At 37.2% G+C, this 72,089-nt stretch overlaps 4 protein-coding genes across 7 annotated transcripts; 3 read left to right on the forward strand and 1 right to left on the reverse strand.

Annotated features, from left to right (window-relative positions):
* The first annotated feature begins 18,005 nt into the window (after positions 1–18,005).
* On the forward strand, positions 18,006–28,798 carry LOC102082421 (uncharacterized). The gene is made up of 18 exons (XM_025897744.1): positions 18,006–18,164; positions 18,364–18,684; positions 18,850–19,137; positions 19,273–19,384; positions 19,510–19,604; positions 19,728–19,762; positions 21,161–21,217; positions 21,316–21,382; positions 25,828–25,878; positions 26,078–26,395; positions 26,590–26,883; positions 27,016–27,127; positions 27,275–27,369; positions 27,495–27,529; positions 27,645–27,701; positions 27,855–27,911; positions 28,404–28,472; positions 28,599–28,798. The coding sequence occupies exons 1-18, from the start codon at positions 18,092–18,094 to the stop codon at positions 28,650–28,652; spliced, it is 2,190 nt and encodes a 729-aa protein (XP_025753529.1). The 5' UTR covers positions 18,006–18,091; the 3' UTR covers positions 28,653–28,798.
* A 2,991-nt stretch (positions 28,799–31,789) lies between these two features.
* LOC112841981 (polymeric immunoglobulin receptor-like) lies at positions 31,790–34,606 on the reverse strand. The gene is made up of 8 exons (XM_025897587.1): positions 34,535–34,606; positions 34,009–34,329; positions 33,497–33,811; positions 33,282–33,375; positions 33,045–33,139; positions 32,884–32,918; positions 32,754–32,810; positions 31,790–32,015 (listed from the first exon to the last, which is right to left on the reverse strand). The coding sequence occupies exons 1-8, from the start codon at positions 34,578–34,580 to the stop codon at positions 31,962–31,964; spliced, it is 1,017 nt and encodes a 338-aa protein (XP_025753372.1). The 5' UTR covers positions 34,581–34,606; the 3' UTR covers positions 31,790–31,961.
* A 5,254-nt stretch (positions 34,607–39,860) lies between these two features.
* LOC109204844 (polymeric immunoglobulin receptor-like) lies at positions 39,861–43,800 on the forward strand. 3 transcript variants are annotated; one of them, XM_025897579.1, is made up of 10 exons: positions 39,861–39,873; positions 40,481–40,543; positions 40,742–41,062; positions 41,239–41,538; positions 41,683–41,809; positions 41,923–42,017; positions 42,141–42,175; positions 42,309–42,365; positions 42,489–42,539; positions 43,273–43,800. In XM_025897579.1, the coding sequence occupies exons 2-10, from the start codon at positions 40,498–40,500 to the stop codon at positions 43,447–43,449; spliced, it is 1,209 nt and encodes a 402-aa protein (XP_025753364.1). In that variant the 5' UTR covers positions 39,861–39,873; positions 40,481–40,497; the 3' UTR covers positions 43,450–43,800. The 3 variants fall into 3 exon arrangements, with proteins under 3 accessions (XP_025753364.1, XP_019222484.2, XP_025753363.1); XM_019366939.2 differs by lacking the exon at positions 39,861–39,873 and having other exon boundaries at positions 40,239–40,543; positions 43,273–43,341; positions 43,528–43,800; XM_025897578.1 differs by lacking the exon at positions 39,861–39,873 and having other exon boundaries at positions 40,239–40,543.
* Positions 43,801–54,806: 11,006 nt separating this feature from the next.
* LOC102079771 (polymeric immunoglobulin receptor) lies at positions 54,807–60,205 on the forward strand. 2 transcript variants are annotated; one of them, XM_019366936.2, is made up of 11 exons: positions 54,807–55,042; positions 55,650–55,683; positions 57,387–57,449; positions 57,647–57,967; positions 58,137–58,436; positions 58,573–58,696; positions 58,822–58,916; positions 59,033–59,067; positions 59,217–59,273; positions 59,392–59,442; positions 59,969–60,205. In XM_019366936.2, the coding sequence occupies exons 3-11, from the start codon at positions 57,404–57,406 to the stop codon at positions 60,143–60,145; spliced, it is 1,206 nt and encodes a 401-aa protein (XP_019222481.1). In that variant the 5' UTR covers positions 54,807–55,042; positions 55,650–55,683; positions 57,387–57,403; the 3' UTR covers positions 60,146–60,205. The 2 variants fall into 2 exon arrangements, with proteins under 2 accessions (XP_019222481.1, XP_019222480.1); XM_019366935.1 differs by lacking the exons at positions 54,807–55,042; positions 55,650–55,683 and having other exon boundaries at positions 57,134–57,449.
* Positions 60,206–72,089: the final 11,884 nt, after the last annotated feature.

The following is a 72,089-nucleotide window of genomic DNA, read 5'->3' on the forward strand; positions in this document are numbered from 1 at the left end:
GGTAAGAGGAGTAAATATACACTTTGAGGTAAAAAGGGTTAATAACAGTCCAACATTTACAAATTACAATTGAGATTTAAAGTGACTTTGAAGTGGTTTAAAATGACCAATGTAGCAGCTTTACAGTTTACAGTATGAGTGATTTAAGGTGACCTTGAGTGAAATAAAGTGACCAACATGAGCAGGATTCCTGAGAGTAGGATTGTCCATAGAGCAACATCTGTATTTACAAAGGCAGTGGTATGTGTAGTCCAATAGAGTCAGTTAGTGGTAAATGTGGGTGTGTGTGGTGGGGGGTAGTGGGGGAGCTGGTAGTGAGTTCAGGAGTCTGATGGCGTGTTGGAAAAAGCTGTCTCCATCCAGGAGATTTTTTTTTTCTCTTTTTAAGTGCCCTTTCCCCCTCTTCCCTTCTGTTTTTCTTTTCCTTCATCTTTCTTTCTCCCTTTCCTATCCCTCAGTCATGTCTGTCCCGTCTGTAACAACTGAAAATAAAATAAAATAAATAATAACAACAAAGGTTGATCAAATGGACCAATACGGCAAGGCCGTGATGATCCATTTGGCAAAGTAAATCCATTGGGTATCCTTGTTGGTCTTCAGACAACAATTCTGATGGCTAAAGAACCAAATGGGACAGGCAAAAAAAAAAATGAAAAAATAGGAAAAAGCTGTCTCGCGGTCTGGAGGATCAGGCCCCAATGCTGCGATAGCCTCTGCCGGATGAGAGGAGGCAAAAGAGACCACATGAGGGGTGTGAGGGGTCAAGCATGATACAGGAGGCCTTACTGATGCAGAGGTTGTGGAAGATGTCTTGTAGCAGAGGGAGAGATGTTCCAATGATCTTGGCAGCTGCTTTGACGGTCCGATGTAGCTGGCTGAGGTCGCTGACTTTGCAGTTTGCAGTTTCCAACCCACACGGGGATGCTGCTGGTCAGAACACTCTCAATGGTGCCCCTGTGACATACAGTTCTGTGGTTATCATTTCATGAGACTATACTTTAAGGTATCCGTTTACCACACTATGAGAAGCTGTTTTCACACTGTGAGAAATTTTTCCTAATTTTTACACATTTTCTTAACGCATGAGCAGCAGGGCTTGACTGACAGTGTGTCAGTGTAAAGAGGAGGAACACATTTAACTCTAAATCTTCAACGTGGTATCAGGTGCACCACTATGGGAAGAATCAAAATACAAAAAAATTACAAAACTGATAAATGGAAATCTTTAAATTTAAATGGGTCTTATAAATGTTATAAGACAACACGGTGGTGCAGTCGTTAGTTCTGATGTTCTGACCGGGTACTCCAAATTCTTCCCAGAGTCCAAATGTAAGTGCAAATAGTCTGGCTCTCTGTGTTTGGCCCACCACAGACTGACAATCCATCCATGGTGTACCCTATGGCAGTTGGGATAGGCTGAATTGTAAAAACAGATACAATATACAAGATATACAGATACAATATTAATAACAAAGCACAACTACCTCCGGAGAGCAATGGCTCTATTAAAACTTTGATGTTTGTGATATCTTTATTACAAGTATGAGTATAGATTATTTATGCTGATATCAGCATTGGTAAACAGGTTTGACAGAAGTAACAAGGGTTTATTATTATTATTATTATTATTACTATTTTGTTTCACCAACACCACAGCAAAACCTGTAAGTAATTCTCTCTCTCTATGTTAAAAATGATCAGAAGTATAGTATATCCGTAGCTTTTTGTGTGGTATCCACAGATTCCAGTAAGATGCGATGTCGTTCTATTAAAACCACAGTGTGTTGCACCCAGGCACATCGTTAGCCCTGGGCTTTGAATAGTCCATATCTCACAAAAGAATTGCTTATCAAAGGGCAGGTGTAGTTTTACTAGGAAGTAATTTGTGTACTGTGTACTGTATGTTTTTCATAAGTAAAAATTGAACCCTTCTCTTGAGTGTATTTTGTGCACTTTTCCCTGGTTATATTTGATGTGCTGTTCAAAGATATGTACGTTTGTGTATTCAGAGCATGCCATAAAGACGTTGATAGAGGTTAATGTGTTTTGTCTGTTCACTAATGAATTGTAGTGGGCATTTGAAGATACTACACAGAATACCTGAAAATAATGATGTCTTAAGGTGCCATCTTGTGGTCAGTTTGACATGTAGTTGGGTTTTTGATGTGGGAGAAACAGGGACTTGATCAATAATTATTGGGTAGATATTTGTCTGTGTAATGCTTCAAATATTTTGTCATGTCTTTGGATTCTCAGATTCTACCAGTTTAGTTGATCATGTGTTGCACTGAGGACAGAAATCAAGTTTCTAGTAATATTTTTTGAGTCACATAAAAATGAAAAGCGATTATGGAAATAAAAGATGGATCACCATTGATGTTGACTAATGTGAATGTTGTGGATGATCTATAGATACACTGATATTACTAAACCTCCCCTCTGACTTACCTTTACTGATTGAGTGAGATGGGCCGTACAAGCAGTGAACAGTGCAAAAACTCTCTGTATAATTGTGCGCAATACAGAAAACACGTGTATTGAATGAGAAACCACTGTGTTCATGGTGCATCTGTTGGGAATCATGTAGCAACAGATGTACTACAATACATTCCTCTGAAATGGTCAGGTATAAGGACTGGACTGAAAATGAGTAAAAAAAGCAGACAATGTGTCAAGACCTTCAAAAAGCATGGAGAGCAATTGCATCAGATCACTTTTAAAAATTACAAATAAGTCTGAACACGTTCCAAAACCTCAGAATTTCAGTTTTCTGGCATTTGTTCACATAGTTACATTATCCACTTAAACAAAATGTAGCAATGTAGAATATCTCACCCAGTAGTGTATGTATACACTACTGGACATACAAGTAAATACAAGCATATCTTAAGAGAACACAAAAGTGCATGTTAGGTAAGGAGCTTTTTACATCTTGCTGGGCTTCTCATTTAATGCATTCCTAAATGTTGACAGTTCACCAACATAAGCATGTAAAAAACGTTAATACGTGCACAGAAGGGGACTTTTTATTTATTTTTTCATCTGAACTTAAGCTACCTTATCAGCAATGGTGTCTCCATATATTAAGAAATGTTGCAGCAAAACCATGCAGCAGGGTTATGTATGTGTGCATGCTCTAGTTGTTGTCTCACTGAAAGTTCTTCTTCTTTGTACTGCATTGTGGTTCTTATCAGTGAACATCATACAGTATAAGGAACTAATAGGAAGGCATCTTTTAAGTGTTGCATTTGCATAATGCATAAATTGAAAAGTAGAACCAAACTTGACATTGGTTTATGTGTTTTGTCTACTCATTCACTGCCATGGCTGTTCATTTCACCGTTCTTCTCCTCTTCAGTGTACTCAAAGGTCAGTAGTTTAAATATCTCATGTTTCAAAGGTTAATGTCACCAAATTGTAGAATTAAAAACTATTAAACATATACAATCTTGTAGATGAAAACACTCTGTGTGTACATGTAAAATAGACACGTCATGTAAAAGAAAAATGTTACAAGAAAACATAACCATTAAAATACTTTGTTCTTTTTGTAGGACTTCACAGCATATCTACAGTCAGTAAAGTATCAGTGAAAACTGGGAAATCTATCTCCATCCCATGTCTCTATGACTCACAATATGTTAATAATGTGAAGTACTTGTGTGAAGGATATTATTGGACGTACTGCAGCGATGCAGTAAAAACAAACAAAGCAGACCCTTCAGGAAAATATTTAATCTCTGATGACAAAAGAAAGAAAATTTTTACTGTGACTATAAACCAGCTGACCAATGAAAACGCTGATTACTGGTGTGCAGTGGGGATTGATGGACGGGTGGATGATGGAGTGCATTTTCAACTGTCAGTTACCAGTGGTGAGTCTCCATTTTTCTACACATTTCAAATAGTAAAGTTTAGTTTTTTTCAGACTGAATATTCTCTTATTTGTCATGTTAGAGAATAGACGTGTAGACTGAATTTCCAAGAAATTTTCCATTCATTACTTTTATCAAGTTATTCATTTATTTTCCTTGAAGATACCCCCAGTCTCTATGTCGATCATCAGAAGATTACAGGATATATTGGCGAAAGCATAACCATCAGATGTCACCACAGTAACTCTGGAGAAATGAAGTGGTGCAGGCTGGGCAGGAACTGTGTGACAGGATCATTTGGATCCATAGATGGAACAACAGTGACCGCTCATATGAGGGACCCAAATGTTTTCACAGTGACCATGAGTGGACTAAAGTTAGAGAACAGTGGCTGGTATTGGTGTGCTGAAGGGGACATTCAGATACCAGTATATTTAACTGTTACTGAAAAACCAATTACTAGTAAGTACTGTAAATTATCAACTAAACTCTACAACTATATGAATTGAATTCATTTATAAATGTTATAAATGTTAGTACTCTAAGAGATATTAGGATGATAATTGTTACAGTAATGTAGTGATGACTGTTCTTCTTTGATCTACAGCCACTACCCCTACTACTACTACTACTACTACTACTACTACCACTACTACTACTACTGTTACTACTACTACTTCGACTACTTCGACTACTACTGTTGCTGAAAATGGAACATTTACCACAAAAGAACAACAGAGCAAATCTACAGTAGCAGAAAATAAACACAGGTCAGATATCTTTTGTATTTGTATGCTGGATTTAGTGGTACAACTGTTCATAAAAAAGACTGTGTAGTTATTTAATTTTTTTACAAACACTGTTTATTACTCATTAAAGTAAACTAAATTATGTGTTCTCAAACTGCATGTTGCAGAACTTCATTTGACCTAAAGATCCTCATCGTTCCTCTTGGTGTGCTGATCTTGTTAATTTTGATGTTCTTCTGGTTTATTTTAAAACAGAGTAAGTCTTATGGAACTGTGATTTAAATCTATGCCAAATTCACATTTGAATTATTGTGTATTGTTACAGAGTCAGTAACAGCTGTTTTGTTTTACTAGAGCAGAGCAAAGCAGAATCATTGGCCACAGCAATGGTAAGTTATGCTGAATTATTACCCTCTGGACATCCTACATGATACTAAATGAACGGTGAAGGTGAAACACAGGGTAAAATATTATAATGAAGAAGTACAGTCTTCAAATAAGTGGCCGAACATGGAAAACATACCATACCATAAAAAACAAACATACCTTATAAACATGAAAAATTATCATATTGACACTATTACTTTTTTCTTTTTTGAACTTCATTTGAACTAATTAGTTCAGAGTAACACAGTGCTCACTGATAGATTGTTGGATGTCCTATTTATGTGTTCAAAAGATTAACTGGTACTAAAAGGGTTTCCTCTTTAAACAATGGTTCATTTATATTATACATTTAACATTTAACCATTTAATTAAAGTAGTAATACTATTTTTCATATACAGTGCCTTTGAAAGAGTATTTGCCCTCTTGTCTGTGTAGGTTCTCAGTCATCCTGGTCATGGTGTTTCACTAACATTTAGCTTGTTAGCTAAACTACATAGTGTATTAGAGGTGGGGCGATCAATCCAGATATCAATAGTACAAATACCAACACTAGCATTGGTATCGGATCAATAATATGGTGGTAGGATCAATATTTTATATTGTATAAGTTTAGCTTATATAAGTTTAGCATGTAGCCCTGTGAAATCTGTTAAATAGATTATTTTTTAGGAAATAAACAATATATAACTCAAACATTCACTATAAAAAAATTCTGAAACCTTTTGTTTTGACTATTATGTCTGTTTTATTTATATCCTATAGCACATTCAAACAACAGAAGTTGTTTAGAAACAGGCATATTTACATTCCAGGTCTAAAAAAACCCAGTTTCAAAATACATGAAAAGCTGAAAGGTGTGTTTTGTTGTGTTAACTAATTATTGTGGAAATTAAAAATCACAGTGATTTAGAGGTATTTCAAATCACAATTTGCAAATTCATGATGATTGATCCTATAAATCATTACTCACTGCTCTTTGATACATAAGCTGCCTTTATAAGTTTAAAGTCTCAGGATCTTTCAAGGATGCCAATGTTCTTATTTTGGACAGAGAAGACAGATGGTTTGAAAGCAGAGTGAAAAAGGCCATCTGTGTCCACTATGAATGATCATCTCTGATCAGAGGGCGTGGCTTACCACACCAACTGTCTGCCATCTACAAGGCAGTTTTGAAATCCCTTCCCTGGCGTCTTAAACCCCACTCACATCATGCGTCAAGTGAGCTCAATGGGTCTGATAATAGGATGGGGGCAAGGTCTCACAATCATTTCATCCAAAACTGATTGGCTCTCTGTTTAGAAAGTCCAGTCTCTTATCGTGGCTCAAGAGTTGGGAGTTCGCCTTGTAATCGGAAGGTTGCCGGTTCGAGCCCTGGCTCGGACAGTCTCGGTCGTTGTGTCCTTGGGCAAGACACTTCACCCGTTGCCTACTGGTGGTGGTCAGAGGGCCCGGTGGCGCCAGTGTCCGGCAGCCTCGCCTCTGTCAGTGCGCCCCAGGGTGGCTGTGGCTACAACGTAGCTTGCCATCACCAGTGTGTGAATGTGTGCGTGAATGGGTGAATGACTGGATATGTAAAGCGCTTTGGGGTCCTTAGGGACTAGTAAAGCGCTATATAAATACAGGCCATTTACCATTTACCATCCTATGAGTACTTGCCAGTAGGCAGTGCCGTGCTAGGATGGAATCAACGGATGAGGAGACTCGCCCAGTTCTAACTTCCTCTAGCCTGCGGATGTCTACCCTCCCTTCTCCAATGAAAAACAGGCAGCCCTGAGTAGCCTTGCAAGCCCCAAGGGTCTGTTACTTTAAAAAGGCTGGAGTAACCTCTAAAAGTTATTTATACTAATGTTAATTAATACTCAGGTTTTTACCTTTACTGTTTCCCGAAGAGAATCTGCAAATTTTAGACTTTTTGGATGCAGGATGTTTTATTAAAGCAATTTAGCAGGAGCAAAGTAAAGCAGAATCAAATAATAATCAAATCACCTGCTAATGCTGAAAATTGCAATCTGAGAATGCACTTATCCTGCATCCCGGTTCTATAATAGTCCAACAGGAAGCCAAATCTTCTCAGAGTCACTCTGAGATCCAATCTTCTGAGGTGCTCATCTCACAGAAGACAAAGGGAAGACAACGTATTTCTCCTCCACAAAACTTTCATCCAACCCGACATTCAATCACAGATGTTGCCATTTAATCACCCAATGTCCAGTCACACTTTATTATCCTCTTACAATAAAATTTAAATGTTAAAATCTCTTCATTACATTTTCTTCTTTTCAGTGTTGTACTTTAACATGATCTATCATTAACTCAACTAATACTTGTTTTTCTCTTAAAAACTCTTTTTGCTAATCACAACACACAGCCTCCAAGGCCATCTCTACACAGACTGTCAGTGCAAGGTCTACTAATCGGAAAATTATATTTTCTTATCCACAATTCAGCAGCTAGGCAAGATTAACTATCAGCAAAATAAATTATGATCACATATAAATTATGATCCTGTGTTTAGTATTTACAACATACTCTTCACATTCCTGCCACACACAAATAAAAATCTACAAAGTTCAAAGCTAGATCATGTCTACACACACAAACTCTACCTGCTGCTAATGGAGAGATGCCAAACTGTGTTTCATTGTTCTTGTAACAGTGACGATAAAGATCTATTCCATTCTATTCTACATTAGAACAGACATTTCCATTATTCAAACCACATTGCACAATTATCATATTAATTAAACTTCTATTTTAATTATATCTTTGATTAAGAATTAAAGCATATATCTGTGTATGCTTTTGATGTTAGCAAAAGCATACACAGATAAACTCTGTCATAGCACTTTGCATCACTGTAAGCATAACAAGCTGGATGTTAAGACCTTTTACCCTCTCTCAGATGTAATGAATCTCTTTCACTCCCACCTTTCTCAACACTTCTGATAATTCAGACCCTTTCTTATTCATTCAGATACTTGTATCTTGTCAACTGACACCCTACATTTTGAAAATGATGCTAAAGGGCTCTCAGTGATTGTGAATGCCACACAAAGGGGTCCTGATCAAGGGTCTATATGAGTAAGATTTGGGAATAACACCACAGTGATGTTGTTCAGCCATTCTGTAAATTACATGTTGCTTATTCTACACAGGTGGAAGAGGAAGTAACATATTCCATTGTTGTGTACATGCAAAAACAACCACCAGAGGTATCGCTAACATATTCCAACCATATATATTTTCATTTTTATTAAATCAGTCACAACTGCAAAGGTTTCAAACTTCTTGTTTTGTTCCCTTTTTCCAGGCATCATTTGCTGAAAGTGATGCTGAGAGCATGTACAGTTCTGTGTTTTACCTTAAAGAAACAAAGGGTAAATATTAAAAGACCTCAAACCAAATATACTCTGCTTCTTACTTCTTATGTTTCCTTCATTTCAAATCATTTTCCTAATGTCACATTTCCCTTTTAATTTGCTTACCTTTCTTGTTTGTCATATTTCTTTCTGTTCTCCAACAGAGTAAATGAAAAGACACAGACATTATATATAGCACAGTGAAACATTATAAAATTATATATATGTATATATTTTGCTTTCTTATCTGTATACATATTACTGGAGTCTGTCAGATTACATATTTTGACTGCTGTTATTATCTTGTTGTGTATTAACTTGTATGTTCTTCTCTTTAACTATTGTTTAATGAATTTCCTGCATGGCTGCATAAAAGCTTGTTGCACAGTTTTTGATTACAGCTTGTTGTCATTTTAAAGATGACTGGCATGTTCAGTGGCTTTAGTGTAATAAATGAACATCATAAACACCAACATTGTCGAGAGAGGTGGGACGAGGTGGGATTACCTGTCATCACATCTGTGAGAGGGTAAAAGGCCTTAACATCCAGCCTTTTGTGAGTTTTCGAGTATGTGCATTTGGTAATAGTAAATCATCTTTTTTCTTAATCATAAATATAATTAAGTTATGTTTAATTAATATGGTGAATGAGAAATGTGGTTTGACTAATGAAAATTATGTTAATGTCTAGATTTTGTGTGCATAGACATGATACAGCTTCGACCGTAGCAGAGAAATGTGTCAGCAATCCAATATTATACATGATTCCTAATAAGAGAAATGGTATTAAGTACGATGTACTTATTGACCAAAGAAACATTATTCATATGTGATTTTGCTGACAGTTAATTCTGCTTAATTGCTTCATACTGATCAGAATATCATCAGGAATAAGTTTTTCACATATTGAATAAGACGATATCATTTAAAATGATGATATTCCTCTGTATTTGAATTAACAAGGGATTATGTGAAAATGGATGTTCATGTGAGAATGAGCTAATGTGAAGTATACAGTATTCATCTGTGACTGATTGTTCATATGGAACAGAATTTTCTGTTAAGAATGACATAGAAGAGAACAAAATGTAATTAAGTGGTTTTATTGTTTTAAATGATGTATGTGAAAAAGTCACTTTGTGAAACAGTAAAGGGAAAAACCTGAGTATTAATCCATTTTAGTGTGAATCAGACTACTTGTTTTTTTTATTAAGAAGAATTATGTTAAAAGAATTACAAAAATCTGAAAAGTCATTACCTACATTTTAAAATATTTAGTTAACAATCACTCAAAACAAATGTGACTTATTAAAAATAATACATCTGAGAAACATTTTATAGATATGTGTTATTATCCATCTATCTTATGTATGAAATATTTTTGAGTTGTGTTATTATTTTTTGAAGCCTACAGTGGCTGTTTTACTGTAAGTCTGCTGTATATTTTGATGATACCTCGCCTGTATGATCCACTATAAACGCTTGAATTATTTGATAACCATATTTGTTCAAGGATTCAAGGATTCAAGGAAGCTTTATTGTCATTGGCATCACATGTTTACATGAGGTGGAACGAAACTACATACACACGGTCCGTGAGTGAAAAAACACAGAATAATTCAATTCAATTCAATTCAATTTTATTTATATAGCGCCAAATCACAACAAAAGTCGCCTCAAGGTGCTTTATATTGTACAGTAGATAGCACAATAATAAATACAGAGAAAAACCCAACAATCATATGACCCCCTATGAGCAAGCACTTTGGCGACAGTGGGAAGGAAAAACTCCCTTTTAACAGGAAGAAACCTCCGGCAGAACCAGGCTCAGGGAGGGGCGGCCATCTGCTGCGAGTGAAAGAAGGAAAACGGGATGAAAGACATGCTGTGGAAGAGAGACAGAGATTAATAACAGATATGATTCGATGCAGAGAGGTCTATTAACACATAGTGAGTGAAAAAGGTGACTGGAAGGGAAAAACTCAATTCATCATGGGAATCCCTGGCAGCCTACGTCTATTGCAGCATAACTAAGGGAGGATTCAGGGTCACCTGGTCCAGCCCTAACTATATGCTTTAGCAAAAAGGAAAGTTTTAAGCCTAATCTTGAAAGTAGAGATAGCGTCTGTATGTCCGTACAAACAAACAAACAGACAACCAACACATCACATACACTCACCAAAATAATATAATAATAGCCTGATAAAACAAAACAAAACAAACTGAAGGCTCTGCCTCCCATTCTACTTTTAAACACTCTAGGGACAGCAAGTAAGCCTGCAGCGCGAGAGCGAAGTGCTCTAATAGGGTGATACGGTACTACAAGGTCATTAAGATAAGATGGGGCCTGATTATTTAAAACCTTGTATGTGAGGAGCAGGATTTTGAATTCAATTCTGGATTTAACAGGAAGCCAATGAAGGGAAGCCAAAACAGAAGAAATATGCTCTCTCTTTCTAGTCCCTGTCAGTACCCTTGCTGCAGCATTTTGGATCAGCTGAAGGCTTTTCAGCGAGTTTTTAGGACATCCTGATAATAAAGAATTACAGTAGTCCAGCCTGGAAGTAATAAATGCATGAACTAGTTTTTCAGTGTCACTAAGAGACAGGATATTTCTAAATTTAGAGATGTTGCGCAAATGGAAGAAAGCAGTCTTACATATTTGTTTAATATGTGCGTTGAAGGACATGTCCTGGTCAAAAATGACTCCAAGGTTCCTCACAGCATTACTGGAGGCCAAGGTAATGCCATCCAGAGTAAGAATCTGCTTAGATACCATATTTCTAAGATTTTCAGGGCCGAGTACAATAACCTCAGTTTTATCTGAATTAAGAAGCAGAAAGTTAGCGGCCATCCAGGTCTTTATGTCTTTAAGACATTCCTGCAGTTTAACTAATTGGTCTGTGATACCTGGCTTCATGGATAGATAGAGCTGCGTGTCATCTGCATAGCAGTGAAAATGTATGCTATGTCTTCTAATGATGCTGCCTAAGGGAAGCATGTATAATGTAAATAGAATTGGTCCTAGCACCGAACCCTGTGGAACACCATAATTGACCTTAGTGTGTGAAGAGGACTCTCCATTTACATGTACAAATTGGAGTCTATTAGATAGATATGATACAAACCACTGCAGCACAGTACCTGTAATACCTACAGCATGTTCTAATCGCTCTAATAGGATATTATGGTCAACAGTATCGAACGCAGCACTGAGGTCTAGCAGGACAAGCACAGAGATGAGTCCACTGTCAGAGGCCATAAGAAGATCATTTGTAACCTTCACTAAAGCTGTTTCTGTGCTGTGATGAGCTCTGAAACCTGACTGAAACTCTTCAAATAAGCCATTCCTCTGCAGATGATCTGTTAGCTGTTTGACAACTACTCTTTCAAGGATTTTTGATATAAAAGGAAGGTTGGAGATTGGCCTATAATTAGCTAAGACTGCTGGGTCTAGAGATGGCTTTTTAAGTAAAGGTTTAACTACAGCCACCTTGAAGGCCTGTGGTACATAGCCGATTATTAGAGATAGGTTGATCATATTTAAGATCGAAGAATTAATTAATGGCAGGACTTCTTTGAGCAGTTTTGTAGGAATGGGGTCTAAAAGACATGTTGATGGTTTGGAGGAATTAATTATTGAAGTTAACTCAGAAAGATCAATTGGAGAAAAAGAGTCTAACTTAACATCGATGGTACTAAAAGTAGCTGTAGATAATATTACATCTGTGGGATGATTATTGGTAATCTTTTTCTCTAATGATAAAAATTTTATTTGTGAAGAAGTTCATGAAGTCATTACTAGTTAACGTTAAAGGGATGGTTGGCTCAGTAGAGCTCTGACTTTTTGTCAGCCTGGCTACAGTGCTGAAGAGAAACCTGGGGTTGTTCTTATTTTCTTCAATCAGTGACGAATAGTAAGATGTTCTGGCTTTGCGGAGGGCTTTCTTATAAAGCAGCAAACTATTTCTCCAGGCTAAATGATGATCCTCTAAATTTGTGACACGCCATTTCCTCTCCAGCTTACGAGTTATCTGCTTTAGGCTACGTGTTTGAGAATTATACCACGGAGTCAGGTACTTCTGATTTGAGGCCTTAGTTTTCACAGGAGCTACAGTATCCAAAGTCGTACGTAGTGAGGAAGTAAAATTATTAACAAGATAATCGACCTCTGTTGGAGTAGCGTTCAGATAGCTGCTCTGCTCTATGTTGGTACAGGGCATTGAAGATGATAACAGTGGGTGGATTATATTCTTAAACTTAGTTACAGCACTTTCAGAAAGACATCTACTGTGATAAAGTCTACTCTCCACTGCTGTGTAATCAATTATTGTAAATGTAAATGTTATCAGGAAACGATCAGACAGCAGAGGGTTTTCAGGAAACACTGTTAAATGTTCAGAGTCTATTCCATATGTTAAAACAAGATCTAGAGTGTGATTAAAGTGGTGGGTGGGTTCTTTTACATTTTGAGAGAAGCCAATTGAGTCTAATAACAGATTAAATGCCATGTTGAGGCTGTCATTTTTAGCATCTACATGGATGTTAAAATCACCCACAATAATTATTTTATCTGAGCTGAGCACTAAATCAGATAAAAAGTCTGAGAAATCAGAGAGAAACTCTGTGTAAGGCCCAGGTGGACGATAGATGATAACAAGTAAGACTGGTTTCTGAGTTTTACAGCTGGGGTGGACAAGGCTAAGCATCAGGCTTTCAAATGAATTAAAAGTCTGTCTTGGTCTTTCGTTGATTAATAGGCTGGTGTGAAAAATTGCTGCCACACCGCCCCCTCGGCCTGTGCTTCGAGATTTCTGGTAGTTAGAATGACTCGGGGGTGTTGATTCATTTAAACTAACATACTCATCCTGCTGCAACCAGGTTTCTGTAAGGCAGAGTAAATCGATTTGTTGATCAATTATTATCTTGTTCTATTTAATCTGAACAAACCCCTAAAAAAAAGCCGGTGATCACTGTCGGCTTCTCTCGGTTTTAACCATCACTATTCGTTTTAAAGCTCAGTTTTTAAAACATTACGATGTAACTACAGCCCAGCCCATGCAGCAGTATATTAATGACTTCCTTATATTGCAGTTGTTCTCCTCATTGACGTTTGGTCCGTTTACACCATCCCGACATGCAATTGCATTTGTCCCTAACCTTCGAGAACCCTCACATTAACTATTATCAAGTTGAAAAAAAAGTTAGCGTTCATCCTCCAGCTTCACTGTGTTTATATTATGCTATTAACCATAGCTGTGTAGCTAGCCACCACGCAGCACATCATTATATACCAGCTAGCCCAACTTCAGACAGTAACCCTACAAATGCTACTGCTGTTTAGTTTTCTGTCTTCATTTATGTGGGAAGTGATAGCAGAGCTGTACGTTTTAATTTTTGCTGTGGTGGTTAAACTGCTCAGTTTGCTCTTCGTGGCGTTTCAGCCGATGACACGAAATGTGGTGGCCTTGCTGGATCCACTGTCCACCCGCCATGTGATGATCGTCTTCCGGGATCCCTCCAGCCAAGGGAAATACACCGCTCTCAATACACCGCTGCTGCAGCACTACTCCCTCTCTCACATAGAGCGGGCCGTGAAACTCCTCTCTCTCTCTTTCGTGCCTGGGGGTTGTACCGCTCTCGAGCTCACGGAGAGCATGCTGTCCTTGCTAGGGACACATGACGGCGGATTCCTCTTCACTCATGTCTTCCTCCGACAGTTGCCGGTGAGAGGTGGCCTCGCCAACTCCCTGCTGGTGGCTGCAAACGATTACCGCCCTCTTGCAGAAGAAGTGGATCGCATTCCCGATAGTTCCCGACTCACCGACAGCATCTCCCGCGCCCCCAACGATTCTCCCGGGAGCCTCAGATTCATCGATGGTGGCTGGGATCGCGGCACTGTGGAAAAGGGCAGCGTTTTTACCATCAGCGTGACAGCGCCGTGGCAGCTTTGCAGTTTTAAGCCCCACGGAAATGAGCCCGCCAGCGCTCTGTAGCGGCTGCGACCGCTGGGAGAAACGTTTCGCCACTCGTCCAAGTGACTTCTTCAGTCTCAGCTGACTGCAGGTTTCCCCAGTCTTATAAACAGTACATTTGCATAATGACTGAAACTAGCACCACTGAAGGAACAATGGGCTGGGAGGTCAGTTCCTTGATCATTAATATACAAATTCTCATGACCATTGATCAAAAACCACTGATCAATGGCCATGAGTACCATTCACAGAGAGTTGGGGAATGGCTGCAAGCACAGCATTGTAAGATGGTGAAAGATGTACCCTTAGGCTCCCTCCTGATCCGCATGCATAGGTTTACAGTACACATCAGCTTTTAGATGTCCCCCATTACTGATGGAAGTCTCATAGATTTCCATCGGTAAATCTGACACAAGGCTAACCTGCCACTTTTCATGCCCTCCCTTATGAATTTGATGTGTCGGTCCACCGAGTTAATGGGATCCATGAAATGTGGTACGTCCTGAGATTTGATTTTCACCCAGGTGTCATCCACATACCTGAACCAATGACTTGGTGGTGTTCCAGGGTAGGATAGCAAAGCCCTCTTTTCCACGTCTTCCATGTACAAGTTCTTTCATGTAAACCTACACATACAGATCAGTATTTAAGGTTTGACTCTCACCATCCACTGGAGCATAAACTGGGTGTCATCAGGACGCTACAACACAGAGCGAACACCATCCCCACAGACACAGTGGCCAGGGAAGCAGAAGAACATCACATCAAGAAGGCCCTGAGTAAATGTGGTTATCCCAGCTGGACTTTTGTCAAAGCTGGGAAGGCACCTAAAGAAAGCTCCAGCCGATCCAAGAGAGAAGGACAAGTGAAAACCCGTAGTGATCCCGTACGTGTCAGAAGTATCGGAACAGTTGAGACGCATTTTTTCTAAACAAAATGTCTCTGTGGCTTTTAATCCCCAAAACACGCTGTGCCAGAAATTGGTCCACCCCAAGGATCGGGTCCCCCGACACAAACAGAGTAACATAGTGTACGCTGTTAAGTGCCAGGAGGATTGCCAGGATTTATACATCAGAGAAACCAAACAACCTCTGGCAAAGCGGATGGCACAACACAGACGAGCCACCTCGTCAGGCCAGGACTCTGCAGTCTGTTTACACCTACAGGCCAGTGGACATTACTTCAGTGGTGCTAGTTTCAGTCATTATGCAAATGTACTGTTTACATGGTTAGGGAAACCTGCACTCAGCTGAGACTGAAGAAGTCACTCGGATGAGTGACAAAACATTTCTTCCACTGAAAATGCTACGTCCACATGAACAGAATCAACTTTTGGGGATTTACTTACCTGGATGATTGAGCATGTATCAAGACGTCAGTGGTATTAGGTTCATGTAACCTGATTAATTGTTATTTGAATATTGTAGATAATTATAGTTTTCTATTTCAGACTGCGTTGGATTATAGTAAGATTAGTATAACTGACTATAAAAGTTTTACATATGTTATTAATATCATGTGGGTTTTGAACTATATCATGTAAAGGGTTAAATATTGATTGTTCTTTATTTATATTGCTTTTGATTTGATTTGTTTTATTTAACTATTTTATTACTTTTTTATTACTGTATTCAAAGTTTTTATATTTGAGCTGCTGGATTAAAAACTGTACAAACAACTTGGTTCTGGAAGAAGTTTTCTATTGTGCTTGAATATTTTGTGTGTGTGTGTGTGTGTGTGTGTGTGTGTGTGTTGTGCACATTTTTATTTGTCTCATAAAGAGTTTATATTTAAAACACTCTCCATACTCTGGCACAGCATTTCACAGCTTTGAATTGGTGCATCACCTTAAAGGATGTTTTTAACCTCTCCATGAACTGACAGCTTCCTGTTCTGATGTCTGAGTTTGTTTATGTTTATGAAATGTGGAAGTGAAGATAGATGACTCACTGTTCTTTAGTGTGTGCTTGTTTAAAAGTATGCAGACAATGCAAGTGATCACTCACACTGTCGTGAGTGATCACTTGTAAGAACACAGCAAGTGTTTATTAAGATTAATCTGCCCTTATGGTCAGTACTTTATTCACATTGATTAAATAAACACAGTGATGCCAAAGCAACTTTAAAAACATAATTCTGGACTTTAATGCAAAATAAGGAAACTTTAAGTGCTCCTGACTCCTGCTAGAATGATTTCTGTAGCCCTAAATCATGCACAGTTTAAAAAAGAAGCTTTTTGTAGCCCATCCTTGCAGATTTGTGAACCTGCAGGAGACAAATACTCACACAAACTTGCTTCCTGTGTGAAAAAAAAAAAAAAAAACTGTTAGCAGAGAGGTAGAAATGAAACTGACCCTATAAGTAAACCTGCGTTTGCACTGAAAATATATAAAGTATATACTGGATTTTGGCGATACTGAAAATTTGACAGTGCAGGACGATCGTTACTGGTGGGTTTTTGCGAATAGGGATAGATGTGGGAATTTGTTTTAACATATCTGTCACACAAAGGTAAGAGCTCATAAATACTATGGTGATGATGGGAGAGCCCGTTTTGCACTGAGCTAACTGCTTTATCCTTGTCAGATCTGATGGTACTGTTAAAACCTGGGGGGCAGCAATAGAGAAGTACTCAATAAAAAGAAAAGGAAGAGTAGAAAAGGAGAGACACTACGTGGTACTGGTGGGTTGCAAATTTCAGATTGCTCATTAACAGCTGGGTTAAAGTTTTAATAAGGATGCTGGTAACAGTACGTATAACTTTACTATTAACGTTATTTTAAACTCTGACTCGATTTCAAATAAAGATTTTGTGTATTAAAGTATTTGCCTGTTGGTATTTCTTGGCCTCTGACATCTATTCTTGGCCAGACGTGTTTAACAAAGGTGGTGGCAGTGTTGCTTGTTTAAGATAAATAAGAAATTCAAGTTTTATTACAGTACCTCTGAGGCCATTTTCATAGACATTTTAATCTTTCACAGTAGAAAAACCACACGGCTTCAGAAACATGCAGATAACATTACCATTAGATTTCCCCACAGTAACTCTGGAGAAATAAATTTGTGCAGCTATACAGTAATTATATGGCATAGTTGTCATTCCTAATTGTCATCTGTTTCTGTTCTCCAACAGGGTGAAGGTATATAAGTCACTTACAAAACATTAGGTAATCACCACTAAAGTATCTAAATATTACAACAAATAATTACAAATCATTTTCATTTTATGTTTGTCAGTTAGTGCTGTAGTCTGTTGTCTGCTGTCATCAACCTGTTGTGTAATAACATATCTTCTTCTTTTTAATGGCAACAAACTTTATTCCTGTGATACTGAAGAAACGTTTGTTGCGTACTTTGCTTTTGCTTTCACTGATGTGTTCACTGGTTTTAATGTAATAAAGATGAGCATCAACTTCAATGGATGATTCTGACCTCTATTTTCAGGATGTTCATTAAAACTGTTTTTTACATTTTTTTTTTCACTTTACTCTCAGTGCTATTATATGTTAAGGTGGTACATATTTCTCATTCACTTGTGTTACTTTTAAATGAATAAGCCAATGTGGCTTTTCAACATTGTAGATGGTGATTCTTACACTTGTTTGAAGCAAAATACACCAGTGATGCAATAAATTAAAAGTATAACATCACACAGTAGGAGGAACTAACAGGGAGGCAGGGTTGAAGTGCTGTATTTGCATGTTGCATACACTCATAGAAAGAACCAGACTTGACAGTAGCTCATATGTTTGAAGTCTACTCACTCACAGGCATGGCTGCTCATCTCATCATTCTTCTTCTCTTCAGTGTGCTCAAAGGTTGGTCACAGGTCACCTCATGTTTCAAAGGCTAATGTCAGCAGATGATCACATTAATGACTGTTAATAATTTTTTCAGTATGCAGTTTTATACTTATATTATTTTACAATACTGTAATGTGTCTACATGTACAAAAGAAAAGACTTCAGTGATGTTTTAAATAAACATAACCATTAAAATACTTTGTTCTTCTTGCAGGAGTTCACAGCATAACTACAGTCAGTAAAGTATCAGTGAAAGCTGGAAAATCTATCTCCATCCCATGTCTCTATGAGTCCCAATACATAAACAATGTGAAGTACTTGTGTGAAGGATATTATTGGACGTACTGCAGATATGCAGTAAAAACAAACAAAGCAGACCCTTCAGGAAAATATTCAATCTCTGATGACAAAAAATTGAAAATTTTTACTGTGACTATAAACCAGCTGACAAATGAAAACACTGATTACTGGTGTGTGGTGGAGATTAATAAGGGAGAGGATTATAAACAGTATTTTCAGCTGTCAGTTACCAGAGGTACGTGACCATCGTTGTAAACATTTAAAGTGTTTGTCATTAAAAGTTAATAAAAATAGACATTAAATCTGAGTTTCCAGTGGTTTATAAAATCATTTTTTTAATCCTTTTTTCTACTCATTACTTTTTATATATTTTTTATTTATTTATTTTTTGTCCTTGAAGGTACCCCCAGTCTCTATGTTGATCATCAGAGGATTACAGGATATACTGGCGAAAGCATAACCATCAGATGTCACCACAGTAACTCTGGAGAAATGAAGTGGTGCAGGCTGGGCAGGAACTGTGTGACAGGATCATCTGGATCCATAGATGGTGCAGCAGTGACCACTCATATGAGAGACCCAAATGTTTTCACAGTGACCATGAGTGGACTAAGGTCAAAGGACAGTGGCTGGTATTGGTGTGCTGAAGGGGACATTCAGATACCAGTATATTTAAAACCGATCACTAGTGAGTACTGCAAGTTATCGACTAAACTCCATGTATATGAATTCTTTCCCTTTCTAAATTTTACTACTGTAACAGATATTAGGATGATAATTGTTACAGTACTCTAGTGATGACTGTTCTTTTTTGTAATTATAGCCTATACCCCTACTAAAACTACCAGTCGTACTACCCGCACTCCTACTACTATTCATACTGTTGCAACAATCGAACAAGGGAAAAATTCTACAGTAGGAGAAAACAAACACAGGTCAGATATTTTGTATATTTATTTGCAGTATTTAGAGTAAAATATTTCTTAAAACGAAATATATTTATTTTTTTACATTAAACATTAAAATAAACTGAATTATATTTTCAATCTTCATGTTGCAGAGCTTCATTTGACCCAAGGATCCTCATCATCCTTCTGAGTGTGCTGACCTGGATTGTAATTGTGGTGTTGTTCATCTGGTTTATACTGAGACACGGTAAGTATTACTAAACTTGAATTTATATCCATGGTAATTTTTTCCAGAAATCTTTCATCTTTCAACTTTTACATTATTACACATTGTTACACAGTGTCAGTAACAGCACTTTTATTTTTCTAGAGCAGAGGAAAGCAGACTCATCAGTCACACCAGTGGTAAGTTATGCTGATCTACTTCCTTGTGAGCATGGTGCACAGTACTAAAACATAGGAGATGAAAATCACAGTACAAAATTTTCCAACTTCAGTTTGGCAGATGTTCTAATTGTGTTTTGTTCGTCTTTAAGGTGTCCTGCATATGTGATATTTATTTTTTTCCTATATGAAGTCATTCTTTTTTGAACAAAACTCAAAACAGAGCCTATTAATCTTACAGTCATTTCTACCCTCACTTAATTTCCTTTTGCTGCTCAGCTCTCACACAGTAGCTCAGCTATGCTCCAATCCCTCCATATTGTGGCCAATCACATGCGAGGATATAGGATAATATCATTATGTGAAAAACAGAGAGGGTGAGAGACGCAACAGTCAAGTGGAGCATCCGTCTGTCCTCTCAGTAAGTGAGTGAGACAGTAGACAGCGGTGAGGAGGGCTGTGCGAAAGCAAAAACACATAAATATGCCTGACACCCGTAAACGAAGAAGCATCTGACTGCAGTTTAAAGACTTTTTTTGTCTCGGTCTTGGTCTTGGTCTCGTCTCAACTTGGTCTTGGTCTTGGTCTTGTCTTGGTCTCGAAACCCTCTGGTCTTGGTCTTGTCTTGGTCTCGGATTAGGCGGTCTTGACTACAAGTCTACTCTACACAGACTGTCAGTGCAAGGTCTACTCATCGGAAAATTATATTTTCTTATCCACAATTCAGCAGTTAGGCAAGATTAACTATCAGCAAAATCACATATAAATTATGATCCTGTGTTTAGCAATCACAACATACTCTTCACATTCCTGCCACACACAAATAAAAATCTACAAAGTTCAAAGCTAGATCATGTCTACACACACAAACTCTACCTGCTGCTAATGGAGAGATGCCAAACTGTGTTTCATTGTTCTTGTAACAGTGATGATAAAGATCTATTCCATTCTATTCTACATTAGAACAGACATTTCCATTATTCAAACCACATTGCACAATTATCATATTAATTAAACTTCTATTTTAATTATATCTTTGATTAAGAATTAAAGCATATATCTGTGTATGCTTTTGATGTTAGCAAAAGCATACACAGATAAACTCTGTCATAGCACTTTGCATCACTGTAAGCATAACAAGCTGGATGTTAAGACCTTTTACCCTCTCTCAGATGTAATGAATCTCTTTCACTCCCACCTTTCTCAACACTTCTGATAATTCAGACCCTTTCTTATTCATTCAGATACTTGTATCTTGTCGACTGACAATTTTGAAAATGATGCTAAAGGGCTCTCAGTGAGAGTGAACGCCACACAAAGGGGTCCTGATCAAGGGTCTATATGAGTAAGATTTGGGAATAACACCACAGTGACATTGTTCAGCCATTCTGTAAATTACATGTTGCTTATTCTACACAGGTGGAAGAGGAAGTAACATATTCCATTGTTGTGTACATGCAAAAACAACCATCAGAGGTATCTCTAACATATTCCAACCATATATATTTTCATTTTTATTAAATCAGTCACAACTGCAAAGGTTTCAAACTTCTTTTTTTGTTCCCTTTTTCCAGGCATCATTTGCTGAAAGTGATGCTGAGAGCATGTACAGTTCTGTGTTTTACCTTAAAGAAACAAAAGGTAAATATTAAAAGACCTCAAACCAAATATACTCTGCTTCTTACTTCTTGTGTTTCCCTCATTTCAAATCATTTTACTAATGTCACATTTCCCTTTTAATTTGCTTACCTTTCTTATTTGTCATATTTCTTTCTGTTCTCCAACAGAGTAAATGAAAAGACACAGACATTATATATAGCACAGTGAAACATTATAAAATTATAGATATGTATATATTTTGCTTTTTTATCTGTATGCATATTACTGGAGTCTTTGTCAGATTACATATTTGACTGCTGTTATTATCTTGTTGTGTATTAACTTGTATGTTCTTCTCTTTAACTATTGTTTAATGAATTTCCTGCATGGCTGCATAAAAGCTTGTTGCAGTTTTTGATTACAGCTTGTTGTCATTTTAAAGATGACTGGCATGTTCAGTGGCTTTAGTGTAATAAATGAACATCATAAACACCAACATTGTCGAGAGAGGTGGGACGAGGTGGGATTACCTGTCATCACATCTGTGAGAGGGTAAAAGGCCTTAACATCCAGCCTTTTGTGAGTTTTCGAGTATGTGCATTTGGTAATAATAAATCATCTTTTTTCTTAATCATAAATATAATTAAGTTATGTTTAATTAATATGGTAATGAGAAATGCGGTTTGACTAATGAAAATTATGTTAATGTCTGGATTTTGTGTTCATAGACATGATACAGCTTCGACCGTAGCAGAGAAATGTGTCACCAATCCAATATTATACATGATTCCTAATAAGAGAAATGGTATTAAGTACGATGTACTTGTTGACCAAAGAAACATTATTCATATGTGATTTTGCTGACAGTTAATTATGCTTAATTGCTTCATACTGATCAGAATATCATCAGGTATAAGTTTTGCACATATATTGAATAAGACGATATCATTTAAAATGATGATATTCCTCTGTATTTGAATTAACAAGGGATTATGTGAAAATGGATGTTCATGTGAGAATGAGCTAATGTGAAGTATACAGTATTCATCTGTGACTGATTGTTCATATGGAACAGAATTTTCTGTTAAGAATGACATAGAAGAGAACAAAATGTAATTAAGTGGTTTTATTGTTTTAAATGATGTATGTGAAAAAGTCAGATAGAGAGAGGATGATAATGTGTAGCTGGAGATCAGTTGTTGTCAGTAAGGTCAATTTGATGTCATAATTGGTGATTATTATTGTATTCTGTTCTTGTTTATCACTGAATAAATTGCTTTAATAAAATATCCTCCATTAAAGAAGTCTAAGTTGTGGACATTCCCTTTTTAACACTTTTTGAAGCAGTAAAGGGAAAAACCTGAGTATTAATCCATTTTAGTGTGAATCAGAATTATCATAAAAGAATCACAAAAATCTGAAAAGTCAATACCTACATTTTAAAATATTCAGTTAACAATCACTCAAAACAAATGTGACTGATTAAAAATAATACATCTGAGAAACATTTTATAGATGTGTGTTATTATCCATCTATCTTATGTATGAAATATTTCTGAGTTGTCTTATTATTTTTTGAAACCTACAGTGACTGTTTTAGTATAAGTCTGATATTTTGATGATACCTCACCTGTATGATCCACTTTAAATGCTCGAATTATTTCATAACCATATTTGTTCAAGGACTCAGTGATTCAAGGAAGCTCTATTGTCATTCGCATCACATGTTTATATGAGGTAGAACAAAACTACGTACACACGGTCTCTGAGTGAAAAGAAACAGAATAAAAAAAACAGATTAAAAAAATAACAGGAAACAATAAATAACAATAAAATAACAATAAAAAACAGAAAAAACAGAATAACAAGTAATAAAGTAATACAAATAAATGGAGTGCAACAACTTGAGTACCAGTATGGAGTATAGGTATAGAAATGTAGGTATAAATACTTTAGCAGCAAAAGGGAATGATGACCAGCATTGATAAAGTGACAGTGTCAGTAAATGTCAGTAGTGATTAAGGTGCTATAATAACAGTTCTTGTCCATTATGCATTAAGAAGTTTCACAACTTTTAGAATGAAGCTGTTTCTCAGTCTGTTAGTTTTGCATTTAATGCTCCTCAGCCTCCTGCCTGAGGGGAGTGGGACAAAGAGTGAGTGTGCTGGGTGAGTGGGGTCCTTCATGATACAGGTGGCCCTCTTCCTGCATCTGGGGGTGTATATGTATGTGAAGGTTGAGAAGCTACCTCCGACAACTCTCTGTGCAGCCTTCACCACCCTCTGTAGGGCTTTCCTCTCTGCCACAGTGCAGTTTCCGTGCTACACGTTGATGCCAGAGCATAGAACACTCTCCACCGAGCTCTCAAGTCCCGCCCACCTCACCCACTGGTGAGGCTGCAGCAGAAATGTTAGCTATCTTTTTTAAGTTCACTGATATGTTCTTTGACTTTAATGTAATACAGAAAACATTATAAGCATCAACATCAATAGGTTATCCTGACCTCTAATATGAGGATGTGTGGGAACTCCTATCATATTTCTTTGTACTTTAATTTCCTGTACTATCAGTGCTGTACTATTAAATATCATGAAATTACATCATTTGGAAGTAAATGTGTGTGAATGTAAAGCAGAATAGTTCTATGAGCAACATCATAAGAGCTGTATTTATGTATTTTGTCTTTATGGTTGCTCTTTATGCTCTCTCCATTGTAGTTAATAATATATGATTTAGTTGTTGCTACTGTCATGTTTTGGGTAAATGAGTCCATATAGCTTTTAGAAAAGCTGTAGATTCTGGGTCTTACACCAGTTATATACAGCACAGTATATCAGCCATCTAATCTAACCTCTAACATGAAAAAATTTAAGGAACTAGCGGAAGTGTTGCATCTTTACTTAAATTAGGAAATAGAATCAAACTCACAAACATGCCTGCCCACCTCACTGTTCTTCTCATCTTTAGTGTACTCAAAGGTCATCACAGGAATCATTTAAATACTTCATGTTTCACACGCTACTGCCAGCAGATGACAAAACTAATGTTTATAAAAATGTGTGATGACAAACACCAAAAAACCTTCAGTGTGACTATTAAAAATTTGACATATTAGGACAGTCATTGGTGATGTGTTGTGATGAGATCAGGCTTTCTGTAAATTACATTTTCACATTCGAGACAGGAAGAGGAAGTAACACAACATAAACTGGTTTAAAGTATTCTCAGTTATCCCCAATATAATACAACTATGTCTTAGTATTTAAAAATACCAGCACACTTTCCCCCAAAGTGCAGAATAATAAAACGATTTAAAATGCCTCAAAGTGTAAAGCGTTCAATTTCTATTCTGACATAAAGGTCATTTAGTCAGTGATGTGGACAGTATGTGCAGTTATGTTTTAATCATAAATAGTAAAAGAACTAAAAACAAAACAAACTGTTTCTTCCTTCCTGTGTTTCCTTCATTTGCTTGTTGTCCTAGTTTGTCATGTTTCCATTGTGATTTAATCACCTTTTTGTTGCTTTTCATTCCCAATTGTCATATTTGTTCTGTTCTACAACTGGGTGAAAAAAAGGTCACAGAAACACACTTTAGCTAATCACCACACTTTTTTTTTTTAATACTAAACCTATATTTGCCTTTTTATCCGTATCTATGTTATTGGACTCTTTGTTACTCACTGCTGCAGCATGTTGTTTGCTCACATCATTTTGTAGCCTATTTTAATCTCCTTTATAACAACAACTTGTGCTTTATTCTTAAAAGCATAAGGCTTTATTGCACAGTTCTTTGTTACGTTTGGCTGTCTTTAAGATCATTGACACGATGCCTGGTTTAAATGAAATAAAGAAGCATGAAAAGCATCAACATCAATGGATAATCCTGACCTCTAGTTTCAGGATTTGTGAAAACTCACAGCACATATTAAACATTTTTATTTTATGCTTTCACTTCATGTACTGTCAGTGTTATTCAGTATTATGGGAATGCATATTAATGTTTACTTGTAGCAATAAGTAAATGAGTCCATAAAGTTGTCAAGTAGTGGTCGGGTGACCGCGGAGATTGGCTTTAAGAGTAAGATCCACCCACCTGTTCTTCGCTTAGACGTCGTTACTTTCGTGTCAGGAGCTCCGATACCTTTTGATCGTCAGCCTTCCTTCACCTTAAGTTCCGTAAGTGCTGTGTGTCTTTGCACTCTGCGTGTTCCCGCTCCAATTCATAACATCGATTTCTGTCCGAATCCGCGGTTAGCGCTCTTGGTGTTACTAAATTAAACTGCGTGGATCTTCCAGGTCTTTGCCGCGTTTGGGTCTACTCAGCACGCAACACGGGCGCATCTATTTAGTAATCCGTGCTTCCCCGTACTGACAAAAGCTTTTAAATGTTGTCGATGGTAATTTCTATACCTACTCTACAGCAAAAGATAAAACAAAAATAGAAAATAGATCCAGACTTGTCCGTGTCTAATTCCACTCACTCACAGGCATGGCTGCTCATCTCATCGTTCTTTTCCTCTTCAGTGTGCTAAAAGGTTGGTGACATGAATCATTTAAATACCTCATGTTTCAAAGGTTAATGTCAGCAGATGTAAAAGTGAATGACTGTTAATTTTTTTTGCATTGATTAATTTTATGCTTGACATTACTATAATTTATCAACATGTGCAAGATAAGTGAAAGAAGAATGTATTAAGTAAACATAACCATCAAAACACTTTGTTCTTGTTGCAGGAGTTCACAGCATAACTACTGTCAGTAAAGTCTCAGTGAAAGCTGGAAACTCTATCTCCATCCCATGTCTCTATGACTCACAATACACAGACCATGTGAAGTACTTGTGTGAAGGATATTTTTGGCCGTCCTGCAGATATGCAGTGAAAACAAATGAAGCAGACCCTTCAGGAAAATATTTGATCTCTGATGACAAAAAACAGCAAATTTTCACTGTGACTATAAACCGTCTGACAAATCAAAACACTCATTACTGGTGTGGACTGGAGAATAGAGCACTAGATACTAGAGTGTATTTTCAGCTTTTAGTCACCAATGGTAAGTGCCTATTTTTATAGGCCAATTTTTTTCTGAGAAAATGAGGGTTTTCCTTGGAATATTTTTAACAGTGACTGAATGTGCTTTTATTTGTCATTTAAACCTAATGAGAATTGATATGAAGTCAGAATTACCACTTCTTTTTTTTTTCAAATAATCTATTGTTTCCATTTTTGTATTCATTTTACCTGAAGGTACTCCAAGTCTCTGTGTTGATCATCAGAGGATTACAGGATATATTGGAGAAAACATAACCATCAGATGTCACCACAGTAACTCTGGAGAAATGAAGTGGTGCAGGCTGGGCAGGAACTGTGTGACAGGATCATCTGGATCTATAGATGGAACAACAGTGACCGCTCATATGAGAGACCCAAATGTTTTCACAGTGACCATGAGTGGACTAAAGTTAGAGAACAGTGGCTGGTATTGGTGTGCTAAAGGGGACATTCAGATACCAGTATATTTAACTGTTACTGAGAACACTAGTAAGTACTGCAAGTGATTATAAATTCTACATGTATGTGAATCCCATCCATTGTAAATGTTAGTACTCTAAGAGATATTAAGATAGTCATTGTTACAGTACTCTACTGATGATGTTCTTTTTTGAATTATAGCCACTACCCCTACTACTATCAGTATTACTTCTCACGCTGTTGCTGGAAATGGAAAAATTAGTACAATGGAGCAATGGAATAATTTTACAATTGTAGAAAATAAACAACACAGGTGAGATTATTGTTATTTTTTTTATATGCAGCATTTAGTAATACTGTACTTTTTAATGGAGTCTGTATAATGATTTTTTATTTTGTTTTTTTCTTTTTTTACTGACTAAATAAAGCTAATTATCTGTTTTCAAACTGCATGTTGCAGAGCTTCATTTCCCCCAAAGATCCTCATCATCCCTCTGAGTGTTTTGATCGTGATCGTAATTGTGGTGCTGTTCATCTGGTTTATACTGAGACACAGTAAGTCTCACTGAACTTTGATTTAGATTTGTGGAAAATGTACTAGGAAATCTTTAAAATTAAATTAATATTTAGGTTATTCTGCATCGTACACACAGTTAATAACAGCAGTTTTATTTTACTAGAACAGAGCAAAGCAGAATCATCAGCCACAGCAATTGTAAGTTATACTGACTGTCCCCCCCCCCCCCCCTTGTGGGCATGGTACATCACAGGGCAAACTTTCATAATGACAGTTTACGGATGTTTTACTTGTGTTATGTTCTTCAATCCAGGTTGGAGAGGAAGTAACATACTCTGAAGTTAGAACCAAGAAAAAATGTTCACCCAAGGTAACCAACTGCAGTACTATGAAGACATTAAGTGTACAATTTTCAGTGAACATACTGGTTAATTTCTAATATGTTTGATAAAATGAATCCTCATACGGAAACTATTCTTGTGTGTTTTTTATGACTTGAACTATGTTTTGTACTTCAATGCAGGCTGGAGACAAAGTAACATACTCTGAAGTCAGACCCAAAAATAAACGTTTACCCAAGGTAACCAACTACAGCAGTATCAAGCAATTAAATTTAAGAATTTTCAGTAAACATATCGGTCATCTGACAGTACATTAGATGTGTAATCTATTACAGATTCATTTCTAATATGTCTGAGAAAAATCAATCCTCATAGGGTAAACTGTTCTTGTGTTTTTATAACTTGAAAAATACAACGGCAGCTGTCAGAAGTAATTAGATCATTAGTCACAAAGCTGTATTTTGCTTCTGATAAGTCAAACTTTTATCTCTTTTAATTTTTTTAAATACTGATATTTTGTCAACAACACTGACACCCTGCACTTACAAAAGTGAGAGTGCTACAGTTGCAGAAAAGTCTCCAGTCATGGAAATGTGGGGAAAAATCACCTGAGGTAACCCTAACATAGTACAAATACACGTTTATATTTAGGAATACAAGCAGGCTTCTTTTTTTTTTCTTAAAGCACAGCAGAAGTGTAAAGTGCTCAGTTTCTGCTTTTCATTTTTCAGAGTTCATTTGCTGAAAGTGACATGGAACTCGTGCACAGTTCTGTTGTTGAGAAACAGCGTAATAAAAGGGTAAATATTAAAAGACCTGAAACCAACCACACACTGTTTCTCACTTCCTTTGTTTCCTTTTAATTTGGTCACATTTTTCTTTGCTTTTTCTTCCTAATTGTCACATTTGTTTCTGTTCCCCAACAGGCTGAAGGAAAAGAAACAGAAGTTACATACAGCACATTAGCTAATCTCTACTGAAATGCTTTGACATTTTGCAATCTTAACTTTCTCTGTACCTATGTTACTGGAGTCCTTATGAGATAAATGACATAATGTGTTATCTGATGTCATCAACATGTTATGTAGTAAATATTTTCTTCATTGTTCAAATATTTTGTAAAAAACTATTCCTGCATAGTTGTTGTGACGGGCTGGGTATTATATCATTATTAAAGATATGTTTAGTTCTTGTTGTTGCTATTGGGAGTGAGGGTTTGAGTTTCCGTGTATTTTGACATTCCTTAATGTTAAGTTCATCTAGTTATCTTAAAGCTCCTAAGTTGCTCAGTGTTTAGTCCTTTGTCTATTAGGTCCTTTTGTGTCATCACCCCTTGTGTTTTAGTCTCCCTTGTTGGTTCATGTTGTCAAGTTGGCATCATGTCTGCGTCCCATCATGTTTCCTGTTTATTTAGAAAATCTTGTTTCCATGTTCAGTTTACACTTCCCCTGTGGTGTTATTATGGTCTGTTCTGTCAGCTGTTTGCTCGTATGTGTATTTTAGTCTGTGTGTGTTCTTTCAGTCTTCGTCAGATCGTCTGTGTTACCACCCATCTCATCTTGTCAAGGTTTTTTCATGATTCTTTGTTCTGGGCATGTTACGTTTCTAGTTCATGTTTTTTGATGTCATAGTTCCTCTCATGCTCCAGTGCAAAATCATGTTCATAGTTGTTCATAGTCTACCGTTCCCAGTTTAGGATTTAGTTTAGTTTTCACTATGTTGCCTTGTTGTTTCACATCGTGGGCCATCTGACCTCAGGAAATCACATGATAGGGTGGGGCTAGGTTTCACAATGAGCTCACCCGAAACCCTGGCTGACTGTGACTTACACCCGTTTTCACACCTTGGCTCATGTGATTAGGTAGAGGATCATTAGGGGGTCCTTTTGTCCCTCTAGGGGGGATACTCCCACAGGGCTTAAATCTGGGACTCTCCACCATTTGACCCTAGAACTGAAGAAGCTTCTTGGATGAGAGGTGAAACCTCTTCAAGCAAATTAAAGAAGTCCAGACGTATATGTGCTATAATGAGTAAAACAAACAAGCCATACGTTTCAGGAAAGTATTCGATTTCTAATAAAAAAAAATTACAGCACATTATGCTATGCAGTTGAGATTTATGAAGGGGTTATGTTTAAAATAAACAAATGTATCTTTATGACTCTGCCTATTTGTACCCATATTGTCATCAATCCAGTCCGTTTTAGTCCCTTCAAGTAAGTTTACAGAACTGTGATGTTATATTTCTTACAATTTCTGCTGTCCTCTTGGCTAGATCTCTCTTGAAAAACACATTTTTAATGTCAATGACACTTTTTACCGAGATATAAAAGCCGCTTTGACAAAAACTGATTGCAGCAGCTGATAGGAGCTTCTAAGCTGCCTGTGAAAGCAGCACCGTGCGGAGAAAAAGGAGGGGAGGTGTTTGTGGTGAAAGACTCCTGGGCTTAGGTGGAAGACCACACAGGACTAGCCAAAAGCTGACTGGCCAGGGGAAGTGTCCACTTCCCAGAAGTCCTTCCATCCATCCATCCATTCGCTTATCCTTTTCAGGGTCGCGGGGGGCGCTGGAGCCTATCCCAGCTGTCATAGGGCGAGAGGCGGGGTACGCCCTGGACAGGTCGCCAGTCTGTCGCAGGGCTAACACACAGAGACAGACAACCATTCGCACTCACATTCACTTGCACATTTTACACCTAGTGGCAATTTGGATTATCCAATTAACCTATCCCCACAAGCTGTATGTCTTTGGATGGTGGGAGGAAGCCGGAGTACCCGGAGAGAACCCACGCAAACACGGGGAGAAATGCAAACTCCACACAGAAAGACCCCGGCCTGATGGTGGAATTGAACTCAGGACCTTCTTGCTGTGCGGCAACAGTGCTAACCACCGTGCCACCGTGCTGCCCAGAAGTCCTTACTTTATTTAATTTATTATACTAAAAGTTTTCATTGGACTTGCTGTATCAGTTCCCTGGTATCTGTGTAATTTAAACAGCAGCCCAAATTCTATGATGAAATTAATGCAATTTAAACAATTTATGACCATTAAAATAACAAGAAGGCTAATTTATAGATACAAGTACACAGCTAAAGCCAAACTCTCATTTTTGTGTGGTGTGACAGTATATTTTTCAGTGATTTTATGCACAGCTGAAGGGTCTACAATGTACACCATCCTCATAGTTCTCCAAAAGGTGGCAGCATTTCTACCCCCTGAAAGCTGAATACTTGTGTTGCTTTAACAGGTTTCAAGGGAAGTCACAGTCGGTCATATTTAACAAGTTTTATTACCTATTCATTAGTCTGTTTATCCACTGGTTTTTGGTCTATAGGGAAACAGGTTGTATAATTGTGCTTTCTCATAAAAACAAATGCTTATTTAGTTCTGGTTATGTTCAGCTTTACTTATTTTTTTATTATGATACAGAGAGGGCGAGAGTGAGGTGCAGGGAGGATCCGGGTGGAGATGTGAATAGTAATGAAATGGAGAATCTCCTACAGTTTTCCAGGCTCAGCAGCCTCTTCCACTCTCATCTCACCAGAACGTTCCCTATTCCTGGAAAACCAGCTCCAGCAGCATCTTCTTCTTCTTTCCTTTCTCTTTTTCTTCTACTTTGTCATTTGTCTTTTATACATTTTCTTCTTTCTCTACACTTTCCTGGTCTTCTTTTGGTTTTTCCTCTTTCTCGCTTGACTTCCTCTTGAAAAAGCTGGATCCTTTTGTCTTTTGCTTTTCTTGCACCTGCAACTCATCGTTTTTCATCTCCAGTGTGTTTTTTTTCTTTGAGATTTTCAGTGTCTGCTTGGATCTTCTCAAATTTTTCCTGCAGTTTATTAAACTTTTCATCCTCTTCTTTGCTCTTTTGTTCAAGTTCCTCTTGTTTCTGCTTTTTCTGATCCTCCTGGATTTCCCTGTTTCTGCTCTGCAGTTCTTTGTGAATCCTCTCAAATTCTTCATATTTTTCAGGTGTTGGATCTTCTCCTGAAGCTGATTGTGGAATATCTATGACTGCCTTACAGTACACAGTCTACAAGACTTCTTTATTACAAGAATGAAAAAATATGTCAATGATCTTGAAAAAAGAAGGAACAAAAACAGCTCAATGCTTCTCTGAATAAATTTGCAGCCATGCAGGAATTAACTTGTTTACAAAAGAGTTAAAAGGATTAAGGTTAAAAGTTACTACATAACAAGTGAATGAAGAAGATAAAAGAGCAGCAAATACAAATACTGCAGTAATAAAAGGTACAGAAAAACGTGATACAGCTCCAAGAAAAGTTTTAACATTAAAACATTTCAGCTAATGTGCTGTATGTAACTTCCGCAGCTTTTCTGTCACCCTGTTGAGAACAGAAGCAAATGATAATTAGAAAGAAAACGCAAAATGTGACCAAATTCCAAGTGAAACGTGTCATATCAGGACAACAAGTAAAATGATTTGAAATAAAGGAAATATAGCGAGTGAGATACAGTGTGTGTTTGGTTTCAAATCATTTAATATTGACCCTTTCCGTACACTTTTTCTTAATAACTGAACTGTAAATGATTTCCACATCACTTTCAGCAGATGAACTCTGGAAGAGAAGAAATATAGAAATTGGACACTTTACAGTTCTGCTGTGCTTTAAGAAAAAAATTTATTAAACTCTACTTATATTCTCAAGTGTAAATGTGTAGTTGTAGTATGTTAGGGTGACCTCAGGTGATATTTCTCCTACATTTACAAATCTGGTGTGTACTTCTCTACTATTCTAGTACTCTCACTAGTCTAAGTGCCAGCTATCAGTGTTGTTGACAAAATACCAGTATTTAAATGAAAGAGAAGGGGTAGATGTTTGAATCTTCGGAAGCAAAATACAGCTTTGTGACTCATGATCTAATTTCTTCTGACAGCTGCCGTTGTATTTTTCAAGTTATAAAAACACACAAGAACAGTTTACCCTATGAGGATTGATTTTTCTCAGACATATTAGAAATGAATCTGTAATAGATTACACCTCCAATGTACTCTCAGATGACCGGTATGTTTCCTGAAAATTCTTAGATTCGAATTGCTTGATACTGCTGTGGTTGGTTACCTTGGGTGAACGTTTTTTCTTGGGTCTGACTTCAGAGTATGTTACTTCATCTCCACCCTACATTGAAGAATAAAACACAGTTCAAACATCTGCCAAACTGCCCACATAGAAGTAAATCAGTACAACTTACCATTGCTGTGGCTGATGATTCTGCTTTGTTCTGCTCTAATAAAACAAAATGACTGTTACTGATTCTTTGTAACAACGCACAATAACTTAAATATTGAATTATTTCTAAAGATTTGCAAATAAATTTGAAATGGATTTTAATCAAATTTCTAATAGACTTACTGTGTCTCATTATAAACCAGATGAACAGCATCACAATTACAATCAAGGTCAACACACTCAGAGGGATGATGAGGATCTTTGGGTCAAATGAAGCTCTGCGACATGCAGTTTATAAACATAATTTAGTTCAATAAGTAATAGTATCTGTAAAAATGTTTATACAATCTTTCTTACACAAAACATTTACCACTAAATACTGCATAAAAATATAAAGAAACGAAGAAAAACTTATCTGACCTGTGTTCTTTATTTTCTTCTACTGTAGTAATTGTTCCACTTCCAGCAACAGTATGAGTAGTACTACTGCCAGTAGCAGTAGTAGGGGTTGTGGCTATATTTCAATTAAGAACATCATCAGTAGTGTACTGTAACGATTATCATCCTAATACCTCTTACAGTTCTAACATTTACAATATGTACAATTCATGTAAAAATTTTACATTTATTATTACCTGCAGTAGTAGTAGTAGTAATCGGCTTCTCTGTAACAGTTAAATATACTGGTATCTGAATGTCACCTTTAGCACACCAATACCAGCCACTGTCCTTCGTCCTTAGTCCACTCATGGTCACTGTGAAAACATTTGGGTCTCTCATGTGAGCGGTCACTGTTGTTCCATCTGTGGATCCAGATGATCCTGTCACACAGTTCCTGCCCAGCCTGCACCACTTCATTTCTCCAGAGTTACTGTGGTGACATCTAATAGTTATGCTTTCTTCAATATATCCTGTAATCCTCTGATGATCCACATAGAGACTGGGGGTGCCTTCAGGTAAAACAAATAAAAAACAAACAGGTTTTAAAAAGTGCTCAATAAAAAAATTCATTGGTAATTCAGACTTCATATCTAATGAATGAATGACAAATAAGAGCACATTCAGTCTTTGTGAAAAATTTACATGTTGTTTTTTTTCTGAAGGAAATAATAAACTATTTGAAATGTGCATGAAAATAAGCACTTACCACTGATAACTGACAGCTGAAAATACTGTCCATGATCTGGTCCATTATCAATCTCCACCGCACACCAGTAATAAGTGTTTTTAACTGTCAGCTTGTTTATAGTAACGGTGAAAATGTTCTGCTTTTTGTCATCAGAGATTAAATATTTTCCTGAAGGGTCTGGTTTGTTTGTTTTTACTGCATATCTGCAGTACGTCCAATAATATCCTTCACACAAGTACTTCACATGGTTTTTGTATTGGGACTCATAGAGACATGGGATGGAGATAGATTTTCCAGCTTCCACTGATACTTTACTGACTGTAGTTATGCTGTGAACTCCTGCAACAAGAACAAATAAAGTATTTGAATGCTTCTGTTTACTTAAAACATTCTTCGTTCACTTGTCTCTTGTACATGTGGACACTTTAAAGTATTGTAAAGTACAAAAGTGAATAATGCAAAATTTATTAATAGTCATTAATTTAATAATCTGCTGATATTCGCCTTTGAAACATGAGGTATTTAAATGACTCCTGTGACCAACCTTTAAGCACACTGAAGAGGAGAAGAACAATGAGATGAGCAGCCATGCCTGTGAGTGAGAAGAATTAAAACCCATGAACCACAGTCAAGTCTGGTTCGATTTTTGAATTCATGCAACGTGCAAATGCAACACTTCAAACTTGCCTTCCTCCTAGTTCCACTACTAAAAGCTGTTTTTTTTTTTTTCTGATGTAGACAAGTAGTGATGGGTCCTGCAACACTGACGTACCGACGCATGTATCAAGCTCACCTAGCGATGCCTGTATCGGTGCGTGCGTTGCTTTAAGAAAAAGTCACGTGATCGATACAGCTGCTGTATCGCTCATTGCCAACGCGCCAAACTGTGTTTAAAAGGTACCGCATCCGCATCTGCCAACGGAATGAGTCGCCACCAAAAAAACCCACAAAATTACTCTCGCAAAGATTAAAAAAAAAAAAAAATACACATCTCTCTATAATAAAATGGAGCCTGAAAGAAAAAGAAATGTTTCTGCTGTGTGGGATCATTTTGATCTTTTAACTGCAAATAAGGTAATAGTTTGTCTGTCTTTGTTTCAGTGTAATCTATCAGAATAGGAAAAACAGCAATGTGACTTGAAGTGTAAATTTTTATTTCATTTTATGCAGGTCAAATGTTGCATCTGTTCTGCTTTCTTACACAAACAAAAGCACCTCCTCCGTGTTTAGGCATTACAGAGCCAAACATGAAAATGAGGAGACAAACTCACCGAGAATGAACACTGGTAGGCCTATATAGACACTGAACAGCTTTATCATCATTTTTTTTTATTAATATGTGTTTTATTATTTTCAAATCAAGCATCTAGGAAGACTGCTCTGGACCAGGCAGTCCTGAATTTTATTATAAAGGACTGCCAACCCCTTAGTATTGTGGAGAGTGTCGGAGAGAAACATTCCAAGATCAGAGGATCCTTTAACGTACTGGGGGAATAGGAAGACATCTTATCAGAACCTTTCCCACCTGGCTTTACAGCTTTTGTGTACCCCAGCTTCATCTGTCCCTGTGAGTTTTCCAAAGCTGGGGAAATGGTGTCAAAAAAACCCCGCAATAGACTGAATGCAAAAACATTGGATAAACCTATTTTTCTGAATAGAAATTTATAATAAACTGAGTCAAATGGGTAATATTACATTCACAATACTTTCATTTTAATTTTCACTTTATGTCATTCACAATATATTTTAAAGATGTCTACAATATTTGCAATATAAAAGATATAAAATGATTCCATGGAAAGTACAATACCTTACAGTGTACAAGTATGACTAGGTCATTGAATCAGTGTCTGTTGTGAGTCTCAAGTAAGTTGCCTGCAATGATATTTAAGGTCCAGCAGGTGTCAGTATGGAGCAAAACAGCAAAACTGTGTCCACACAGTGTCGATACAGTTTGGGGAATGTGCTGAAACGCGTCACGAGGCCCCATCTACCCATCACTAGTAAGAGCAAAATGTTTATAAAATATAGTTGTGTGTGTGTGTGTGCAAATGGGATATTGCCAATGAGATAAATTGGTAGGAGTGAGCAGCAGTACAAACTGAACAGTAAAAAATTTTGAGTGGCAGTACAGTATTGCACAGAGTAAGGTTTTTATTTGTTTGAATACTAATAATAATGAAGTGACCAGTGCAGAGTGTACAATGTACTTGTGAAACTGTAGGACAGATTCTGAGTGCATGTGTGGAGTGTGTGTGTGTGTGTGTGTGTGTGTGTGTGTGTGTGATAGATGTCCTGAATGGCAGGAAGCCTCATGCCAGTGATGTGCTCTGCTCCTTTCACCACCCTCTGTAGTGATTTCCGGCTGCTGCCAGAGCAGCTTCCGTACCAAACTGTAATGCAGCTCATCAGCAAGCTCTCGATTGCACACCTGTAGAAATTTGAGGTGATGTTAGTTCATGCCAAACTTCCTCAGCCTCCTCAGGAAGTAGAGTTGCCGGCGAGCTTTCCTGATAGCAGTGTCTGTGTTAAGGGTCCAGGAGAAATCCTCGGTGATGTTGACTCCAAGGAATTTGAAGTTGCTGACCCTTTCGACCTTGACACCATTGATGTGGATGGGCTGGTGTTCCCTGACTGGTCGTTTCCTGTAGTCCACTATCATTTCTCTAGTTTTGCTGATGTTGAGAGACAGGTTATTTTCCAGGCACCACTCGTACAGTGCCATCACCTCTTCTCTATAGGCCCTCTCATCGTTGTCTGTGATGAGGCCTATGATGGTTGTGTCATCCATAAACTTGACAATGGTGTTGGACTTATGTTTAGCAACACAGTCGTGCGTAAACAGGGAATAAAGAAGGAGGCTAAGCACACAACCCTGTGGCACTCCACCCTTATCCGTCTGAGGACCATGGCCTTATATTTGGATGTGCTGATTCTCATTCCCACCGCTTCACACTCGGCTGCCAACTGTTCCAGTGTGAGCTGGAGGCCATCACCGAATGAAGGCAACAGAACCACATCATCCGTGAAAAGCAGAGATAAGATTCTGAGACCACTGAAGTGAAAGCCTTCCACCACTTGGCTGCGCCTAGAAATTCTGGCAATAAAAATGACAAACAGAATTGGTGACACAGCCCATCACCCACCAGGAACAAGTCTTACTTATTGCCGGCTATGCGGACCAAACTCTTGCAACGGTTGTATAAGGATCAAATGGCCCGTAGCAATGGGTTAAACACCCTACAGCTGCAATCACAGCATTGTCAGATGGCGAAAGATGTACCCTTAGGCACCCTCCTGATCCGTATGCATAGGTTTACGTTACACATCGGCTTTTAGATGTCTCCCACTACTGATGGAAGTCTCACAGTGTAAGAAGGCTAACCTGCCACTTTTCATATCCTCCCTGGTGAATTTGATGTATCGGTCCACCGAGTTAATGGGATCTGTGACATGTGGTACGTCCTGAGATTTGATTTTCACCCAGGTGTCATACACATACATGAACCAATGACTTGGTGGTGTTCCAGGGTAGGATAGCAAAGCCCTCTTTTCCACTTCTTCCATGTACAAGTTCTTTCATGTAAACCTATCCATACGGATCAGTATTTAAGGTTTGACTCTCATGATTCACTGGAGCATAAACTGGGTGTCATCAAGAGGCTACAACACAGAGCGAACACCATCTCCACAGACACAGCGGCCAGGGAAGCAGAAGAACATCACATCAAGAAGGCCCTGAGTAAATGTGGTTATCCCAGCTGGACGTTTGTCAAAGCTGGGAAGGCACCTAAAGGAAGCTCCAGCCGATCCAGGAGAGAAGGACAACTGCTGCCAAAGCAAAAACCCGTAGTGATCCCGTATGTGTCAGAAGTATCGGAACAGCTGAGACGCATTTTTTCGAAACACCGCGTCTCTGTGGCTTTTATATAGCACTTTTTTACTCTCCCAGATTACTCAATGTGCTCTATACAACATGCCACATTCACCCAATCACACACTTTCTCTTAACTGAGTGCTTCCTAACTACATTCATACACATTCACAGTCTTGATATGCAGACTGGAGGAGCCAGGGATCAAACCACTAACCTTCAGTTCAGTACGAATCTGATGAAACACCTGACGACGCATAGCGTTTTGTTAAAAGCCGAGAAATGCGCCGTGTTTGATAGCTTGCTGCAAGACCTCACATCGTGCACATCTGCTGCGGGTGTGGTGCCTGTTATCAGACCCGGAATTAGCAACATTCCCCAAAAACCCGAAGAGGGGAGTCCTGGCCCCTAGCCCTGTCAGCGTAGCAGAAATGATGACGGATGATGATGGCAGCAGCAGCCGTTCTTCTCTGCGTTAGTAGCTTCATGTTGTTCGTGTGTAATTTACGTTGAGTAGGCCAACCACATTATTACATTGATGCATGTAAGGTGAACTAGCAAACACCATCATAGTTACATGCGGCTGTCTTCTTGTTTGATGGCAGATACTCCCTTCACCCTGGCCAAAAAGGCTAAAATGACTAAAGAAAAAGTGGAAAACGGCTAAACATGAGAGGTTTTTGGACAAAGTTTGTTTTTTCCATTGATTAAGCACTGCTTCCAGCCAAGAGTGATACCATAAATCCCCTATAGCTGCAGAAAAGGCTAACATTGTTATCTTTTTACAAAAAAACCAGCTGAACATGAGAGGTTTTTGGACCAATTTTGTGTTTTCCATTATTTAAGCACCAGTTTGAGTACCGTTTAAGCACCGGCACCATTTCAAAAATACCAGTTTGGTACTGGTATCGGATAAAACCTAAACGATACCCATCGCTATTCTTTTATTTATATTGCTTTTGATTTGATTTGTTTTATTTAACTATTTTATTACTTTTTATTACTGTATTCAAAGTTTTTATATTTGAGCTGCTGGATTAAAAACTGTACAAACAACTTGGTTCTGCAGAAGTTTTCTATTGTGCTTGAATATTTTGTGTCTGTGTGTGTGTGTGTGTGTGTGTTGTGCACATTTTTATTTGTCTCATAAAGAGTTTATATTTAAAACACTCTCCATACTCTGGCACAGCATTTCACACCTTTGAATTGGTGCATCACCTTAAAGGATGTTTTTTTTACTTAGCTTTTCCATGAAGCTTCCTGTTCTGATGTCTGAGTTTGTTTTTGAAATGTGGAAGTGAAGATATATGACTCACTGTTCTTTAGTGTGTGCTTGTTAAAAAGTATGCAGACAATATGACAGTGTGAGTGATCATTTGTAAGAACGCAGCAAGTGTTTATTAAGATTAATCTGCCCTTATGGTCAGTACTTTATTCACATTGGCATCAGTTTGTTTATTTAACCAAAGCAACTTTAAAAACATAATTCTGGACTGTAAAGCAAAATAAGGAAACTTTAAGTTGTCCTGACTCCTGCTAGAATGATTTCTGTAGCCCTAAATCATGCACAGTTTAAAAAAGAAACTTTTTGCACCCCGTCCTTGCAGATTTGTGAACCTGCAGGAGACAAATGCTCACACAAACTTGCTTCCTGTGTGAAAAAAAACTGTTAGCAGAGAGGTAGAAATGAAACTGACCCTATAAGAAAACCTGTGTTTGCACTGAAAATATATAAAGTATATACTGGATTTTGGCGCTACTGAAAATTTGACAGTGCAGGACGATCATTACTGGTTTTATTACAGTTCCTCTGAGGCCATTTTCATAGACATTTTAATCTGTCACAGTAGAAAAACCACACGACCACCATTAGATTTCACCACAGTAACTCTGGAGACATAATTTGTGCAGCTATACAGTAATTTTATGACAGTATTGTCATTCCTAATTGTCATCTGTTTCTGTTCTCCAACAGGGTGAAGGTATATAAGTCACTTACAACATATTAGGTAATCACCTCTAAAGTATCTAAATATTACAACAATTAATTACAAATTATTTTCATTTTATGTTTGTCAGTTAGTGCTGTAGTGTGTTGTCTGCTGTCATCAACCTGTTGTGTAGTAACTGATATCTTCTTCTTTTTAATGACAACAAACTTTATTCCTGTGATGCCGAAAAAAAGTTTGTTGCGTACTTTGCTTTTGCTTTCACTGGTTTTAATGTAATAAAGACACCATGAGCATCAACATCGATGGATGATTCTGACCTCTATTTTAAGGATGTTCAGTAAAACTGTTTTTAAAATATTTTTGTTTTGTTTTGTTTTTTACTTTAATTTACTTTACTGTCAGTGCTATTATATGTTAAGGGAGTACATATTTGTCATTCACTTGTGTTAATGTTAAATGAATAAGTCAGTGTGGCTTTTCAACATTGTAGATGGTGATTCTTACACCTAGTCTGAAGCAAAATACACCAGTGATGCAATAAATTAAAAATATAACATCACACAGTAGGAGGAACTAACAGGGAGGCAGGGTTGAAGTGCTGTATTTGCATGTTGCATACACTCATAGAAAGAACCAGACTTGACAGTAGCTCATATGTTTGAAGTCTACTCACTCACAGGCATGGCTGCTCATCTCATCATTCTTCTTCTCTTCAGTGTGCTCAAAGGTTGGTCACAGGTCACCTCATGTTTCAAAGGCTAATGTCAGCAGATGATCAAATTACTGACTGTTAATAATTTTTGTAGTATGCAGTTTTATACTTATTTTATATTACAATACTGTAATGTGTCTACATGTACAAAAGAAAAGACTTAAATAATTTTTATGCAAATATAACCATTAAAATACTTTGTTCTTCTTGTAGGAGTTCACAGCATAACTACAGTCAGTAAAGTATCAGTGAAAGCTGGAAAATCTATCTCCATCCCATGTCTATATGAGTCCCAATACAAAAACCATGTGAAGTACTTGTGTGAAGGTTATTATTGGATGTCCTGCAGCTATGCAGTAAAAACAAACAAACCAGACCCTTCAGGAAAATATTTAATCTCTGATAACAAAAAACTGAAAATTTTTACTGTGACTATAAACCAGCTGGCACATAAAAACACTGATTACTGGTGCGCTGTGGAGATTAATGGAGAGGTGGATGATGGACAGTATTTTCAGCTGTTAGTTTCCAGTGGTACGTGACCATCGTTGTAAACATTTAAAGTGTTTGTCTTTAAAAGTTAATTAAAAAAAAGAAATTAAATCTGAATTGCCAGTGATTTAAAAATCAGATTTTTTTTTAATCCTTTTTTCCACCCATTACATTATTTATTTTTTTTATTGATTCTTTTTTTTTTTTTGTCCTTGAAGGTACCCCCAGTCTCTATGTGGCTCATCAGAGGATTACAGGATATATTGGAGAAAGCATAACTATCAGATGTCACCACAGTAACTCTGGAGAAATGAAGTGGTGCAGGCTGGGCAGGAACTGTGTGACAGGATCATCTGGATCCATAGATGGTGCAGCAGTGACCACTCATATGAGACACCCAAATGTTTTCACAGTGACCATGAGTGGACTAAGGTCAAAGGACAGTGGCTGGTATTGGTGTGCTAAAGCGGACATTCAGATACCAGTATATTTAAATCTTACTGAGAAACCGATCACTAGTGAGTACTGCAAGTTATCGACTAAACTCCATGTATATGAATTCTTTCCCTTTCTAAATTTTACTACTGTAAGAGATATAATTGTTCTGATAATTGTTACAATACTCTAGTGATGACTGTTCTTTTTTTTTTTTTAAATTATAGCCACTCTCCCTACTACTACTATCAGTCGTACTACTTTTACTGCTACTACTACTATCTCTACTACTATTCATACTGTTGCAACAATGGAACAAGGGAAAAATTCTACAGTAGGAGAAAATAAACACAGGTCAGTTATTTTGTATATTTATTTGCGGTATTTAGAATAACATATTTCTTAAAATATTTTTTACATTAAACATTAAACTAAACTAAGTTATATTTTCAATCTTCATGTTGCAGAGCTTCATTTGACCCAAGGATCCTCATCATCCCTCTGAGTGTGTTGATCTTGATTGTAATTGTTTTGTTGTTCATCTGGTTTATACTGAGACACAGTAAGTATTACTAAACTTGAATTTATATCCATGGTATTTTTTTCCAGAAATCTTTCAGTTTTCAACTTTTACATTATTACACATTGTTACACAGTGTCAGTAACAGGAGTTTTATTTTTCTAGAGCAGAGGAAAGCAGACTCATCAGTCACACCAGTGGTAAGTTATGCTGATCTACTTCCTTGTGGGCATGGTGCACAGTACTAAAAGAATAGGAGATCAAAATCACACCACAAAATTTTCTAATGACAGTTTGGCAGATGTTCTAATTGTGTTTTGTTCGTCAATGCAGGCTGAAGAGGAAATAATACACTCTGATGTTAGACCCAAGAAAAGAAGTTTAGCCAAGGTACCTCTAACCTTTATAAACCTGGTATTTTCTCAACACTGACACCATGCACTTAAAAATGATCCTGATCCTATAGGGCACTCATTGAGTGTAAATGCATTATATCATGTTCATGCTACACAGGTGGATACGGAAGTAACATACTTTGAAGTTAGACTCAACGAAAAAGGGAAGGTAAGTTAACCAAGGTAACAAACTACAGCGCTATCAAGAAATTCAGTTTACAATTATCAGTAAACATACTGGCGACATCAGAGTATACTATGTGTGACTGATTCAAGTATTTGAAAGTGAATTTAATATGTGTGTCTGATAAAATGAATCTTCATACAGTAAACTGGTGTGTGTTTTATATAACTTGTAATTTTACTCTTTAAGTGTGTGTGTGTGTGTGTGTGTGTGTGTGTGTGTGTGTGTGTGTGTGTGTGGAGGGGGGAATGTGTGTATCCATGACCTTTCTGTTAATGAGAGTGTGGGGAATGAGTGGGAGGGTGGGGTGGGGTGGGCTGCTTTTAACCATGTAAAGCACTTTGTGCTACAGTTTTTTTTTTGTATGAAAAGTGCTTTATAAATAAAGATTGATTGATTGTAAATTGCAACCACAGCTGCGAAGACATTAACCCATGATTCACAAAGTTGTATTTTGATTCGTGTCTGATAAATCAAACATTTACTCCTTGTAGTTCATTTAAGTACTGGTATTTTCTTATACCTCATACCCTACACTTTGAAAAGGAGGAGTACTAGAGCAATAGAAAACTGCCCTCCAGTGTTGGGCATGTGGGTAAAAATCACCACTAACATACAACTACGCATATATATATAAGAATATACGTAGACTTTCATCTAAGACTTTTTCATAAAGCACAGCAGAAGTGTAAAGTGCTCTATTTTTGCTCCTGCCCAGAGGTCATTTGCTGAAAGTGAAATGGAAATCTTGTACAGTTCTGTTGTTAGGAAGCAACGCATGAAAAGGGTAAATATTACAAGACCTGAAGCCAACCACACACTGTATCTCACCTCCTTTATTTCCTTCACTTCAAATCATTCTGTTTGTTATCCCAGTGTCATGCTTTCCTTTTAATTCGATCACATGTTTCTTTGCTTTTTCTTCTTAATTTCCTAACAAATGTTCATAAGATTTGTTTCTGTTCTCCAACAGGGTGACGGAAAAGACACAGGAGTTACATTAGAGCACATTAGCTAATCAGAATTTAAAAGATTAAATATTAAAACATTTGCAATTTTATCTATTTTATCTGTACCTATGTTACTGGAGTCTTGTGGAGCAATGTGTTATCTGCTGCCATCAGCTTGTTATTAGTAAATCTTTTCTTCTTCTTGCTAACTTTTTTCCTGCATAGCTGTAAAATGGCTCAAAGAAGCATTGACCTGTTTGTTTGCTCTTTTTCAGGATCATCAATGTGATTCTTGGTTCTTGTATTGTAAGCATCAACAATAATGTTTAATCTTGACCTTTCAATCTATATTAAACATTTTTGTTTTGTGCTATAATTTGTTGTATTATTTGTTCTATTATATATTATATAAATGTATTTTTTGTGACTATAGTTTAAAGAAAAAGTGCCTGTCAATAGAAAAGCTCTATGAGCAACAGAGGGGATTTTAAGATGAGAGTAGGCTGATATATAGGCAAGTATCAGGCCACACCTATTAATTTTTCACTTTAAATGTTTACAGTCCATTGCAACAGGTGGATAAAATCATGAACCTAGCCATGCAGTCTGCCTTATTTATCTTTTTGAAAGAGTGGGTCATTCAAAAGAGCTCACTAAATTGGTACTGTAGTGGTAAGATGCCACAGTTGCACCATGTCCTTTGTTAAATTCCTCGATATTCCACACATTGTTGCATTGAAGCATTTAGGAACCACAGCGTCTCAGCCATGAAGTTTCCGACGATGTAATTTTACAGAGCAGGGTTATTGAGTGACGATGCATATACTACATAAAAGTTACCAACAGAGCTCGAAAACTCCTCTGGCATCAACATCAGCACAGAAAACTGTGCCCCCGAGTTTATGGCATGTCTGAGCAGCTCCTGTAGGTGTAACTGTCGGCCCAGTACTTTGTCTGTGCCGTTTATTTCAGTATCTGAATATATGCGTACAACATGGGTTAAAAAAGTTATTGCTGTCATGTTTTAAGTAATTCAATCCACAAAAAGGAAACGCAGGACTACACTGGATAAATCTTCATTATATTTTATGTTTATATATATTTAATATATAATTATATTATACTTTATGTTCGCTCAGGATTAGTCAAGTGACTTCATTGTCATTTCTACCATGTGCAGTGGTACAGTATACAGTAAAGTGAGACAACGTTCCTCCAAGATCATGGTGCTACATATATCAGACAATCAACACAGGAGTACATAAAGTGCAAGTGTGCAAAAATTACAATGTTTAGATTAGAAAGAGTAGAATGTTATATCATGCTGAGGCATTTACACACACATGGCATGACTAAGGTTACAACACGTGTTCTATTAAAATCTAAAATGTAATTTATGGATCAGACTTTGTTTTACTACTATACGTACTTTTTAAGTTAAAATATAAGGAGCATAAACATGTTCTAAAAATGGTGACGATGGAAATAAATTATTGGTTATTCAAAGGTATTTACAGCAGTGTGAAGTATACACATACAATTTTCTATTTGTTTTCATTAAGGTACAGCCATTTTATGTGTGAGCCATCAGATATGACAGAATTTGATGAAAGAAACATAAACATCAAATATTACAGTAGAACCTGGAAAAATAAAGTGGTGGCAGCTGAGCAACAAATATGTGGCATCTGAATGATTTGATGGAAATTGTGAAAATTAATTAAAGCATCATCAATGTTTTCATTGTGACCATAAGTGTAATGACCAGCGGCTAGTATTTATGTTTTAAAGGACAGCTACAGATGCCAAAGTACATAACTGTTAATGATACTCTCACAAGCAGTAAGCACACTAAATGTGAATGTAACATATGAGATGTGTGTGCATGAATATTTTTCCTGCACAGTGTTGAACCATATCATCTGCCAGTGAAACTTTTTTTTGTTTTTACCACAGTTGGTGAAAAATAATAAAGGTCAGGATAACTGCATCTATACAACTATGGCTAATTTATGATTTTCATACAGTCTTTTTCCATGTTTTAAATGCCAATATTTTAGTGACACTCGGGATTTTTAGGTGGACTACTTCATAGCTGGGCTCCTTTGCTACTCTTTCAAACTATATGTCTTCTTGTTTTTATTCATTACTAATGTGCCAGATCCTTTTTTCACACCTTGGTTCATGTTATTCATACGTGTCCATCCTCAGAGACTGACAGTGAGGTTGATTTATTCTAGTTTACTGTGTAGTTCCATGTATGTTCAAAATATGGAGAAAAGAATAATACTGAAAGATTGTAATAGTGATGTATTAAGGTTTTATAAATGTTATCGGGTAACATGATGGTGTAGTGTTTAGCACTATTGCCTCACAGCAAGAAGGTCCTGGGTTTGAATCCATCTGCATAATAAGTTTGCATGCTTCCCAGTAAAAAGTCGGCATTATTAAGGTAACAATTTTCAATGAATCTGTCACTGACATAAGCACACAAGGGCAGATGAAGAAAACCTACACCTCAGGTCTGAATATGTGAAAATTACACATTTACAAAACTTGATTTAAATGATTACAAATGCAGATATCAGTGTCACAGTAAACAGTCCACTGACCTGAAATAAATTTGATTGTGAGGACAAGCTGAGACAAAAAGCTAGTCACTTTTTCCACTTCCTCACCTGGCGTGGAAGCTGCTCATATCTTGTTCTCACCTCTCCGTTTGATCTAAAAATAGACTGAATGTAAGGCACTTCCATCCATCCATCCATCCATCCATCCATCCATCCACCCATTCCCTTCTGCTTATCCTTTTCAGGGTCTGGGGCAGGCTGGAGCTTATCCCAGCTGTCTTAGGGCAAGAAGCAGTTTACCCTCTGGTGTAATGCACTTGAATCAGCCAATGAAATCTAAAGCTGGAATGGCTGAATTATGCTGAACTTGGTCCTGGTCACCGACAAACAAAAACAAATTTACCTTTTATTTGAGATCATGTCCCTAAGGAAAGGTGAATGAGGTAAGTAAACACATAAAGTTCTGCCTTCCACCCATGTTGAACCAGTAATATTGCTAAAAATTTAACACACAGAAAGAGAGTGATGCAGTGAGAGGAAGTGGAAGAATAAGCCCTTAACAGGTGAAAACAGTATTTTTCAGTGTCCCTTTGGATTGAAGCATGACTAATGATGTCAGACTTAAAGACTGGATAGGAGATCAATTGTTAATCATCTGTCAAAGAAACAGTATTTTGAGTTATTTCTGTGATCATGCTACTTAATACTAAAAGAATAAGAAACGTGATGTTAACGTACTATAACCGTGGTTTTATAATTAACAAGTAGACTTTTAAGACTTTTAAGCAGATTTTTAACAAAGTGCCTCATAATAAAACTATTTAAAATGCTTCAAAGTGTAAAGTGCTCAATTTTTATTTCTATACAAAGGTCATATAGTGAAAGTGCTGTGAACAGCATCTTCAGTTCTGTTTTTTATCATAACAAAGGACAAATATTAAAAGACCTGAAACCAACCACACTGTTCCTCATTTCCTGTGTGTCCTGCTCATTGTCCTTCTATGTCATTGTTTCCTTTTACTTTGATCACCTTTCCCTTTGCTTTTCCATCCTATCTGTTGTATTTGTTTCTACAACAGTGTTAAAGGCCACAGAAATTACATACAAAACTTTAACTTCATCTTAATCACCTTCAATGACCTTTAATCACCACTGAAATATGCAAATCCAGCTACCAATGTCGACAGTAAGCATTTGACCCCTTCTCTATCTTTGAAGTGCAGTCATAAACTTGAATAGTCTTGTTCTGTGCGCTCTGGTCAGACACATTCAAAGTGACACACACTGGACCTTTTATTGTCATTTTGGTTTAAACTTATGTCATTTGTGACACTCATATTTTAAACCATTTTGGCGTTTTATTTATTGTTACTCTGGCTGGCTCTCAAGCTAAAACACTAAATTCTTTAACAGCATCCATATTTCCATTAGGTTTCAATGACTCTGTGCTTGATAATTGGGATATTTACTTTAAACTTAATTCTGATAAGTTTATAAGGTGATACTGGTGACGTGCAGAGAGCATATGCATATATTCCACCTGGTGCTGTAAATAAACTTCCCTTTAATTGCACAGTTCTCAGTCCTGCATTTGAGTACTATCTGATACAACGTGACAGGAAGTTGTTTAAAAACATGCTATATAAATAGACTTTGACTTGACTTGACATACAAGTTGTTTTCCCTTTTATCTTTTTATCTGTGCAGTATCTATGTATTTGAACTGTGTCATTTTTCTTCTTTTTTTAAAGTTTAAAAAAATATATAAAGTTTGTTGCACAATTTGTTTTGTTGCTTAGTTTCTGTTTTTCAAGGTCACTGGCACGTTCCTTGGTTGTATTGCAATAAGAAGCATTGTAAGCATCAACCTCAACAGATAATCCTGAACTCTATTTTAGGATGTGTGAGAACACAAAGTGTATATTAAATATTTTTGTTTTTGCACTTTCATTTCTTGTATTATCAGTGTTATTATATGTCATGAGAATACATATGACTGTTTACTTGCTTGCTGTTAGCTAAATCAGTCCATACAGCTTTAAATTGTTGTAGATGGTGATTCTTACACCTGCAGTAGTTATTAAAATTCAAGAATAGAAGCACACTTCACATGTGTTTCATGTGCTTTAAATGTACTCACACACAAGCATGGCTGCTCACCTCATTCTTCTTGTCTTCGGTACGCTCAAAGGTCAGTTGTTTAAATATCTTATGTTTTAATGGATAATCAGCAGACAATAAATAAATGTATCTTAATAGTTTTTGCATTATCCAGGTTTGTACTTAATACCTTATTGTCTACATATAAAATCAACAAGTCATGGACAGGGAGAATGTTTTATGTAAACATAACCATTAAAATACTTTATTTGTTCTTGTTGCAGGAGTTCACAGCATAACTACAGTCAGTAAAGTATCATTTGAAGCTGGACAATCCATCTCCATCCCATCTCTCCATGACTCCCAATACATAAACCATGTGCAGTACTTGTGTGAAGGATATTATTGGATGTATGCAGTGATGCAGTAAAAACAAACAAACCAGACCCTTCAGGAAAATTTTCAAGCTCTGATGACAAAAATCTTAACATTTTTACTGTAACTATTAACAATCTTACAAATGAAAACACTGATTACTGGTGTGCAGTGGACTTTGACGAAGTGTCAGATGATGCATTTTAAACTGTCAGTTACCAGTGGTAAGTCCCTATCTGTATACACATTTTAAGTCATTACACATTACAAGACATTACATATTACAAGAAAGAAAAATACACCAAGTAACATTTGACGGTTTTGACAAAGACTGATTGCGCTCTTATTTGTCATTCAAAGCCAGTGAGAATATATGTGAAATAGCAATGATCTTTATTTAGCACTTTTTAGCATCTTTCTATTTTTTATTTATTTATTTGACTTTAAGATACCCCCAGTCTCTATGTGGATCATCAGAGAACTACAGGCTATATTGGAGAAAACATAACCATCAGATGTCACCACAGTAACTCTGGAGAAATGAAGTGGTGCAGGCTGGGCAGGAACTGTGTGACAGGATCATCTGGAGCCATAAATGAAACAACAGTGACCGCTCATATGAGGGACCCCAATGTTTTCACAGTGACCATGAGTGGACTAAAGTCAAATGATACTGGCTGGTATTGGTGTGCTGAAGGGGACATTCAGATACCAGTATATTTAAATGTTACTGAGAAACTAATGACTAGTAAGTACTGTAAGTAATCGTAAATTCTACATGTATATAAATTCCATCCTATCGAAATGTTAACACTCAAAGAGATATTAGGATAATAATCATTCTTATTAGTACTCTAGTACTCAGTACTCTGGTGATGATGATGTTCTTTTTTTTAATTATAGCCTCTACCCACACTGTTGCTGGAAATTGAACATTTACCACATTCGAAAATAACCAGCATAGGTGAGATATTTTTGTATTTATATTTGCTATGTATGCAGTAGTATTATATATAAGTGGTAGAACTTTTCTTGTAAGGGAGTCCGTATACATATTTTTTAGAGACCCTATTATGACATATTAAACTAAACTAAACTAAACTAAACTGTGTGTTCTCAAAATAGATTTTGTACAGCTTCATTTGACCCAAAGAGCCTCATCTTTTGTCTGAGTTTGTTGATCTTCATTTTAATTGCGGTGCCGTTCAACTGTTTTATATTAAGATACAGTAAGTGTTGCTTAACTTTGATTACAATTAAATTCATGTTCACTTTATTGTGAATTGTTGCACAGCATCAGTAAAAGCAGTTTGGTTTTACTAGAGAAGCATAAAGCAGAATCACCAGTGACAGCAATGGTAAGTTGACCTGTTTATCTTTGACTGCTATCTGTGACTGCTATCTGTGACTGCTATATGATACTAAAAGAATGGCAAAAGTAAGTCACAGGGCAAACCTTTCTAATTTTGTCAGATGTTCTAATTATGTTATGTTCTTCAATGCAGGCTGAAGAGGAAGTAACATACTCAGAAGTTAGATACCTTAAAACACTTTCAGGCAAGGTAATAAACTGCAGTGCTGTCTAGTTAAACCATTTCAGTGAACATATTCTCCATGTGTGAGTGTGCTGCAGATATAGACTACTTTAGATTAATTACTACTATGTGTGCTTTTATAAAAATAAATCCCTATGGTAAACATGGTGTGTGTTTTCATCAACTGTCAGAAGAAATTAGATCATGAGTCACAAAACTGTATTTTGCTTCTAATCATTCAAAGCTCTATCCCTTCATATGTACTTAAATAGACATATGTTGTCAACACTGTTGGGGGGCACCGTGAAAGTGTAAATCATTGTAAATGTTACACAAAAGAGTTTTGATTAAGGGTGTGCATTCAAATAGGTGCACTTTACACCAGGCTGGTACTTTCTTTTAATTACATTTTGCTCATTCTACACAGATGGATGGGGAAGTAACAGACTCCACTGTGAGAAATGTGGGAAGAAAAACACCAAAGGTAACCCTCACATATTACAGCTATACATTTATATTTATGAATACAAGTAGACTTTAATATTTTTTTTCTTAAAACAAAGCAAAATTGTGATCTGTTCAGTTTCTATATTGTTGCCTCACAAAGACCATTTACTCAGTGTAAAATGAATATCAATGCACAATTATGTGGTTATTTTAAAAAATCAAAATATGAAAAGGGAAAATTTCAAAAACCTCAGAACAGCTGCACACTGTTTCTCTCTTCCTTTATTTCTTTGTTTTTTCAAATCATTTTGCTTGTTGTCCTGATATGTGACATTTCATTTTTAATTTGTTCACCTTTTTCTCTTCTTTTCCTTCCTCAGTATCTTATTTGTTTCTGTTCTCCAACAAGATAAATGCACAGAAGTTACATACAGCATCCATCCATCCAGTCACCACTGAAATATTTAAAAATTACAACTTTCTGCCTTTTTATTTTTCTTATCCGTAGCTGTATTATTGAAGTCTTTGTCAGAGAAGTGATGCAATGTGTTGAATCTACTGCTCAGCTTGTCCTGTAACTCTTTTCTTTAAGATCTTTAAGCTGTCGCAGTTTATTTTGTAATTCTTGAATGGAGTTCTGGCTGTAAAAGATGAATTAAGGCTCCATCATGTGGTGGGTTTGATATATGGTTGGATTTTTAATGTGAGAGAATATCCATCCATCCATCCACTTCTCACTCTATCTCTAAGGGAGAGGCCAGCTACCCTTCGGAGGAAGCCCATTTCTGCCGCTTGTATCTGCGATCTCGTTCTTTCAGTCACTACCCACAGCTCGTGACCATAGGTGAGGTTAGGGACGTAGATTGACCGGTAAATTGAGAGCTTCACTTTTACGCTCTCTCTTCTCCACGATGGACCGGTACATCACTGCACCCACAGCACCAACCCATCTGTCGATCTCCCGCTCCCTTCTCCCGTCCCTTGTGAACAAGACCCCAAGATATTTCAACTCCTCCACTTGGGCCAGGAACTTGTCCCTGACCCAGAGTGGGCAATCTACCCTTTTCCGTCTGAGGACCAAGGCCTTATATTTGGATGTGCTGATTTTCATTCCCATGGCTTCACACTCAGCTGTCAAATGTTCCAGTGTGAGCTGGAGGCCATCACCGAATGAAGGCAACAGAAGCACATAATCCGTGAAAAGCAGAGATGAGATTCTGAGACGACCCAAGTGAAAGCCTTGCGCTACTTGGCTGTGCCTAGAAATCCTGTCCATAAAAATTACAAACAGAATCAACAACAAAGGGCAGCCCTAGCAGAGCCCATCACCCACTGGGAACGAGTCCGACTTATTGCCGGCTATGTGGACCAAGCTCTTGCAATGGTTGTATAAGGATTAAATGGCCCTTAGCAATGACCCAAACACCCCATACTCATTTTAATGAGTAAATCATTTTATTTGATTTCTGTGACTGAGAATTTACTGTTAGACAAGGAACTTTTTACATGTTGTTAGGGAACTAATTCAGTGCAGTCCTGAAAGTCCACATAAATATTATCAACAGTTCACTAATATAAGAATCATTTAATTGAAATGTTAATGGACACACACAAGGGGACAGGCTTTAGCAACAGAAGTAACTGTTTTACTGTTTACACTGTTTTGTTTCAGCCAAAACCATAGCAAAGCCTACTGCAATATGTTCAAAATGCAAATAAACATAGCATAACATAAACAATACACATGCAACACAGAATTTATCCATTCTAACCTTAAACACTGTCCTCACTGTCGTTTTTTTTAAGTGTAGAAGACTATTTTTCTATAATTTGAAGCTGCTTTGTGGGCTATTATAACTTCTTAAACTAAACTAAATTGTATATTCTCAAAGTACATGTTGCAGAGTTTAATTTGACCCAAAGATTCTCATCATGAGTGTGTTGATCTTTATTGTAATTGTTGTGCTCAGCTGGTTTATACTGAGACATAAACTTCGATTTAAATCTATGCAAAATTGAATTGAAAATGTTTAAAATTTAAAAGTGTTTGTTTATTATGAGATATTTGGGTTGTGTAATGTTTACATTTTTTCTTGTTTTCATCTAGAGTTTAGGTCTCCCCCCGTGTCCCATCGTTTTGTGTTAAATCTTCTTTGTCAGTCAGTCTTGTTTTCGTGTCTGTCACTCTGTTGTTTGTAACAAGTTAGTGTGTTGTTGCTCTGGTTTCAGTGTTCTGTCGCCTCCTGTTTTACTGTGACAGCCCTTCATCTCGTGTGTGTTATCTCAACTTTTTTTAAACTGTATTTTAGAAGACTATTCACTTTCCTTCCTGATCTGTCCCTACTATGTTCCCAGCTGTATCCTCTTCCCTAGTCACCCTTTTTTATTAGATGTTGTTGCTTTCACCTCGTGTTCATTGTCAAGACATTGAATCATCATATATCATCATACAGTGTCAGTGTAGCAGAAATGATGACGGATGATGATGGCAGCAGCAGCCGTTCTTCTCTGCGTGAGTAGCTTAAAGTTGTTCGTGTGTAATTTACGTTGAGTAGGCTAACCACATTATTACATTAATGCATGTAAGGTGAACTAGCAAACACCGTCGTAGTTACATGCGGCTGTCTTCTTGTTTGATGGCAGATACTCCCTTCACCCTGGCCAAAAAGGCTAAAATGTCTAAAGAAAAAGTGGAAAACAGCTAAACATGAGAGGTTTTTGGACAAAGTTTGTTTTTTCCATTGTTTAAGCACTGCTTCCAGCCAAGAGTGATACCATAAATCCCCTATAGCTGCAGAAAAGGCTAACATTGTTATCTTTTTACAAAAAAAACAGCTGAACATGAGAGGTGTTTGGACCAATTTTGTGTTTTCCATTATTTAAGCAGCGGTTTGAGCACCGTTTAAGCACCGGCACCGTTTCAAAAGTACCGGTTTGGTACTGGTATCGGATAAAACCTAAACGATACCCATCGCTATTCTTTTATTTATATTGCTTTTGATTTGATTTGTTTTATTTAACTATTTTATTACTTTTTATTACTTTTTATTACTGTACTTTATTACTGTATTCAAAGTTTTTATATTTGAGCTGCTGGATTAAAAACTGTACAAACAACTTGGTTCTGGAAGAAGTTTTCTATTGTGCTTGAATATTGTGTGTGTGTGTGTGTGTGTGTGTGTGTGTGTGTGTGTGTGTGTGTTGTGCACATTTTTATTTGTCTCATAAAGAGTTTATATTTAAAACACTCTCCATACTCTGGCACAGCATTTCACAGCTTTGAATTGGTGCATCACCTTAAAGGATGTTTTCTTTTACTTAACTTTTCCATGAATCTTCCTGTTCTGATGTCCGAGTTTGTTTTTGAAATGTGGAAGTGAAGATATGTGACTCACTGTTCTTTAGTGTGTGCTTGTTAAAAAGTATGCAGACAATATGACAGTGTGAGTGATCATTTGTAAGAACGCAGCAAGTGTTTATTAAGATTAATCTGCCCTTATGTTCAGTACTTTATTCACATTGGCATCAGTTTGTTTATTTAACCAAAGCAACTTTAAAAACATAATTCTGGACTTTAATGCAAAATAAGGAAACTTTAAGTGCTCCTGACTCCTGCAAGAATGATTTCTGTAGCCCTAAATCATGCACAGTTTAAAAAAGAAGCTTTTTGCACCCCGTCCTTGCAGATTTGTGAACCTGCAGGAGACAAATGCTCACACAAACTTGCTTCCTGTGTGAAAGAAAAAAAAAACCTGTTAGCAGAGAGGTAGAAATGAAACTGACCCTTGTAAGATTTAAAGAAATTAGTTTACTGCTGAACTGTATATAACCATCATCCTTATCATTGCATTAATTATCATTCATCAGAGCATTGATTGAAGCTGCTGGTATTATGTTATAATTTGTATTACAGGGGTTATCATAATCAAATATTAACATGTTTATTATAGGTGCAGTTATAACCACTTTAAAATGATTGAGTTAAATATATATATCAAAACTCATATGCTGAGTATATTGTTACAGTAAAATAGTAGCTGAGCAAAGGCCTGAGATCATCACCATATTCGGAAGAGGATGCCAGAAAGAGGAACCTCTGTGTTTGCATTTAATTCTTAAAATACATGAATGTTCTGTACATGCAAATTATGTGCTTGTAAACGCAAGAAGGGGCGTTACAATACCCTGATGTTATAAAAGCAATCTGAAGTGTATTTTTGGGTGGGGATTTACAACTGATGTTTTGCAGTTTACATCTCCCCACGCTGCGTGCATTCATTAAAATCAATTGTTTGATCGACCTCTTTTGGACCATCATTGTTTTACTCTCGTCCTCAATTTCGGACCCTTAACACCCTATAAGAAAACCTGCTTTTGCACTGAAAATATATAAAGTATATACTGGATTTTGGCAATACTGAAAATTTGACAGTGCAGGACGATCGTTACTGGTGGGTTTTACGAATACGGATAGCTGTGGGAATTTGTTTTCACCTATCTGTCACACAAAGGTAAGATCCTATAAATACTGTGGTGATGATGGGAGAGCCCGTTTTGCACTGAGCTAACTGCTTTATCCTTGTCAGATTTGATGGTACTGTTAAAACCTGGGGGGCAGCAATAGAGAAGTACTCAATAAAAAGAAAAGGAAGAGTAGAAAGGGAGGGACACTACGTGGTACTGGTGGGTTGCAAATTTCAGATTGCTCATTAACAGCTGGGTTAAAATTTTAATAAGGATGTTGATAACAGTACGTATAACTTTACTATTAACGTTATTTTAAACTTTACCTTACACTTACACTAAACTTTACACACAAAAATTTTGTGTGTTAAATTATTTGGCTGTTGGTATTTCTTGGCCTCTGTACCGTACCAGACATTTTTAACAAAGGTGGTGGCAGTGTTGCTTGTTTAAGACAAATAGGAAATTCAAGTTTTATTATAGTACCTCTGAGGCCATTTTAATAGACACTTTAATCTGTCACAGTAGAAAAACCACACGACCACCATTAGATTTCACCACAGTAACTCTGGAGACATAATTTGAGCAGCTATACAGTAAATGTATGAATAGTTGTCATTCCTAATTGTCATCTCTGTTTCTGTTCTCCAACAGGGTGAAGGTATATAAGTCACTTACAACATATTAGGTAATCACCTCTAAAGTATCTAAATATTACAACAATTAATTACAAATTATTTTCATTTTATGTTTGTCAGTTAGTGCTGTAGTGTGTTGTCTGCTGTCATCAACCTGTTGTGTAATAACTTATATCTTCTTCTTTTTAATGGCAACAAACTTTATTCCTGTGATATTGAAGAAAAGTTTGTTGCGTACTTTGCTTTTGCTTTCACTGGTTTTAATGTAATAAAGACACCATGAGCATCAACATCAATGGATGATTCTGACCTCTATTTTCAGGATGTTCATTAAAACTGTTTATGTATATATATATAGATATATATATATATGTATATATGTATGTGTGTGTGTGTGTGTGTGTGTGTGTGTGTGTACATATATACGCTTAGCGTAGCACCCTGAGGCTGTACGCTAAGCGGAAGGAAGGGGGCCGGGGACTGGTGAGTGTCAGCACCACAGTCCAGGATGAGACAAGAAACATCCACGAATACATCACGAAGATGGCCCCAACTGACACCGTGCTCAGTGAATACCTCAGGCAGCAGAAACCCAAGAAAGAGGAGGAAGGCGAGGAACCATCATGGAAGGACAGGCCCCTGCACGGTATGTACCACCGGCAGATAGAGGTGGCTGATATCCAGAAATCCTACCAGTGGCTGGACAAAGCTGGACTGAAAGACAGCACAGAGGCACTAATCATGGCAGCACAAGAACAGGCTCTGAGTACAAGATCCATAGAGGCTGGGGTCTATCACACCAGGCAAGACCCCAGGTGCAGGCTGTGTAAAGATGCCCCAGAGACAATCCAGCACATAACAGCAGGGTGCAAGATGCTAGCAGGCAAGGCATACATGGAACGCCATAACCAAGTGGCCGGCATAGTGTACAGGAACACCTGTGCCGAGTATAACCTGGAAGTCCCGAGGTCAAAATGGGAGATGCCCCCAAGGGTGATGGAGAATGACCGAGCTAAGATCCTGTGGGACTTCCAGATGCAGACGGACAAAATGGTGGTGGCTAACCAACCGGACATAGTGGTGGTAGACAAACAGAAGAAGACGGCCGTAGTGATCAATGTAGCGGTTCCAAATGACAGCAATATCAGGAAGAAGGAACACGAGAAGCTGGAGAAATACCAAGGGCTCAGAGAAGAGCTCGAGAGGATGTGGAGGGTGAAGGTAACGGTGGTCCCCGTGGTAATCGGAGCACTAGGTGCGGTGACTCCCAAGCTAGGCGAGTGGCTCCAGCAGATCCCGGGAACAACATCGGAGATCTCTGTCCAGAAGAGCGCAGTCCTGGGAACAGCTAAGATACTGCGCAGGACCCTCAAGCTCCCAGGCCTCTGGTAGAGGACCCGAGCTTGAAGGATAAACCGCCCGCAGGGGCGTGCTGGGTGTTTTTTTATATATATATATATATATATATATTAACTTTAATTTACTTTAGTGTCAGTACTATTATATGTAAAGGGAGTACATAGTTCTCATTCACTTGTTGTTACTGTTAAATGAATGAGCAATGTGGCTTTTAAGCATTGTAGATGATTCTTACACTTGTCTGAAGCAAAATACGCCAGTGATGAAATAAATTAAAAATATAACATCACACAGTAGGAGGAACTAACAGGGAGGCAGGGTTGAAGTGCTGTATTTGCATGTTGCATACACTCATAGAAAGAACCAGACTTGACAGTAGCTCATATGTTTGAAGTCTACTCACTCACAGGCATGGCTGCTCATCTCATCATTCTTCTTCTCTTCAGTGTGCTCAAAGGTTGGTCACAGGTCACCTCATGTTTCAAAGGCTAATGTCAGCAGATGATCAAATTAATGACTTAATAATTTTTGTAGTATGCAGTTTTATACTTATATTATTTTACAATACTGTAATGTATCTACATGTACAAAAGAAAAGACTTGAATAATTTTTTAAGTAAATATAACCATTAAAATAGTTTGTTCTTGTTGCAGGAGTTCACAGCATAACTACAGTCAGTGAAGTATCAGTGAAAGCTGGAAAATCTATCTCCATCCCATGTCTCTATGAATCCCAATACAAAAACCATGTGAAGTACTTGTGTGAAGGATATGATTGGACGTTCTGCAAATATGCAGTGAAAACAAACGAAGCAGACCCTTCAGGAAAATATTTAATCTCTGATGACAAAAAACTGAAAATTTTCACTGTGACTATAAATCAGCTGACAAATGAAAACACTAATTACTGGTGTGTGGTGGAGATTAATAAGGGAGAGGATTATAAACAGTATTTTCAGCTGTCAGTTACCAGAGGTACGTGACCATCGTTGTAAACATTTAAAGTGTTTGTCATTAAAAGTTAATAAAACTAGACATTAAATCTGAATTGCCAGTGATTTAAAAGTTGGATTTTTTAAAATCCTTTTTTCGACTCATTACGTTTTTTATTTTTTTAATTGATTCATTTTTTTTGTCCTTGAAGGTACCCCCAGTCTCTATGTGGATCATCAGAGGATTACAGGATATATTGGAGAAAGCATAACCATCAGATGTCACCACAGTAACTCTGGAGAAATGAAGTGGTGCAGGCTGGGCAGGAACTGTGTGACAGGATCATCTGGATCCATAGATGGCGCAGCAGTGACCACTCATATGAGAGACCCAAATGTTTTCACAGTGACCATGAGTGGACTAAAGTCAGAGAACAGTGGCTGGTATTGGTGCGCTAAAGCAGACATTCAGATACCAGTATATTTAAATGTTACTGTGAAACCGATCACTAGTGAGTACTGCAAGATATCAAATAAAATCCATGTATATGAATTCTTTCCCTTTCTACATTTTACTACTGTAAGAGATATTAGGATGATAATTGTTACAGTACTCTAGTGATGACTGTTCTTTATTTTAAATTATAGCCACTCTCCCTACTAGTACTACTACTGCTAGTACTGCTATTTCTACTACTATTCATACTGTTGCTGAAAAGGGAACAATGGAACATGGGAAAAATTCTACACTAGGAGAAAATAAACAACACAGGTCAGATATTTTGTATATTTATTTGCAGTAATCAGAGGTAACATATTTCTTAAAATGAAGTATAAACATTTTTTACATTAAACATTAAACTAAACAAAATTATATTTTCAATCTTCATGTTGCAGAGCTTCATTTGACCCAAGGATCCTCATCATCCCTGTGAGTGTGTTGATCTGGATTGTAATTGTGGTGTTGTTCATCTGGTTTATACTGAGACACAGTGAGTATTACTAAACTTGAATTTATATCCATCGCAATTGTTTTCTCCAAAATCTTTCAAATTAAATTATTACACATTGTTACACAGTGTCAGTAACAGCAGTTTTATTTTTCTAGAGCAGAGGAAAGCAGACTCATTAGTCACGCCAATGGTAAGTTATGCTGATCTACTTCCTTGTGGGTATGGTACATAGTACTAAAAGAATAGGTGAAGAAAGTAGTACAGTACAAAATACTCAGTACAAAATTTCCTAATGACAGTTTGGCAGGTGTTTGAATTGTGTTTTGTTTTTCAATGCAGGCTGAAGAGGAAATAATATACTCTGATGTTAGACCCAAGAAAAGAAGTTTAGCCAAGGTACCTCTAACCTTTATAAACCTGGTATTTTCTCAACACTGACACCATGCACTTAAAAAATGATCCTATGGGGCACTCAGTGAGTGTAAATGCATTGTATAATTTTGATTCTACACAGGTGGACAAGGAAGTAACATACTCTGAAGTTAGACTCTACGAAAAAGGGAAGGTAAGTTGACCAAGGTAACAAACTACAGCGCTATCAACAAATTCGGTTTATAATTATCAGTAAACGTACTGGTCACATGAAAGTATACTGTATGTGTGACTCACTTGAGTATTAGAAGGTGAGTTCTAATATGTCTGTCTGATAAAATGAATCTTCATACGGTAAACTGGTGTGTATTTTATATAACTTGTAAAATACAGCCACAGCTATGAAGAAATTAGACCATCATTCACAAAGCTGTATTTTGCTTCACGTCTGATAAATCAAACATTTACTCCTTGTAGTTCATTTAAGTACTGGTATTTTCTTAACACTGACACCTTACACTTTGAAAAGTAGGAGTACTAGAGCAATAGAAAACTACCCTCCAGTGTTGGACATGTGGGTAAAAATCACCTGAGGTAATGCTAAAATACTACAACTATGCATATATATGTAAGAATATACGTAGACTTTCATCTAAGATATTTTCTTAAAGCACAGCAGAAGTGTAAAGTACTCAGTCTCTATTTTTGCTCCTGCCCAGAGGTCATTTGCTGAAAGTGAAACGAAAATCTTGTACAGTTCTGTTGTTACGAAACAACGCATGAAAAGGGTAAATATTACAAGACCTGAACCCAACCACACACTGTATCTCACCTCCTTTATTTCCTTCATTTTAAATCATTCTGTTTGTTATCCCAGTGTCATGCTTTCCTTTTAATTCGATCACATTTTTCTTTGCTTTTTCTTTCCCAACAAATGTTCATAAGATTTGTTTCTGTCCTCCAACAGGGTGACGGAAAAGACACAGGAGTTGCATTAGAGCACATTAGCTAATCAGAATTTAAATGATTAAATATTAAAACATTTGCAATTTTATCTATTTTATCTGTACCTATGTTACTGGAGTCTTATGGTGCAATGTCTTATCTGTTGCCATCAGCTTGTTATTAGTAAATCTTTTCTTCTTCTTGCTAACTTTTTTCCTGCGTAGCTGTAAAGTGGCTCAAAGAAGCATTGACCCGTTTGTTTGCTCTTTTTCAGGATCATTAATATTATTCTTGGTTCTTGTATTGTAAGCATCAACAATAATGGATAATCTTGACCTTTCAATCTATATTAAACATTTTTGTTTTGTGCTATAATTTGTTGTGTTATTTGTTCTATTATATATTATATAAATATATTTTTTGTGACTATAGTTGAAAGAAAAAGTGCCTGTCAATAGAAAAGCTCTATGAGCAACAGCAGGCATTTTAAGATGAGAGTGGGCTGATATATAGGCAAGTATTGGGCCACACCTATTAATTTTTCAGTTTAAATGTTTACAGTCCATTGCAACAGGTGGATAAAATCATGAACCTAGCCATGCAGTCTGCATTATTTATCTTTTTGAAAGAATTGGTCATTCAAAAGAGCTCGCCAAATTGGTACTGTAGTGGTAAGATGCCACAGTTGCTCCATGTCACTTTGTTAAATTTCCTCGATATTCCACAAAGTGTTGTATTGAAGCATTTAGGAACCACAGTGTCTCAGCCATGAAGTTTCTGACTATGTAATTTTAAAGAGCATATATTCAGTATCTGAATATATATGCATACAACATGGGTCAAAAAAAGTTATTACTGTCATGTTTTAAGTAATTCAATCCACAAAAAGGAAAGGCAGGAAATTACAGTGGAAACGCTGCAAAAATAAAGTGGTGCCAGCTAATGTGAAGCATCATGGGGCGACCGTGGCTCAGGGGATTGGGAAGCTCTCTTTGTCCTGGTCGTTGTGTCCTTGGGCAAGACACTTTACCCTACCACCTACTGGTGTTGGCCAGAGGGGCCGATGGCGCGATATGGCAGCCTCGCTTCTGTCAGTCTGCCCCAGGGCAGCTGTGGCTACAACTGTAGCTTGCCTCCACCACTGTGAGAGTGAGAGTGAATGAATAGTGGAATTGTAAAGTGCTTTAGGTGCCTAGAAAAGCACTATATAAATGCAATCCATCATTATTATTATTATTATTATTATTATTATTATTATCTGAATTCCGATGGAAAGCATGTAACTATTAATGATACTCTCACAAACAGTAAGTACACTAAATGTGAATGTGATATATGAGATCTGTGTGCATGAACATTTTTCTTGCAGTGTTGAACCATATCATCTGCCCCTGAAACTCTATACAACTGTGTTTTTTTAATGATTTTAACAGAGTCTTTTTCCATATTTTGAATTCTAATTTGATAACATGAAATTTGTAAATTACAAAGGGATTTTTTTTTTATTGGACTCCTTTACTAGTCTTTCAAAACATCTGTCTTCTTGTTCTTATTTATTACTAATGACTCAGGCTTTTTTCACACCTTGTCTCATGTGACAACCTACATGATTGACATGATTGATTAACGGCCCTCAGGATCACCTCCAAAGGGAACAGTCCCCACTAGGGGTATATAACCTGTGACTCCTCACCAGTTGCTTTAGAACTGAAGAAGCCTCTTGGATGAGAGGCAAAACATCTTCAAAAAAAGTGGAAAAAGAAAACTAAAGAAGTGCAGCTTTTCTTCTTTTTAGACTCTCAAGATTAAAGAGGTTAAATAATTTCTTATTTTACCACATTTACATGTCTCTGATGTTTCTTCTGTTTTTTTTTTTTTTCAAGGGTCAGAACAATCGGGATGTGACATACAGTTCTGTTGTTATCATTTCATCAGACTATACTTTGAGATATCTGTTTACCACACTGTGAGAAACTTTTCCTCATTTTTACACATTTTCTTAACGCAGCAGCAGGGCTTGACTGACACCGGTGTCAGTGTGTCAGTGTAAAGAGTAGGAACACATTTAACTCTAACAACGTGGTATCAGGTGCGCCACTGTGGGAAGAATCAAAATACAAAAAAATGACAACACTGATAAATGGGGCCATCTTAGGGTTAATGTGCTTTGCCTGTTGTTAAATATCCCAATTCTTTGATCTTTGGGCTGAAGGAAGAACAACACTCGGTGTATAAATGCTCAATCAACAATCTCTTTATTCCATACAACACTTTGAGCATAAATCCGGACGGGAGATGTGGACAGGAGGGTGTGCGCCAGATCTCGAAGTGTCTGACCTCAGTGAGCCTAAGTTATGACCTTGGCTTCCTGTGCAGTATGTTCTGTTCTTTCCAATCAGACAAATAAGGCCATGATTCTCAGAAAACAATATTTCTTATAACGCAGCAGTATGCTTCATAAAACAGTATAATGATTTCACAATCTTTAATCCAAGCCATAATGTGGCCTATAGCCGTATAATGATTCAACAATTCTTTGATTAGAAGTATAGGGTGGCATAAAATAGTATAATAATCTCACACTGTTCACTAATGAAATCTAGTAGACATTTGAAGATACTACACAGAATACCTGAAAATAAAAGTAGATACGTACACTGCAGTGACAAAAACAGTATTCTGAAGAATCGTTCATCTCCAGAACAAATGTCCTCTCTATATTATTGAAACTACTGAATTCTGTGTGTTGTATTAAGGCGCCATCTTGTGGTCTGTTTGACATGTGGTTGGATTTTTGATGTGGGAGAAACGGGGACTTGATCAATAATTATTGGGTAGATATTTGTCTGTGTAATGCTTCAAATGTTTTTATCATGTCTTTGGATTCCCAGATTCTACCAGTTTAGTTGATCAAGTGTTGCACTGAGGACAGAAATCAAGTTTCTAGTAAAATTTTTTGAGTCACATGAAAATGACAGTAAATGCAAGCATATCTTAAGAGAACACAAAAGTGCATGTTAGGTAAGGAGCTTTTTACATCTTGCTGGGCTTCTCATTTAATGCATTCCTAAATGTTGGCAGTTCACCAACATAAGCATGTAATTGAAATGTTAATACATGCACACAAGGGGACAGATTTTTTTTATCTAAACTTAAGCTACCTTATCAGTAATGGTGTCTCCATATATTAAGAAATGTTGCAGCCAAACCATGCAGCAGGGTTATGTATGTGTGCATGCTCTACTTGTTGTCTCACTGAAAGTTCATCTTCTTTGTACTGCATTGTGGTTCTTATCAGTGAACATCATACAGTATAAGGAACTAATAGGAAGGCATCTTTTAAGTGTTGCATTTGCATAATGCATAAATTGAAAAGTAGAACCAAACTTGACATTGGTTTATGTGTTTTGTCTACTCATTCACTGCCATGGCTGTTCATTTCACCGTTCTTCTCCTCTTCAGTGTACTCAAAGGTCAGTAGTTTAAATAGCTCATGTTTCAAAGGTTCATTCATTTCATTTCATTTATTTGTTCATTTCAGGCACAACAAAATACATATGTTGAACATAAAGTGCACAAAACAAAAAAAAAACAAACAAAAATTACCTGAAAAGGAGTGGGATGAAGAAAACTTATTAAATCCCACCCCTATACTCACTCATCAACAAAAACAATAAGCTTCCCACAGCTACGCCCATCGTTGCAAAGCATCATACATATACATACGTACATATATATCTACACACACGGACATATATGTACATACATACACGCACACTTTTTTTTTTTTTTTTTGAATATATACCAGCAATGGTAAGAGAAAAGACATTACAGAGCACACTAACACCATTATTGAGTATACTGTGACCAGACCAACTGTTTGTAGAGGAATTTAAATCTATGAATATTTTTGCATTGTTTCAGTTGTAAACTCAGACTGTTCCAGATTTTCACACCACATACAGACACACAAAAACCTTTACGGGTTGTTCGAATTCTGGGTAATTTGAATTTTCCGAAGCCTCTCACATTATAACCTCTTTCTCGAATTTCAAATATAGTTTGTAAATTTGCAGGTAGAAGTTTATTAAAAGCTTTGTATAAGATTATGGTTGTATTGTAATTAACCAGATCCTGGAATTTAAGTAACTTTGCCTGAAGAAAGAGTTTGTGAGTATGATCTAGATAACCAGCCTTGTGAATAATACGCAGTGCTCGTTTCTGTACTGTAACTAATGGATTAGTTGTATTTTTATATGTGTTTCCCCACACTTCCACACAATATGTGAAATATGGAGTACAGAGTACGAAGTGCATCTTTATCAAGGTATGGTTTCACTTTGTTCAAAACTGCGAGGCTTCTGGAAATTTTGGTTTTTATATGTCTGACGTGGGGTTTCCATGAAATTTTGTTATCAATTATGACTCCCAAAAATTTGTTTTCACTCACATTATCAATTGGTACACCTTCAATGATGATTGGTAATTCTATATTATATTTTAAATTACCAAAAAACATTGCTTTAGTTTTACTTATATTTAATGATAATTTATTTATATCCATCCATTTTTTTATTAATTTTAGCTCCCTGTTTACGGTCATTACAAGATCAGTATAACCATCGCTGCTGAAAAATATGTTGGTGTCATCTGCGAACAGTATGAGTTTAAGTACTTGAGAAACATCAAAAATATCATTTATGTACACATTGAAAAGTTTTGGTCCCAACACTGACCCTTGGGGAACACCACATGTAATACCAAGTTTCTCTGAATGGTAATGCCCTATGCTAACATATTGTTCCCGACCCGTTAGGTAACTTTTTAACCAGTTACCAGCTTTCCCTCGAATACCATATCTTTCCAATTTATCCAATAAAATTGAGTGATTGATTGTGTCAAAGGCCTTTTTGAGATCAACAAAAATACCAACTGCATATTTGTTTTTATCCAGTGCATTAGTAATTTCTTCTACTGCCTCAATTATCGCCATTGAAGTGGTTCTTTGCGTTCTGAAACCATACTGACCAACATTTATTATTTGATGTTTTTCAAGGAATTTTTCTAATCTTGAATTGAAAAGTTTTTCTAAAATTTTTGAGAATTGAGGCAGTAGAGAAATAGGCCTATAATTGGTAAAACTGTGTTTGTCATTACTTTTGTATAGTGGTATTACTTTCGCAATTTTCATTTTTTTTGGAAAACAACCGGACTGAAATGATAAATTACAGACATATGTTAAGGGACTAGCAATATTCAGAATAACCTGTTTAACTACAGACATATTTATGTCATGATAATCCATTGAAGACTTACTTTTACATTTTAATGTGATATTTATTACTTCTTGCTCATTTGTAGCAGAGAGAAACAGTGAAAAGGGATTTGATTTTATATTACTGATATTTTCATTTTTTTGACACGGGATGTCCGCTGCTAGTTCAGGGCCAACATTTATAAAAAATTTGTTGAACTCATCAACAATGTTATTCATGTTGTGATTTTCACCATTTGCATCAATGAAATATTCAGGATATGACTTTCCAGAAGATCCTTGTTTGATTAAGTTATTTAACACATCCCAAGTTCCTTTAATATTGTTTTTATTTTCATATAATCTTCTTCTATAATAAAGTTGTTTACTCGTTCTTATAATATCAGTCAATTTATTTCTATATGCTTTATATCTTTGTTCCACTTCTTTTGTTTTTACTTTGATGAACTGTTTATACAGATTGTTTTTCTTTTTGCAAGCATTGATAATTCCTTTTGTGAGCCAAGGACTTTTTATCTTTTTTTTCTTTGTCCTGTGTTCGTTTACAGGACAATGTTTATTGTACAACATAGTAAAAACATTTAGGAAATTGTCATAAGCCTTGTCCACATCTGACTCTTCATACACCGAACTCCAATCTTGTTGTGCTAAATCGAAATTGAAGGCATGAATTGCTTCTTCATTTATTGTTCGCTTTGCTATTGTAATCTTAGTATCTATTTTTTTTAAATCACAGTCACACAAAGTAAAAACTGGTAAGTGGTCAGTTATATCACAGACAAGCAGGCCACTATTAATTTGGAAATCCATGACGTTAGTAAAAATGTTGTCAATAATAGTGGCGCTATGTGATGTTATTCTGCTTGGCTTTGTTATTGTTGGATATAGTGATAAGCTGTACATCGTGTCAGTGAAGTCATCAATGGCTTTTAACCTTGTTGGGTTTAGCAAATCAATATTAAAATCACCACAGATGAATAGTAATTTTTGGTTCACCGAAGCAAACATTTTTTCTATCCATTCATTAAAAGTGTCAATACTTGAACTGGGTGTCCGATATATGCAACTTATTATAACATTTCTCTTTTTTTCATTCATGATCTCAATAGTCAAACATTCCAAAATTCCATCAATAGCCATAGACATAGTTGTTACAACATTATATTTTATAGAGTTATGAACATATATAGCAACCCCGCCACCCGCCTTATTTAATCTATTCATGTATTTTAAGTCATATCCATTCAAACAGAAATCTATTCCTTTATCGACATTGAACCAAGTTTCAGTGATGGCTATAACACTAAAGGGTCGAGAAAATTGTTGTAAGTAGTCCTTAATGAAATCAAAATTAGAGTACATACTTCTGCTGTTAAAGTGAATTAATGAGAGCTTCCCGTCTAGGTTGATTTTTTTTTCATATTGTTCCTGTGTGAAATAATTACAATTTTTAACAAAAGAAGAGAAAAAATTACTTTCAGAGTCTATTTCTGGGTCTATTATATTATGCTCCTTGTATTCACAATCTAGATCAATAACTTTCTGTTGGAGAATTGATTTCAACGTGTCCATGTCATTTCCTGGTGTAATTAGAGATGTTGGTGTATTTATCATCTTTGATTGTCATTAGAGTTATATATTACCTCGATACATTAGTGTCAGTTGTACTTGTCCAGATCCTCCATGTTCCTCACTATCAGTACTTTTGCCTCTTCTGGTGTCCCGTTTAGCTTAATGAAAATCTTGCAGTTTGTTACCCATGTATGTTGTATTTTACCGTTCTTCTTCAGTTGCCTTGCCTTCCTCGCGATGTCTGCGTTTTTTCGTGTCAGATGCTCATTAATGAAAACGTCCGTGCCTTTCAGTTTGCGTCCTTGTTTCAGCAGTGCGACCTTGTTCTTCCGATTAACGAATCTCATAATGACGGCCGGCGGTCTGTCGCTCCTCCTGGGCAGTGGGTGACATGCTTCTACATGCTCCAGGTCCATCTCTATCCCCTTGCTTTGAAGGAAGGACGCCACCTGTTGCTCCACCGAGCGGGTCTCCTCGTCGCTGGGCTCCCCGACGTTCCCGGCCACCGCGCGCGCGTACGAGCGCGGCTTGATTTTTATACCGCTGATGACCACGTCGTTCGTACGGGTGTACTGCTCCAGCTCATCCACCCGCCGCTCGAGATCCATGATTCGTCTGTCCTTCTCGGCATTTTGGAGGCGTAGCTGTCTTACCTCCTCCAGAAGTCCAGAAGCAGCTCCTGCTGTGCCCTGACTGCGGCCACGTCTCCGCACAGCGCTCCGAGGGAGGTTTTTATGTCCTCAACCTCCTCTGGTGTTGGGCCTTTCTTGGGTTAATGTCACCAAATGATAGAATTAAAAACTATTAAACATATACAATCTTGTAGATGAAAACACTCTGTGTGTACATGTAAAATAGACACGTCATGTAAAAGAAAAATGTTACAAGAAAACATAACCATTAAAATACTTTGTTCTTGTTGCAGGCGTTCACAGCATAACTACAGTCAGTAAAGTATCAGTGAAAACTGGGAAATCTATCTCCATCCCGTGTCTCTATGAGTCCCAATATGTTAATAATGTGAAGTACTTGTGTGAAGGATATTATTGGAGGTACTGCAGCGATGCAGTAAAAACAAACAAACTAGACCCTTCAGGAAAATATTTCATCTCTGATGACAAAAGAAAGAAAATTTTTTACTGTGACTATAAACCAGCTGGCCAATGAAAACACTGATTACTGGTGTATGGTGGGGATTGATCGATGGGTGGATGATAGAGTGCATTTTCAACTGTCAGTTACCAGTGGTGAGTCTCCGTTTTTCTACACATTTCAAATAGTAAAGTTTAGTTTTTTTCAGACTGAATATTCTCTTATTTGTCATGTTAGAGAATAGACGTGTAGACTGAATTTCCAACAAATTTTCCATTCATTAGTTTTATTAAGTTATTTATTTGTTTTTCTTAAAGGTACCCCCAGTCTCTACGTGGATCATCAGAAGATTACAGGATATATTGGAGAAAACATAACTGTTAGATGTCACCACAGCATTTCTGGAGAATTGAAGTGGTGCAGGCTGGGCAGGAACTGTGTGACAGGATCATCTGGATCCATAGATGGAACAACAGTGACCGCTCATATGACAGAACCAAATGTTTTCACAGTGACCATGAGTGGACTAAAGTCAGAGAACACTGGCTGGTATTCGTGTGCTAAAGCAGACATTCAGATACCAGTGTATTTAACTGTTACTGAAAAACCGATTACCAGTAACAAGTACAAGTACTGTAAGTTATCAACTAAACTCTACAAGTATGAGAATTTGATTCATTTATAAATGTTAGTACTCTAAGAGATATTAGGATGATAATTGTTACAGTAATGTAGTGATGACTGTTTTTTTTTAACTACAGCCACTACTTCGACTACTTCGATTACTACTGTTGCTGGAAATGGAACATTTACCACAAAAGAACAACAGAGCAAATCTACAGTAGCAGAAAATAAACACAGGTCAGATATCTTTTGTATTTGTATGCTGGATTTAGTGGTACAACTGTTCATAAAAAAGACTGTGTAGTTATTTAATTTTTTTTACAAACACTGTTTATTACTCATTAAAGTAAACTAAATTATGTGTTCTCAAACTGCATGTTGCAGAGCTTCATTTGACCTAAAGATCCTCATCGCTCCTCTTGGTGTGCTGATCTTGTTAATTTTGATGTTCTTCTGGTTTATTTTAAAACAGAGTAAGTTTTATGGAACTGTGATTTAAATCTATGCCAGATTCACATTTGAATTATTGTGTATTGTTACAGAGTCAGTAACAGCTGTTTTGTTTTACTAGAGCAGAGCAAACCAGAATCATTGGCCACAGCAATGGTAAGTTATGCTGAATTATTACCCTCTGGACATCCTATATGATACTAAATGAACGGTGAAGGTGAAACACAGGGTAAAATATTATAATGAAGAAGTACAGTCTTCAAATAAGTGGCCGAACATGGAAAACATACCATACCATAAAAAACAAACATACCATATAAACATGAAAAATTATCATACTGACACTATTATTTTTTTCTTTTTTGAACTTGATTTGAACTAATTAGTTCAGAGTAACACAGTGCTCACTGATAGATTGTTGGATGTCCTATTTATGTGTTCAAAAGATTAATTGGTACTAAAAGGGTTTCCTCTTTAAACAATGGTTCATTTATACATTTAACATTTAACCATTTAATTAAAGTAGTAATAGTATTTTTCATATACACTGCCTTTGAAAGAGTATTTGCCCTCTTGTCTGTGTAGGTTCTCAGTCATCCTGGTCATGGTGTTTCACTAACATTTAGGTTGTTGGCTAAACTACATAGTGTATTAGAGGTGGGGGGATCGATCCAGATATCCATAGTACAAATACTAACACTAGCATTGGTCTCTTCTTCTTTCTTCTTCTTATATCCCGCGACACAGGGTCCGCTATCTTGCATGCCTTCCTCCACTTCTTCCTATCAAGGGCGTCTTCTGGTGTAACATTCACAGCCTTCATATCATCCTTGATTCGGTCCATCCAGCGCTTTTTTGGTCTTCCTTGCGGCCTGTTTCCCTCCAGATCTAATTGCTGGGCTGTCTTTGCGATGGAATTTTTATCGCTACGGACAACATGGCCGTATCATCGGAGCCTCGCCTCTTGCATCTTGTCTGTGATTGGTGTCACTCCCCATTGTTTCCTGACATCATCGTTCCTCGCTTGGTCACGTCGTGTGAGACCCAGAGGCCACCTCAGCATCTTCATCTCCATGGTGTGAAGAGCTTGTTCATGTTTGGTCATCACTGGCCAGCACTCTGACCCGTAGAGTGCCACTGGGCGCACAATCGACTTATAGACTTTCGCCTTAAGATAGATTGGTATTCTCTTGTCACATAAGACTCCACTCACCTGATGCCACTTCATCCACGCTGTGTTGACACGGTGTCTGGCGTCTGGTAGGGTTTCGCAGTCTGAGGTGACAAGGGACCCGAGGTACTTGAATTGGGCAACTTTAGTCAGCGGCTCGCCGTCGATAGTGATGGCACTGTTGGTCTGGGGGCCGCATTCAAGGTACTCAGTCTTCTTGATGTTCAGGCGCATGCCGTTTTCGGAGAGCCGGTCTTTCCATGCTTGTGTTTGGGTTGGCAGGGCTAGGCAGTTTTCTGTTTCTGATAGGCACACATCATCTGCATACAGGAGGCTCCATGGATGTGGTGATTGCAGATCAGCCGTCGCGGTGTCCATACAGAGAGTGAACAGCAGGAGCGAGAGGGCTGAGCCCTGGTGGACGCCAACGGTAATCGGGAAGGCTGGTGATGTTCCCGCTGAACATCGGACCTCGCTTGTGACATCACGGTAGAGCAGCTGAGTCCATTTCACATAAGCTTCCGGGGCACCATGAGTTCGTAATGATCGCCAAATAAGCTTGTGGGGGACCCTGTCGAATGCCTTTTCCAGATCCAGGAAGACCATGTGCACCGTCTTGTTCTTTTCCCGGTGCTTTTCCATCAGCAAACGGGCCGCGTGTATGGCATCGATAGTTCCACAGCCCTTAACAAAGCCGCATTGATTCGGGGTGATTGTAACCAGTTGACGGATCCGATTTTCCAGGTTTTTCTTATTTTTCTTATTTTCGGCATGGCGGTGGAAAGTGTATGACCGAGAACCTTATGTCCGTGTTCACCTCCTTCAGGCCATGGAAGAGGCCTGCCTAGACATATCAGTAGATGCATGCCAGGGTGGATCAGGCATGCAAGAGGATTTTACCCCCGCTGCCTGGCTGGGGCCAATATAGCCTGTGATGTGGATGAGATTCTCTGGCCTGACCCAGACCAAAGACAAGATGCTGTGGTGGGATAATGTTTCTGGTGTGTGTTGTACTGTATAGTACATGAATGACAATGTGCCACTGTACATACATTGGTTGCGTCTTTTGTGTTTATCATGTGACAAGGGTTTTGAAGGGAAGAACCATAAGCAACCTAATTGTTTTGGAACTATTGTTTTGAATTAATTGTACCAGTGTGCAAAACTCTGTTGTAGTGTGTGTGTTTTTGAAGGCTTGTGTTTGATGTCTGAGGGCAAAGTTCGGTTTTTCAGCAGGAGTGAATAGTTTTGGGTGTAGAGCTTCATTTTGACCTGGAAATAGGATGTTTGGGGAATTGAGTGAGATGTTATGGATTTGTGTTTACTGTTGTGCGGATATGAGGCGTAGTTTCAAGAAATGTGTTTTAGCAATCGAGAAAAACTGTAATCACCAAGGGATGTTGGGTAAAAAGAGACTAAAGGCGCAAACTGTGTGCTATAGTCAGAGGTTAAAGTGGGCTGGTGATTTATTTTTTTGACAGGACACTGAATGACTGCAGGTGTCCATAACTGCAGATGCAGTACTTCAGCATCTATAGCTAGCCCTACAGAAGAAGAGCAAATAAAGTGAGTAATATTTTTAAGTAGCAGGAAATTTCAAATGCATCAACAAACATACAGAGTGTTTGTGTGCAGTTTGTCACACTGTGTGTTGCTAGCTAAAGGTCCAACTGCTGTTTTTCACAGGGAGAGAAAAGAAAGAGAGCAAACT

The sequence above is a fragment of the Oreochromis niloticus genome, linkage group LG13 (assembly GCF_001858045.2).
Source record: "Oreochromis niloticus isolate F11D_XX linkage group LG13, O_niloticus_UMD_NMBU, whole genome shotgun sequence".
NCBI lineage: Eukaryota > Metazoa > Chordata > Actinopteri > Cichliformes > Cichlidae > Oreochromis > Oreochromis niloticus.

Bases quoted from the DNA above. Each gene is read 5' to 3' on its own strand.
- LOC109204844 (XM_025897578.1), top strand. From the start codon at position 40,471: ATGTTTGAAGTCTACTCACTCACAGGCATGGCTGCTCATCTCATCATT. The intron at 41,063-41,238 runs GTACGTGACCAT...TTGTCCTTGAAG, and splicing joins TCAGCTGTTAGTTTCCAGTG to GTACCCCCAGTCTCTATGTG. The intron at 42,018-42,140 runs GTAAGTATTACT...TTATTTTTCTAG, and splicing joins CTGGTTTATACTGAGACACA to AGCAGAGGAAAGCAGACTCA.
- LOC102079771 (XM_019366935.1), top strand. From the start codon at position 57,377: ATGTTTGAAGTCTACTCACTCACAGGCATGGCTGCTCATCTCATCATT. The intron at 58,697-58,821 runs GTCAGATATTTT...TTCATGTTGCAG, and splicing joins GGAGAAAATAAACAACACAG to AGCTTCATTTGACCCAAGGA. The intron at 58,917-59,032 runs GTGAGTATTACT...TTATTTTTCTAG, and splicing joins CTGGTTTATACTGAGACACA to AGCAGAGGAAAGCAGACTCA.
- LOC102082421 (XM_025897744.1), top strand. From the start codon at position 18,092: ATGTTTGAAGTCTACTCACTCACAGGCATGGCTGCTCATCTCATCATT. The intron at 21,218-21,315 runs GTATCTCTAACA...CCCTTTTTCCAG, and splicing joins TGCAAAAACAACCATCAGAG to GCATCATTTGCTGAAAGTGA. The intron at 25,879-26,077 runs GTTGGTGACATG...TTCTTGTTGCAG, and splicing joins CCTCTTCAGTGTGCTAAAAG to GAGTTCACAGCATAACTACT.
- LOC112841981 (XM_025897587.1), bottom strand. From the start codon at position 34,580: ATGGCTGCTCATCTCATTGTTCTTCTCCTCTTCAGTGTGCTTAAAG. The intron at 33,376-33,496 runs GTAATAATAAAT...ATTGAAATATAG, and splicing joins TACTACTACTACTACTGCAG to CCACAACCCCTACTACTGCT. The intron at 33,140-33,281 runs GTCAGATAAGTT...TGCATGTCGCAG, and splicing joins GAAGAAAATAAAGAACACAG to AGCTTCATTTGACCCAAAGA.